General features: G+C 32.6%; 1 protein-coding gene and 1 long non-coding RNA gene across 2 annotated transcripts; one reads left to right on the top strand and one right to left on the bottom strand.

The window, feature by feature from the left end:
- The first annotated feature begins 724 nt into the window (after window positions 1–724).
- Window positions 725–982, top strand: LOC127731186 (uncharacterized). The gene is made up of 2 exons (XR_007995548.1): window positions 725–860; window positions 920–982. It is a non-coding gene; the product is annotated as an uncharacterized LOC127731186 (long non-coding RNA).
- Window positions 983–5,104: 4,122 nt separating this feature from the next.
- On the bottom strand, window positions 5,105–44,054 carry LOC127731187 (leucine-rich repeat flightless-interacting protein 2-like). The gene is made up of 12 exons (XM_052240134.1): window positions 43,701–44,054; window positions 32,506–32,592; window positions 24,560–24,601; window positions 24,009–24,107; window positions 23,198–23,368; window positions 15,602–15,694; window positions 14,443–14,593; window positions 12,708–12,757; window positions 9,807–9,912; window positions 9,082–9,161; window positions 8,668–8,772; window positions 5,105–7,208 (listed from the first exon to the last, which is right to left on the bottom strand). Exons 1-12 carry the CDS (start codon window positions 43,782–43,784, stop codon window positions 7,101–7,103), a joined length of 1,176 nt encoding a protein of 391 aa, XP_052096094.1. The 5' UTR covers window positions 43,785–44,054; the 3' UTR covers window positions 5,105–7,100.
- Window positions 44,055–70,615: the final 26,561 nt, after the last annotated feature.

Here is a 70,615-nt window from a genome sequence, read left to right on the forward strand (position 1 = left end):
ACCATAGGTGTAAAATATGTCTGTTGAAAAAAATACTTTCCATTCTTATTTAAAATGGATACATGTTCAACAACCATTCCACATGACATTTATGAAAAGTTGTGTATTTTATTTAATGGTAAGGAAGAATCGTATCACACATACACACAAACACTTAACAATCCTACATAAATACATAGTACAAGCTACATCTGTCTTTCAAAACATTTTCTCCTAATGAGGTGATTTAGTTTTATGATCCTTTACTTTAAAGTCATATCATCTGTGCTATCAAATTTTTAAGTCATCTTTTGATCAAACTGATTTTATACACAAAATACAGTTTATAAAACAAACTTTTATTTCGTTTTATGGCCAAAGCATTTTCATAATCTCAAAATCTTAACACTCCTTCAAATTCTTAATTCTTAAAAAAAAACACACATTCTCCTCATCTTTCCCTCATTTCTCAAAAATATTTAAGATATTCAGTTATACTACTTACGTAGAAAATAACAATCTACATATACATTGTATTGTAAATTTATCAGTCATTTGACCAACTAATCCCTTCTAGTAAAACAAACATATCAAATTCTAACTTTAAAAAAAGAATTATGCTAGATTACATAATGTGACAAAAGTACTGAAAAACTTGTCTTTTCACACATGACATTCATTCTATAAATAGGAAAAGGAAATCAAGCTCACAAATAGACATGGGGCAACACTTAATATATTTATAGCACCAAATATTAATGTGTAAAAATTATATATCTAGGTTTCAAATTACAAAATCTCTATCCTATGCTTTGATGTTGATCTAAGTAACTACAATGGTGGCAGACATAGAGATAGTTTTCATGTTAGAACTGTTACAGGTTATTTAACTACAATGGTGGCCGACATAGAGATAGTTTTCATGTTAGAACTGTTACAGGTTATTTAACTTCTCAATTTTCACAAAATAAACAAGTTGGATAAATTCATGGATATTATGAAATCAAAGAGCTGAAAGCTCTGAGGAAAAATGACGCCACTGTCTCTAATATTGTGATATTTTTTATGCAAGTCTTGATTTTCACATACCGTAATTAGTTTAACATTCCAACATGTCTCATAAGCATATAATTGATATTCGTATATGTGTGTGTTATGTGAAGATGACAACTGGCTGTTTTTTTAGTACAAATGTATAGGTCAAGACTACCTGAATGATCTACAGTATCCAATGACTACTGGCTGTTTTTTTTCTATAAATAAATAGGTCAAGACTACCTGAATGATCTAAAGTATTCTAAGTAATGTGATTTTTGTCTTGCAATTACATTTTTCTAAATCAAGAATATAGACTACTAGTATCCTTTTCAAACCAAATGATTATGAATTAAGAGCCTGTTGTTATCAAGCTCTTATACCCCACATACTCATTAAATGAAAGAACCTTAGTGAGCGCGCTCACATACCCCACGTCCCCACATTGTCATTGGAGAAATAAAATAAGTGTAAGAAAAAAAAATTGTATCAGAAAAAAAAATTGAATCATAATTTCCTGTCAATATGCACATCTACATAGTACGTCCTTATTATCTACACAGTTTCATGAAATTCTGTTGTGTGGTTTGAGAGGAGTTGCGATGACAAAAAGTTGCAGTAGTATATTGGGCAAATAAGTTCAAAGGTGCGTAACTCCTGGAAAAAAAATTGAATCGTAATTTCCTGTCGATATGCACATCTACGTAGTATGTCCTTATTATCTGAAAAGGTTTCATGAAATTCTGTTGTGTGGTTTGAGAGGAGTTGCGATGACAAACTGTTGCAGTAGTACATTAAAGTAAATAAGTTCAAAGGGGCGTAACTCCTAGAAAAAAAATTGAATCGTAATTTCCTGTCGATATGCACAACTACATAGTATGTCCTTATTATCTTAAAAGGTTTCGTGAAATTCTGTTGTGTGGTTTGAGAGGAGTTGCGATGACAAGAAACAGGACTGACGGGTCAAAAACATTATACCCTCCGCAACTCGTTGCGTGGGGTATAATAAGTTACTAGTGACCTAGTTATTTCTGTTACTTGAAGCAAATTATATTTCTGTAGATTTAGACAATAGTATAATATTGTTTTACTAGTTTTATTTCACCTTGAAGATTAGACAAATAGGGATACTCCTTTGATTTTTTATTTCATGTCAGTCAGGTCGTTTTATATGAAACTTGAAACCACTTCTCTGCCATATTGTTATTTCATAACAACTCTGCCCTTGACCACGTTGACCCATGTAATTGATATTCATTCTTTCAAATGTCTGTCTCCATTTAAGTTAATGACATTGAACAATCATGGTATTAAACACAATTTTAATAGTGATAATGCTGTTCTAGTAGGTCACCATATATTCAACTTGGGTAGCATTCCAGTTATTGAAATTTGTGTCAGATTAGAACAATGATCTAGACCTTTAGGAATGGATCTTACAATTTAATATGGAGCAATAGTATGGGACCCCTACACGGTAACAAAAAAAAACCAAGCTTGAAAGGATACAACGTCAAGCGGCAAAATCTATCACCAGAAATTACAAGTCATGAGAGGATGGACGGGATACGTCTCTAAAATGCTTGCCTAACTGGAACTACAAGAAGATCTCCAGACAAGACGAACAAGGAGTTGAAGCCAGAAGTTAATATTTATGTAAAAAGTAGTTGAGGGGCTGATTCCCGCTATTGAACCATACTGCCATTCTATAATATTATTGCGTAAGTATTTCTGTATTGTCCTTGTTATTGGTCCATGTCTTGGTGTATTGGTCTGAGGCGAAGCCGAAGGCCAAAACTGATGGCCGAGGACCAACAATAAGGCCAATACAGAAATACATGTAATAGTATCTTTATTAATTAACTACAGTGTTACAATATTTTTTTATTTCATTTCACAAGAGATAAACATTTTTACCTTGAAGTGGAACTATCCAAATCTCAGTTTCTTTTTATAAGATGCAATATCTAATGATTTGGTGCCGTTTCCATGTATCTTCAGCCTTTTCTCATCTGATGAATTTTTCTACCCTTTCCAGTTACTATAAAGTGTTACAACTTTAATTTAGACACAACACATAAATAGTAATTGGAAAGGTACTGCCATTGCATGTGTAATGCAAATATATTTAAAAAAAAAAATAATGTAAGAGTTGAAATTGATACAACTATCCATCATTTTGTCCATAAGCCAATTGACCAAAGAACGAAGATTTGCACAAATACAGAATGCATATGCCTGGTTCGGGTTTAAAAATAAAAGACCGTTTACAAAACATGAGAAGCGAAAGTAAACAGTAAAAATCGATTTGTACCATCGACATGATGAAATTATGAGGTCGTCAAGAAATGAACTTTGTGATAATTTACTCGTTCCCCAAACCTGAAATAATTCCATCGTACTTTCAAAATGCTTTTCAAATGAATGGGACCGTCTTTAACCTAAAATATATGCCATACTGAACGTTTCAGCTTGTTTATGGTGAGTAAATAAAAACTGCGTCGTACAAACAACTGTTTACTTTCAGTTTGAGTTTATCGTGACTTACGATCTAAAAACTAGAGACGTTCCGAAATCCTGTTTTGGCCGGATCAGAACTCGGCCAATACGGAAAAAAATCTGTATTGGCCGAGTTGACATCTTATATTGCATATGCAGTTTTCATCATATTAAGTACAATAACAGTGTAGTTAATTAACAATGATACAGTTACAGACTCTGCTGCTATAACTTTGTAAACAAAGATTCATACGCACCGCGTGGGTATAACCGTATTACTAATTTCCGATTATTAAAATCTTCGTAAATCTGGATAAAGACCAGTTTCTATCCAATGGATATCAAAAAGATTCCGATTATTACTTTTTTAATGATTGTAAAGTTGAAATGGCATGAAAGGCTGACATTATTTAGGAGAACTATTTTGTCTAGCGATTGCTGATCATTGGAGGGTAAAAAGTCCAACACCATAACAAAACGGATCTATTTATCATGTATACATACCGATTGTTTACGATTGTAAGACATGTGCATAAAAGTGAAAGCTCGAATAAATATGAAAAATATAACAAAGGGATAGCTCCAAATACCATTTAATAACAAAAAACATATGGACAGGTCAAGATATCTTTTTGGTAAATAAAATATAAAGTATGTAAACTGGTTCCGTCCGACTACAACACTTTGTTCGAGTGTAGCGTAATACAAGCAGATTTCAGTTAGTATGTAAAATAGTAAATATGAAACCGAGTGCGGTAGGCGGAGGCATAATCAACTTCCGTTAGTTCTGGTCAATGGTATCGGAAACATGCCGCTGATAGCGTCATTTTCCAAAAAATAAATTTCATTAGCATTTCCTAGAAATCTTTTTTAAACCTATAATTTAAACTTTTATACGGTAATTACAAATCAGTTACTAATATTTCTTAAAACCCAATTGCAATGATATATCTCTTGAAAAACACTCTCTCTGACAGCAGTTCCCCAACAAAATGAAGATTAACATATTTATCGTGACCTTCCATTTTTGAAATGCATAAATAATTCAAAAACAAAACAAATATGAAATGCACCAATTATTATCTTGTACTTTACAATAAAAAAAAACCAAATTTGTTCCAAAACATAGAAACATAGGAAGAAGCAGACATTGAAGAATCCGCTTACATCTGTACATAATGTTTAAATAAACAATACAAATTTACATCTATGGAATATATGTCTTATAATAATACATCTTATAGTTTAATGCCATTGATAGTGATCAATAAAAACTGAATCTTAGTTATCCATTTACTTGAACCAATTCTGAACTGTTACTTTAAATTTTACTGTGTTATTGCTTATCACAAGTATCTCATAACTTAAAATTATCAGACAGGAATCCAAGAAATAATGTTGATTCCACACTGATTGTGTATGTTTCCCCCCTCCCATGTCTTTTTTTTTATAAAGTAAATGACAGGCATCTTGATTCCTTTTCAAGTACTTGAATCATTACAATCATTTCTCTTATCAATATTATTATGCAATTTTGATTAAAAAAGAAAATCAAGTAATAACTGACCAATATCAAAATCTAATGCTTCAGTACAACTTCTTCTTTCTTCTCATAGCATTGAAAAATCTTATTTGAATATGCCTAACGATGTATAAAGTCAAAAATCCAATCACTTATTTATTCAGATTTCGTGTTTCAGACAGGTGTCGGTTTTTTCTTCCAGCTTAAAGCTGTTCAAATATTTAAGTGTCGTATAATTAAAAACAGTGTTTTACGAACAAAATCACTGCACTGTAGTTAAAAGTAGCATTCCTATGTAATATCTATAAATACAGGATCTCCCTTCACTGGCACTAAATTTGTTTGTAATTTACACATTGTTTTTCAATTTCCAATTACACAATGTAATATCAAATACAACCTTTTATTTTTTATTTTTTTTTGTAATTTTTGCTGATTTTTATGCTTATGAAGTGTTCTAAAATCATTTATCAATAATTTTCAACCCTTTATTAGAAATAAAGGAAATAATTGTTTCCAATAGAAATATCCCAAATAACCATTATAAGACTTGAAACTGACCATAGTTTCATCAAGTGAAGAAAAACTTTTTTTCCTGAACTCCTGTGGCCATAAAGGATGCACAGACATTCATAAATGCTGATTATACACAACCGGTAATGATAGAAAATATATTAAAATTTGATAAAAATTGAAAATAAGAGATCCATTCACTTAAACTAAAGTTAGAGTGCGAAAACCAATGTGTCTTCGGATGAAGACGAGGACGACGACAACGTCATACCAATATACGACCGCAAAATTTGTTTGCTGTCGTATAAAAACCCTTGAAAATGAATGACAGTATTTTGCCTTAAAATTAATGAAAAGTACCCATATTATAAGAAATTTAATTATATACTTAGTTTATCTCTCTTTTGTCCTTATTACTAAAGGAGGCTATTGAAAATCTTAATTAATTGATAAAGGGAATATTACTATTAAACTTTTACCTTTAATTTATCCACCCATAAGTAATTTCTCTTAATAATTGAACACTTAATTCATATGCCATTATACAACAACAGTCTTTGGTCCAGCAGTAACACACTATCACACTAATTTCTGAGCATTAACACACTATGATATGTCTAAATAATAAGGCCATTAACACATCAAAAACCGTTTGTTTTTCTACAAAACTACATCAAATGATTTTCAACATATTTTCTACACTTCAAAAAATCCATATGTGTGCATTCAATGGGTTTTACCTCAGTTTTCACCAAAATGCTTTTGTCTTCCTTTAAAAAAAAACAAAAAGTACATATTTCTATATTGTGAAAGATGAGATTGATTCTACCCTTTCTGAAGCGTTTAACATATATTTAAATGAATCGTTTAAAATCGAATCTATCAAAAATCTTGTTGAAAAATTATAAATTATCATCCCATGGAAGTTTTTCATTCAATAAATGTTGTGTGGCAAGTGAAGGCAGTATTGCAAACTTACAAATACCGGTAGTGTACTAACTTCAACTGTTAACTGAGATTATGAAATATCATTTTTCTTATTTTTTTTCTAATAATATGCAACTCCTCCAATGAATAAAAATGAAACCCATTCTATAGAAATTACAATGATATTAAAATAGCTAAGAAAGCAAAGTAAATAGTTATTTCAGTAAGTATACAGTGTATATAAATCTTATAAGGACATCAGAGAATGTATTATAATAATATGATCTTGTAAAAATCATGGCCATATATATTTCAAGACATTCAATGCCAAGATTATCTCATTTGCACCAATTGTTATTTTTATTTCACAAAATGGAAATCCAATGTTTGATAAGAAGGAACAAAATAAACATGAATTTATAAAATTCATACTGAGACAAAAAATATTATGGATCACAGGAGAATCATTTAAAAGTTTTAAAAATTAAATATACAAGGCTTTAAAAGCATCAGCGTCTCTATAAAAAACAATGGACTGATCCAAATATAACTTGGACCCATCCTCGTCTGACATCACTGGCTGTGTGGCTGACTTTTGGAGGTACAGCAATGATAACAGATGCTGTCATTGGTTCACTAACGCACTTCTTGCCGCAACTTTTCTATCTAGTCTGTTTTGTAAATGTCTATTTGAATTTGTTAACTCCTCTACACGATTTTGACATTCTCGCAACTAAAAAAAAAGAAAAATTTCAAAAGACAAGTCATAGCAATTTTGAACATTAAATTTCATATATATTTGTTAGTTACATTTAATGTCCAACTATTGACAACATTTTTTCAATATCTGTTTAAATTCTAGAAATTATGAAAAATTTTGGAATTCGTAGTAAGATTGTGGTGGTCATGGTAAGGTCATAGTAAAGACGAGCCAAGGTCTTCATGATCTTGGAGGTCCATGACCAACTTTGAACATGCTCAAAACATTTGTAGTGCAGTCGTGGCCAAAATTAGTCGTAGTAGAAGCATAGGAAGGTTGTAGTAAGGATGTAGTAAGATAGGGATGGGCGTAGAAGAATTGTATTAGAAAAGTGGTGCAATGGGGAAGCCAATGGAAAAGATTTTGCTGCGACCTTACTAAGATTTCACTGCGACTATCCTGATTTCACTACATCTTTATTACGCTTCTACTACAATATTGATACAATTAAACTAGGATGAGGAAGACAATAATAAGCTGCTACTAGGCGCTTGCTGTCCTTAGTATGAGCTTACTATGATACTACTATGTCCTAGCCATGATAATTGCACAACCTCATTCTGTTGATATAAAAAAAAGGATGCAATAACTTTTGGTACCTTTGGGGGCATTTTGTCTCAAGGAAACTGGTGTGTACAATGGGAAAGTCAAGATATTTATAGGGACGAAGAGCTTAGTGAAAACGTAGTGGAGTCGTGGTTCGATCGTAGTAGACTAATATTGAGATTGTAATGCGATCAGGAAGGTCTTGGTAGAAGCATACAGAGATTGTGTAAGTCGTGGTAAGGTCTTATTATATGTAGCAAGATCGTAACTAGAAGGTGTTACTTTCGTTGCAGGATCTTATCACAATCATAGCAAGGTCGTGGTATGAACTTGAAAACTATAAAATATTCAATATTCAAGCTGACCATACCATGATCTCACCAGGATCTTATTTTTTTATGGATCGTAGTGGGATCTTCATTGTCTTGGTCTAGTGTGACAGGGCTATCAGATTCAGCAGGATTAAAGAACCCCAAGAATTCAAGACTTTAAATTAAACCCAATTGAAATTGGTCAAGAAATAAGCGATTTATACAAAGTATTAGAAAAGTATTGTTTTTGGCCCTTATTCCTAAATAGCTCTGACCATAACACCCAAAATCAACCCCAACCTTCCTTTTTTGGTATGGAACCTAGTGGTAAAATTTCATAGAGATCCATGGACTTATAAACCCAAGTTATTATCCATAAACCAGAAAATCCTTGTTTTTTGGCCCCTAATCTTCCTATTGAGGTATGGAACCTTGTGGTACAATTTCATAGAGATCCATACACTTTTACTCAAGTTATTGTTTACAGACAATGACGACGACATTGCCATAGCTTTATACAATAAAATGCTGAAATTTTAAATAAGCCTTATAATTACTTTCAATGAAAATATTACCTCTCTTTGCAGTTTTCTTCGTTCTGTTTTTAATTCATCTTCCAGTTTTTCATAATCTTCAGCCTCAGTTTTATATCTTTTAACTTGAGAATCTAATCTATTTACCTTTAATTAAAAGTAGAATATTGTCATATTTCATAGAGAGGTATTACAAATTTACAATTGCAATATTTAATGCCATACGTAAATTGTTATTGTTTACAATGTCCAAAAATTATTATGGATATCAAAATAAATTGTTATAATAAATAATGTCAAAATATATCAAGTCTTAAAGTTCTTTGCTTTAGCAAACTAACTTGTAAGAGATAATCCATTCATTTATTTTTGTTTTCCATCAAACAGTGGACATGTTTTCCAAACTATATAGACCCACATGCTGACAATAAGCTACTTGAATAATAAATAACTCACAGTTCCTTCTAAATTTGTCATATCTTGTTCAGCTTTCTGTAATTTTAATTTATATTCATGAATCTGTTTACTGGCCTCTCCTGTAATTTCAGAATATTGTTTTATTAATTGTTCAAACTTATTTTATCATTCTGGAAAAAAACAATGTATGTTATACCAAATTTTCAACTATTAACTTTGTCTTTTCCATGTTTATGATATGTGTATTTAATCAGATGAATGTTTCATTGTATTATCTACACTCAATCAATTTTCAGGCTGTTAACATAAGGAAATAAATTATCTAATCAACAAAAATCTTCAGGATATCATTATCCAGTGATTGGCTTTTCAAGGAGAAATTTAATAAACTTTTTAGAAACATTAGCTATTGTATTTATTCAATTGGGCAGTTTAAATTGCAAAACTTTAAATAGCCTGACAAAGACCAACTGATTCTGGGGAAAGGTTTTATTTCTTTTTGCAATAAATTTCAAGCTTATCTATTCTCAGTGAATTTATCATTCTCTTTGACCTTGAATTTTGAATCTTGAAAATGGGAAATTCTGGCTGAATCTGAAATTTCTTAATAAATCAATTTTTTTATGATTGGAAATGTGCCAAACTATAATTTCTGTATGGGAAAAATAAATTAAATGAATTTCTTAAATTGAGTATTGTTTAATTTTTGTTTCTTACCAACATCTACCCAACTGATATTCTACTTTAACACCAAACATACATACTTTGTACTTCATATAATTGCATTTCTGGTCCATTCACTTCAGGAACTTCTTTACTTTTATATCGTTTCGATTTTTCTTCATGTAATTCGTCTTGAGAACTCTGAAGCTGTAAAATAATTAGGTTTGTTTTTAATAATTCTGCAAACATGTACATCTTCAAACTTGGTATGTTTGTAATTTGCTTAATATTAATGAATTCTATAAAACTAGACTGATATTGTTCTTAATACATATTCTATATATTTTCTTTCGAGGGTATGTGAATATTTGGCCAAGGTTATAGTTGGTTTATTACTTGTTAAGCCACTGACCAAACATTGAGGTCTGTTCTAATTCAGTAGCCTGCTGGGGCTTCCCCCTATCTCTTTTCTTGTGTTTATAAGTTTTAAAGTTTAAGTTTTCACATTCAAATATTTTTTTTTGTTTTATGTTGTTATTTTTACACTGATCCTACAACTCCTATTTATTTACATGTAAAATATGTTAGGGCTGTTCCATGAAAACATACATGAGACCCATGGAAGGCAATTTGAAATCTCCACTTTGGGTTGGTGTCAAGTACAGTGAAATTCTTAATTTTGCTCTATAGGTGGTTACTCCTTTTTGAAAGTGCCTACCCTGTGTAGGTTTTAATTGAACAGCCTTTACCATAAACAGTAATGTAATTAGAATGCATCAGTTTACTTGTGTGACTTTTACACAATTTATCTGCTTTTAAGCTTTTTTACACTCCTAAGACAGATCAAAATCTTTACATTCTAAACTTGCAAAAACTTGTATTTGCTTATAAGACCATACAGTATTGTTAAAATTATTGACATTGACGAAGGCTATTTGTTAAGCGGAAATATTTGTCAACACGATTTTATTACATCATCTTCGTATATTACCATCTTATTAGTACCGTTGTGCAAATCTTTAGACTTGTATATATATATATATATATATACACGCAAGTTAACAATGACATATGCTCATTTGTTGCTTAAATCCCATCAGTTCTTTCATTTTTTATTACTAACAGTCACATTTTTCTAACTTGATGTGAACATCTTTACTGAGCAATATAATTGAGGTGTGAACATCTTCACTGAGCAATATAATTTATGTGTGAACATCTAAACTAAACAATATAATTGAGGTGTGAACATCTTCACTGAGCAATATAATCTAGGTGTGAACATCTTTACTGAACAATATAATTTATGTGTGAACATCTTTACCGAACAATATAATTTAGGTGTGAACATCTAAACTAAACAATATAATTGAGGTGTGAACATCTTCACTGAGCAATATAATTTAGGTGTGAACATCTTTACTGAACAATATAATTTAGGTGTGAACATCTTTACTGAACAATATAATTTAGGTGTGAACATCTAAACTAAACAATATAATCTAGGTGTGAACATCTTTACTGAACAACATAATCTAGGTGTGAACATCTTTACTGAACAATATAATCTAGGTGTGAACATCTAAACTAAACAATATAATCTAGGTGTGAACATCTTTACTGAACAACATAATCTAGGTGTGAACATCTTTACTGAACAATATAATCTAGGTGTGAACATCTTTACTGAACAATATAATTTATGTGTGAACATCTTTACTGAACAATATAATTTAGGTGTGAACATCTTTAATAAACTGCTTCGCTGAGCGCAGCTAGATACGCCCGCAGAGGTCCAACCCTGAACAGTTGGGGCAAAAATGGACACAATATTCAAGCTTGATTCAGGTCCGAATTTGGATTGTAATTAAATATTTGACATATTATAGGTTTCTGAATAAATGAAGTCAAAGATCTTGAAATTGGTTATATGAATTGAATGTATATTCAATTAAAGATTTCTTGCTGTTGTGCAATACTTAGTAAATCTGTTGTCAGACTATAAACAAATAAAGTTCAATTAATTCTCAATGTCATATTAGAAATTTATGAAAATAAAAAGGGAGCTTACATCAATAGATATAAACAATTCACCAAAGTTTCATGAGAATTGGTGGCAGCATTTTTGAGTTATTGTCAGAAAACTGGAAAATCACCCCTTTTTTAATGAATAAAACCCCATAACTCAGAAATGTAAAATGTAAAATTTATAAAATTCTAACGGGAGCTTACATCAATACATACAAACAATTCACCAAAGTTTCATAAGAATTGCTGAAAGCATTTTTGAGTTTTTGTCCAAAAACTGGAAAATCCCCCCTTTTTTCATAAATAAAACCCTGTAACTCGGAAACGTAAAATCTAAAATTTATAAAAATTAAAAGGGAGCTCATGTCAATAGATATAAACAATTCACCACAATTTCTTGCAAGTTGGTGAAAGCATTCTTGAATTATTGTCCAAAAACTGGAAAATCCCCCTTTTTTTAATGAATAAAACCCCATAACTCGGAAACGTAAAATCTAAATTTTATAAAAAACGAAAGGGAGCTCACGTCAATAGATATAAACAATTCACCAAAGATTTATGCAAATTGGTTAAAGCATTTTTGAGTTAATGTCCGACATGTTGACGACGGACAGACGGACGGACAGATGGACGGACGGACAGACGGACAACGGTATACCATAATACGTCCCATAAACGGGCGTATAAAAACAATATAATCTAGGTGTGAACATCTAAACTAAACAATATAATCTAGGTGTGAACATCTTTACTTAACAACATTAGTTAGGTGTGAACATCTTTACTGAACAATATAATTTAGGTGTGAACATCTTTACTGTACAACATAATCTAGGTGTGAACATCTTTACTGAACAATATAATCTAGGTGTGAACATGTTTACTGAACAATGTAATTAAGGTGTGAACATCTTTACTGAACAATATAATTTACGTGTGAACATCTTTACTAAGCAATATAATTTACAACTTACATCCTTTTTTAAATTTGAAATTTCTTCTGATAATTTCTTTATTTTGTCATCTGAAATAGACAGAATTTAATGGCATTATAATGATATCGCTTTATAATCAAAGAGAAAAGACACATTCAACAATGGCAAATTAATGTGCATCAAAGATCAGAGCTTTATTGCTGTTCTTTCTCTTATCAAGGTCGCTTTAAATGGTTTAAGAAATAAGATTTTCATTAGTACTGTGGATTCATTATAATTTGTGGGGTACCAATTTCATTATGATTCGTGGGGTACCAATTTCATTATAATTTGTGGGGTACCAATTTCATTATGATTCGTGGTGTACCAATTTCATTATAATTTGTGGAGTACCAATTTCATTATAATTTGTGGTGTACCAATTTCATTATGATTCGTGGGGTACCAATTTCATTATGATTCGTGGGGTACCAATTTCATTATAATTTGTGGTGTACCAATTTCATTATAATTTGTGGAGTACCAATTTCATTATAATTTGTGGTGTACCAATTTCATTATGATTCGTGGGGTACCAATTTCATTATGATTCGTGGTGTACCAATTTCATTATGATTTGTGGGGTACCAATTTCATTATGATTCGTGGGTTACCAATTTCATTATAATTTGTGGGGTACCAATTTCATTATAATTTGTGGTGTACCAATTTCATTATAATTTGTGGGTTACCAATTTCATTATAATTTGTGGTGTACCAATTTCATTATAATTTGTGGGTTACCAATTTCATTATAATTTGTGGTGTACCAATTTCATTATAATTTGTGGTGTACCAATTTCATTATGATTCGTGGAGTACCAATTTCATTATGATTCGTGGTGTACCAATTTCATTATGATTCGTGGAGTACCAATTTCATTATGATTCGTGGTGTACCAATTTCATTATAATTTGTGGGGTACCAATTTCATTATGATTCGTGGTGTACCAATTTCATTATGATTCGTGGCGTACCAATTTCATTATAATTCGTGGTGTAATTATAATTTGTGGAGTACCAATTTCATTATAATTCGTGGGGTACCAATTTTCGTGAATATTGTGGGTATATACAGGTTAACCATCAATTTAAGTGTATAATGAAGTACAAATCCTATAGGCTTGTATGCAAACTTTGACAAAAGTAAAAAATCAATTTCCACGAAAAAAATCTTTCCTCAATCCATGAAAATTGGTATCCACAAAAATAAATGAAACCACATCCTGTATAATGTACTTTGAACACTGGTTGGTGATTGTAATTTTTATATGTAATTATTGAAGTAATAGCTATCAGTTCCTCACTAGCAAATGAGTTGTTTGCTGAAAATACACAACTTCTAACAACAAAAAAGGACACATATTTAATGGTATATAAACATATTCTATATCATCATTTTTCAAAGTGATTAAAGCTTGTGTATCTTTATCCAGCACACACTTTTTTATATCAAATTAATTGTGCTCTTAATCGTACAAACTGTTAAATCGAAGTGCTTGTAAGCACTGAAGGGTAAAGATTGCTGTAATTTATCAGTGAGAAGTAAAATTAAATCTACTGCAAAGTAGTGATAAACATTGGAAGATTTAGATATCAAGTCAGTACCATAGGGTTTTGATTGCATTTCATGCAATCTTTACCCAAAAAGCTTGGGATGGGTTGATGATAGCAATACCTACAAGTTATTCAAGTTAAGAGTATATCTTATATGAAATCATGTCAATACATTACCTAACGAGCCTTCTATCTTATCAAGGATATCAGCTGTTTCAGAAGATATTAATAAACTTCCCGTCGTCGATGTTACTGTACCATTTAATGTGGGACATTTTTCTATAGAAAATTCTCCCTCTTCACTTGTTACAAGGGCAAAACCACTTTCCTATAGAATAAATGCTGACAATTTAGATATACCAGACATCACTCAAATTCAAATGTGACTACTTTCAACTTATTTTTGAAGTATAGATCACAATAATGTGGTCATAAACACATTCATTGGAACTGAAGTATAGATCACAATAATGTGGTCATAAACATATTCATTGGAACTGAAGTATAGATCACAATGGCGTGGTCATAAACACATTCATCAGAACTGAAGTATAGATCACAATAGTGTGGTCATAAACACATTCATCAGAACTGAAGTATAGATCACAATAGTGTGGTCATAAACACATTCATCGGAACAGAAGTATAGATCGCAATGGTGTGGTCATAAACACATTCATCGGAACAGAAGTATAGATCGCAATAGTGTGGTCATAAACACATTCATTGGAACAGAAGTATAGATCACAATGGTGTGGTCATAAACACATTCATTGGAACAGAAGTATTTCACAATTTGAATCATGCTACAAAAAGATTTTATCAAAATATTTTCAGAATTGAAATGTAGCAGACTTTTATCAAAAAATGAATGGAAAACTGGTTATTGAAATGCAAACATAACATTAGCTTTCACTGTTGGCTTTAAATAAATAAATGTGAAAGGAGGAAACTTTTGAACCAATAAACCTGAAATTTTGTTATTGCATATGTCCATTTCTTAAATCAGACACATTTGAAAGATACAACCAACCATCTTATGTTACAAGACAGAAAATCCCAAAGTTAATAATTAGAACAGTTCATAATCTTCATATGTAGATAAATTAACACTACAATAATAATATGATAAACATTTCTAACAACGTTTTTTTTGTTTAACATTTTTAAGTTTTTAAATTTGATATACTGAACTTTAAAAGTGTACACTCAAACTTAATCTAATCCTTTTTAGATCTTGCAACATACATGTAAATCATTTTCTTAATGTTCATGATTTACTATTGTTCACAAAGAACTTCATTAATAAATAAAAAATGAAATTGTACCCACTCACCTTTACTAGCTTGTCTCTCAGTTCTAATTGTTCTTTTACACAAGAGAAATTTGTATTTAATTCTGTATAAGATCTTTTCTGGTTTTCTAATTCCTGCAATACATAAAATTCACCATTAACTATCATACACCAATACCATCATGCTGTGAGCTCTTACTCACTAATGGTACCTCCACTATAACTAATCGGTAAATTGCCACTAATTGTCAGTGTTAAACTGTGTTTACTTGTGATCTATATATATATATCGTCTCTGAGATGGTCAGTATCTACCTGTGCTCTTTTTTATATTGTTTGAGATTGTATTTACCTGTGATCTATATAAATATTGTCTGTGTGATTGTCATTATTTACCTGTGCTTTTTTTTACATTGTTTGAGATTGTAAGTATTTACCTGTGATTTATTTTTATATTGTCTGTGATGGTCAGTATTTACCTATGATGTATTTTTATATTGTCTGTGTGATTGTAATTATTTACCTGTGATCTATTTTTATATTGTCTGTGATTGTCAGTATTTACCTATGATCTATTTTTATATTGTCTGTGATTGTCAGTATTTACCTATGATATATTTTAATATTGTCTGTGATTGTCAGTATTTACCTATGATCTATTTTAATATTGTCTGTGATTGTCAGTATTTACCTATGATCTATTTTTATATTGTCTGTGTGATTGTAAGTATTTACTTGTGATCTATTTTTATATTGTCTGTGATTGTCAGTATTTACCTATGATATTTTCTTTTATTGTCTGTGTGATTGTCAGTATTTACCTATGATATATTTAATATTGTCTGTGATTGTCAGTTTTTATCTGTGCTCTCTTTTATATTGTCTGTGATTGTAAGTATTTACCTGTGATTTATATAAACATTGTCTGAATAAACCTGTGATCTATTTTTATATTGTATGTGATTGTCAGTTTTTAACTGCGATATATTTTTTATATTGTGTGATTATCAGTATTTACCTGTGATCTATATAAGAATTGTCTGTGATTGTCAGTCAGTATTTACCTATGATCTATTTTAATATTGTCTGTGATTGTCAGTATTTACCTATGATCTTTTTTTATATTGTCTGTGATTGCCAGTATTTACCTATGATCTATTTTTATATTGTCTGTGTGATTGTCATTATTTACCTGTGATCTATTTTTATATTGTCTGTGATTGTCAGTATTTTCCTATGATATATTCTTATATTGTCTGTGTGATTGTCAGTATTTACCTATGATATATTTCAATATTGTCTTTGATTGCCAGTATTTATCTGTGCTCTCTTTTATATTGTCTGTGATTGTAAGTTTTTACCTGTGATTTATATAAACATTGTCTGAATAAACCTGTGATCTATTTTTATATTGTATGTGATTGTCAGTTTTTACCTGCCATATATTTTTTATATTGTGTGATTATCAGTATTTACCTGTGATCTATTTTTATAGTGACTGTGATGGTCAGTATTTACCTATGATTTATTTTCATATAGTCTTTGATTGTCAATAAAAATCTATGATCTATTTTTATACTGTCTTGTGATTTTCAGTATTCACCTGTAATCTATTTTATATTCTCTCTTTGGTTATCTCTAAAAAGTATTTGTTATAGTACTCCATCCTCGTGATTAAGATCTTACTTGATTCCATTCACTCAATTGTTGATAATAATGTTGAAATAAATATTATTACTTTTCGGAAAAAAATTATTTTCGTATGACATAAATGTTGCTTTTTAAAATCTGTTCAGAAATATATCAGTTACACTCATCGTTTTGTTTAACAAATTTTTTTAACTTTATTTTGTTTTGCCTTCTTCTTTTTTTCCATCATTTCTTCATTTATTCCACTAGGTAAGCTAAGTGTCTCTTCCAAACCTTAAATATATATTATTCTAACGACAAATAAATGGTGTTAATATATACATAAGTGTTTTCCATAAAAACCGGCCGCGTGCCAAATTGACCGTTTCAAACAGTGTTTTGCCCGGTTCAATCGTCATCAGCAAAACAAAATATGTGTGCATATTTTACTTATTAGATTATTTTGAGCGTTGCAATTATTATTTTTGTTCTTGGTTTATATTTACATTTGAGAGTTCCGGTTAGTATTTCTATCGGAACAATCAGCCGTTATCCATCGAACAAGATTTCTTAGGAAAATCCCAAGAGATATCTAGTATAAATACAAAGTCGTGCCATGTGATGAATGATGAAACGTTCAATTACAGATTTTTCCCGGCTAAGCGACACAATGGTGTGCATTTTTACGATAATATATTGATAAAATGCTTTGCTGAGCGCAGCCTGATACGACCGCAGAGGTCAAACCATGAACAGTTTGGGCAAATTTGGACACAATATTCAAGCTTGATACTGTCTGAATTTGGATTGTAATCAAATTTTTGATATAATATAGGTTTCTGACACAAAATAAATGTGGTCTATGATCTTATAAATCCATTGCGCAATTGAAGATTTCTTCTTGAAACTTTTCAAAAATTCGAAATTTTTAAAATTTTGTAAAAAAATATGAATCCTTTAAAAAAATGGGAAAAAAATTCCCCTCCCCCACTTTTTGAAACCCCCCTTGGAGCAATAACCCCAAAACACAATTGTTATTGTCTGGAAACTAGAAAAATGCTTGTTTTTGGCCCTTTTTTTGGCCCCTAATTCCTACATGTTTGGGACAATTAACCCCAAACTCAATCGCAGCCTTCCCTTTGTTATATGGAACCCTGTGGTACAATGTCAGAGAGATCCATACACTTACACACAAGTTATTGTCTGGGAACTATAAAAATGCTTGTTTTTGGCCCCTTAATTCCTAAACTGTTGGCCCCCATAACCCCTAAAATGAATCCCAACCTTCTGCTTTTGTTATTAATCATTGTGGTACAATTTCAGAGCAATCGAAATACTTATACACAAGTTTTTATCCTGAAACTAGAAAAATGCTTGTTGTTAGCCCCTAATTCCTAAACAGTTAGGACCATCATCCCCAAAATCAATCACAACCTTCCTTTTGTGGTATTGAACTTTCTTAAAAAATTTCATAGAGATCCATTCACTTAAATTAAAGTTATTGTCCGGAAACCAATGTGTCTTCGGACGACGACATCATACCATTATACAATCCCAAAAATTTTTTTGCGGTCGTATAATAACGTTTGCATGCATGAGTTTGATTGTTTTTCAATTTTGTTCTGTTGTGTTTAGTTTAATTCGCGAATGAATCAATGGCATGATAATTGATTTGCATGACGGTAGAATAGACCCACCAAGGCCTTCAAACTTAATAAGTGCAGACTTAATTTTTAGAAAAAAAAACTGCTAATAATATGTCCATTTGACAAGCATGAAATCTTAAGTCTTAGAATTTACCAGATGCCACAATTTTGTGTCTAGATTTCAAAATTTTTTCAAAATTTGCCTGATAGGCCAAAATGAATGGAAAATCCTGAAACATGTCTCAAGGTACTTGTATAAATGATGATTAATTGCCTACACACTTTAGTATAATGTTGGTTTGTTTTTGTAATTGGCACTGTAAATATGTATTTGTGTATGCTCTTAAGTAGCATGCATTTTTCACTGTAGTTCTACTATTCTAAATACAAATGTTAAAGCGGCATTAGCTGTCAAATTCATGTTCACCGATTTGACTCAAATTCTCATATTTGATTTTAATATAACATACCAAAACATATATCCAATTTATAAAAAGGATAAAATAAACAATTTACGATGCATGGGCTCGATAATATGAATCAGAATTTCGTGTATATTTTAGTCTAGACGCCATCTAATTAACCAGTGATCAGGAATGTTGTGCGCCATGCGCAAATTGAGCATTTTGGCAAGAAATGGCGCATAGAGTGGCAAATGTCTGCGCCAGTATGGCGCACAATATTTTTTGCTTCGTATCTAAACATTTAGATATAGTAAAATGGATTTCCGATCATGTCTTGGTCTTCGGTTCGTTTGTTAATTTTGTAAACATGCCTTCAGCGAATTGTTGTTGTGTCTTATCAAAAAACTTTACTCTCTTTTGTTAGTCTTGATAAAATAAAAATGATACAAGAAATGCATAGGAAATGTCTGAAACGTCCTCTTATACGGAACGTCGGGAAGAAAGTATGGCAATCGACGAAGACCCAAATTTAATTTCAAAGGAACATGAACATGAACAAGGAGACGGTACCAGTATTAACATTGTAAATAAAGGTTCTCTTAAATATAGACCGGTTTGGGAGAAGTTATGGCCCTGGTTTCTGTATGATGGCAGCCAAATGTACTGCAAATCTTGCCAAAAATCATTTCAACTAACTTTGAATTTAATTGTTCTAGTTTCCTTATTAAGATTCATTTCTTCTTTCTTCAATATTTTGTGCCTCAAAATCTATATCAGCTACTTTTAGTCTGCCATTGTCACAGTTCTAGTAACTCAGTTTATTGTTTTTGCCCAATATTAATACAATGTAACAGGGATTATTTTTATCTTTTATAATGTTACTTCTATGATTGTACTGTATGGTTTGATAATTATTAATATACATGTATGTTCAAGTTTCATGTTTTATCAAAAGAATGAAATTTAATCAACATGATCAAATATCATAGAATTTTCAATAATTACTAGTACAGATTTTAAAAATCAGTCCAGATCAGATGTCTATTCTTTATCTCAGCATTTCCTTATTAATGATTTTGTTCATTGAAGTGGTGTTGGTCTAGTCATATGCTGCTCAGTTTTATAGTTTTTTATTATAAGTCATAAAAAGTTTAATTTCTGAGTGATGTTACATTTCATGAACTCATACAATGTCATTCTTAGTCACATCAAAGACATATATTCTTTTGTAACATAAATCACCATGAACTAAATTAACTTTTATTCACTGAAACTACAAAAGCACAGGAACAATATCCATGATATCAATTAAAATCATACAGTTAGTACCTCTTTGCTGAAACATACATTTTTTTTATTTTTTGTTATAAACTAAATGGCCCAATCATTTGACAACATGGCCCATTAATTCTAAAAATTCGTAAGGGTTCCGCAGAACCCAGTGTCTCGCCTACTTTTGCTGCTAGTCACAGACTCAACAAAAATGGGGAAAAAATTATTAAAAATTTTCCTATAGATACTATCTTTTGATTGTAAGAAGCTTCTGTCCAAGTTTGGTAAAAATCGAGAATGGTTTATGAATCTAATACATGTTTTAAAAACTTTAACTACAGACTGTATGTAATGTTAACTGGAAGAAAAACTAAGTCCATTTATAAGTTATATATGGAAAAACAGGAAATACATTTTTACAAAATTTCCTTCTAGTAAATAGCTTTTGATCATAAACAAGCTTCTGTCCAAGTTTGGTACAAATCCAGGATAGTTTAAGAAAGTTATTAAAATTTTTAAAACTTTAACCACAGAGTGAATGTAATGTTAACTGGAAGAAAAACTAAGTCCATTTATAAGTAATATACGGAAAAACAGGAAATATATTTTTACAAAATTCCCTTCTAGATACTAGCTTTTGATCATAAACTAGCTTCTGTCCAAGTTTGGTACAAATCCAGGATAGTTTAAGAAAGTTATTAAAATTTTAAAAACTTTAACAACAGAGTGAATATTTGTGGACGCCGCCGCCGACAACGGAATGTAGGATCGCTATGTCTCGCTTTTGCGACAAAAGTCGCAGGCTCGACAAAAATGGCCCATTGATTTTATTTTTTGGGGGCCCTGGGCCCATAGAGAACAAATCTTTCCAGATCACTGATTAACCATTGAGGTGACCTCCAATGACTGCCGACCGTCATATAACCCGATATAAACATAAATTTAGAAAGAAATAGATAGCGAACCCGTGCAATTGGATTTTTCTAGGTCTGTTTGATTTCATATTATAGGTTGAAAATATATGTTAATTTTCGTTTTTACCTGTATAAGAATGAGTTTTTGTGGATCGAATTAGTCAATCAAATGATTTACCCATGTTTCACTTTCAATGTTGACATTCTTTTCCTTTTAATAACTGAACACGCCTAATTCATGCGTAACCCATCTCTAGCTAAGGGGTTAAATTGAAGGTTACATGAATACAGATTCAATGAGGTTGAATTATTCACTTGCAAGTTAATAATTCATCAGCGACATTTCTTTGCTTATTTTGACAAAATTGAACCAAACTGGCTGCTAAAAGCAAATTATTATTTCGCTATTTCACTTTCATTAATGATTGAACAAAAAAAAACATATTCTAACGTTTTTTTATATCTTGTAGCTAATCCCCCTTTAATACATGATAAAAATCTTGTACATGTAATATGGAGAGAGCTTTTATAGGCTGTGTGTGCCTGTTGCTCAATCCTTTTCATATCTTAATGAATAAAAGATGTTTAAAATTAAATTAAGATTGTAATGTCTGTCTGGTAGGTCCTGATCACAAACATAGCTTTAAATATAAAAAGCTTGGTTTGACTTTTGAATGCCTTAAAGTTTATTGAAGATACTTGATATTAAAATGGCCAACTACTAGAAGGTATGAGCTGAATAAGATTGGAATGTGTGTCCCAAAGGTTAAGGTCATTTTTTTTATATCAAGATGAATATAAAGGGTTATATAAATATTAAATAAGTCTTGCTTACATCACCTCTTGTTGTGTCTATCTGATATCTTTATATTGTCTGTGATTGTTTCAGTAATTACCCATGAATTATCTTTATATTGTCTGTGATTGTTTCAGTAATTACCCATGATTGATCTTTATATTGTCTGTGTTTGTGTCAGTATTTACTCATGATTTATCTTTATATTGTCTGTGATTGTGACAGTATTTACCCATGATTTATCTATATATTGTCTGTGTTTGTGTCAGTATTTACCCATGATTGATCTTTATATTGTCTGTGATTGTGTCAGTATTTACCCTTGATTTATCTTTATATTGTCTGTGTTTGTGTCAGTATTTACCCATGATTGATCTTTATATTGTCTGTGATTGTGTCAGTATTTACCCTTGATTTATCTTTATATTGTCTGTGATTGTGACAGTATTTACCCATGATTATCTTTATATTGTCTGTGATTGTGTCAGTATTTACCCATGATTTATCTTTGTATCGTCTCTGATTGTTTCAGTAAATACCCATGAATTATCTTTATATTGTCTGTGATTGTGTCAGTATTTACCCATGACTGATCTTTATATTGTCTGTGATTGTGTCAGTATTTAACCTTGATTTATCTTTATATTGTCTGTGATTGTGACAGTATTTACCCATGATTTATCTTTATATTGTCTGTGATTGTGACAGTATTTACCCATGATTTATCTTTTTATTGTCTGTGTTTGTGTCAGTATTTACCCATGATTGATCTTTATATTGTCTGTGATTGTGTCAGTATTTACCCATGATTTATCTTTGTATTGTCTCTGATTGTGTCAATATTTACCAATGATTTATCTTTGTATTGTCTCTGATTGTGTCAGTATTTACCCATGATTTATCTTTATATTGTCTGTGATTGTGTCAGTAATAACCAGTGATTGATCTTTATATTGTCTGTGATTGCCAGTATTTACCCGTGATTTATCTTTATATTGCCTCTGTAAGTCTGTCAGAGATTCCTCTTGTTCTTCCATTTGATCTTTCAGAAGTTCTACTTGATACACCAGTGAATGTTTTTCATTATCAAGTTGAGCATTTGTCATCATAGCTTTTTTAAATTTCTCTTCCATTTCTCGTAACTTTGACTGTAATCAGAAATAACAACACAACTATTATTTTTAGGAGTTTTTGTATCTTTTACCTTCTGTAATCTTTAAGCAAAGAGCAAACATTATTCAATTCTTAACACGTTATAATAAATATTACTACACCTTTTCAAAAAGGGAATTGAAATCATAAAGGTAATTGATTAAGTAGATTACATAGATTCTCTTTAAGCAGATGTGACAATGTGGCTGGATTACATAGATTCTCTTTAAGAAGAAGTGACAATGTGGCATATTTGTTCACAGTTAGACATACAAAATCAATTCTTAAAACTATGTGGCCATACATCACTCATTTGACAATAACATGAGACATTTGCATCAATTATCAACTTCACAGTTTTTTGTGTTTCAATGTTTACCCGACTACTGTGCATCACAATACATGTATGTAGTTTGTGTTTGAATTGGGTCAGAATCCTCTCATTTAAGAATATGGCTATAGAGATACACCAACCAGAACAGTTTTAGAGTAAGATATGATGGAGAGATGTATGAGTATTTATGGTGTGACTCTTGTATGAGTATTTATGGTGTGACTCTTGTAAATAAAACAAAGACGAGTATCTACCTGTTATACTCCCTGGCATGGAAAACACAATGTATGTTAAAACTTTACCTTGAGTTCCCTTGTGAAATCTTTAGCATTTTGGGACAGGTCAAGGTCATCAATAGTTGAAGTAGATTCTTCACTCCCTCTTCTGTGTTCAATACGTGACTGAAATATAAAAGTAATATTCAAGACTTGTAATATAGAAGACTCCTTGTTCTAAATTAATAGATTCAAAAGATTTGTTTAAATAAAGTTTGTTTGACTGATCAGCTAATCTGTTGCCCTTAGTTTTCAATGGTTTGAAAGTAAAACAAACCTAACACTAAGTTAATAACTATTGCTATACTGATATCAAAAATATTAGAGAAAGACAATATTGTACACCCATGAGAAGTGTAACAATGATGTCAGCTGGAGAAAGGACAGTGATAAAGTGTTGTACTTATTATCAAATATTTACATACAAAATTATCAAACAAATAAACGTTAAAACAAACACAAAATATGTGTTAAAAGTAAGCAGTGGTTCATCTATAATAACATATGCACTAAATAAAGGAAATCATTTGAAAAGTATACTATTTTTATACTTGAATATTAACTAAACATGACCATACCCGGGATTCATCATCTTGAGCAGCTTTTTGACGTTCTTCTTCCTGTTACACAAAGTAGTTAGTACATTAACTCAATAATTTGCATATAAAAACTTCAAATACAGCAAAACAGATTTCAAAATCCTTCTTCTGATGCCATTAACAATAAATTATGCATAAAAATGAGGTCAAATTATGCATGACTTCAAGGTCACTAATATTGTTCAATACTTAGCAGCAGAAAAATGCACTTAAAACACAAATCTTTAGACATACCTGTATATTTATTTCGGGAATATTATAGACAATAAGTAAAACTTAAGACATTGAAATGATAATTCCCTGCATTTATAATGTTCACTTTCACACAAAAATACATTTGAACTAAAGAGAAAATATGATTTATTTTTGAGAACTGCACAAGCAGATCTTAGAGTTCTTTGTTTATAGTAAAAGACAAGTGATATTAAATTATGTGCTTTTTGTGTCAAAATACGAAATATTTTACAGAAAAAGTAATATAAAAAGGGATTTACAAATATGCAATACATTACAATAAATGACGATTTCTAGAAAAGAGTTTGCCTTTTATCTATTTTTTCTTTTTTTGCTGTTTCTGCTATTTGGGGTTGGAAAGTTGTGTTGACATATGTAACAAGAGTGCACACACTGAAATGTGTTGACATATGTAACAAGAGTGCACACACTGAAATGTGTTGCCTGTTTTACTCATCATTGAATTTATGTTGAAAGTGTGTAATATGAATATCGAAGATTTTACTACAAGTATCACATAAACTTAACATTATCAATGTTCTTTGAAAATAATGGTCAGATGAACCCTGCCAGACAGACACCTAACAATCATCCCATACACCAAATATAGTGGTTCTATTGCTTATAGAACTTGAGAAACAGATAAAACCACAAAAACTTAACATTTACCAAAGAAGCATGAAAATGAGGTCAAGATCATATGAACCCTGCGAAAAAACATGTACACCTTACAACCATTCCATACACCAAATATAGTTGACCTATTGCTTATAGTATCTAATAAACTGACAAAATTATGAAAACTTATCATTGACCAATGAACTATGAAAATGAGATCCAAGACATACGAACCCTGCCAGACAGACATAAACACCTTACAATCATTCCATATATACCAAATATAATTGACCTATTGCTTATAATATCTGAGAAATAGACGAAACCACAAAAACTAAATATTGTTCAATGAACCATGAAAATGAGGTCAAGGTCAGATGAAACCTGCCAGACAGACATGTACACCTTACAATCATTCCATACACCAAATATAGTGGCCCTATTGCTTATACTATCTGAGAAATAGACCAAACCACAAAAACTAAACGTTGTCCAATTTACAACTAACAATCATTCCATACACCAAATATAATACTAGTTGACCTAATGCTTATAGCATCTGAGATACAGACGTTACTACACAACTTTAACCTTGATCACTGATCCATGAAATAAGGTCAAGGTCAGTGTACCCTGCCTGACAGATATGTAGACGTTGCAAGGAACCAATATATGAAATATCGTTACTCTATTATTCCTAATAAGTGAGTATTTCGAATTCACTTCACAATAAAACTGCAGTTATTTTCAAGCAGTCACTGAACCATGAAAATGAAGTCAAGGACAATAGGGATATGACAGACAGAAACTTTGTAACATATGGCATCTGTTTACCAGGTATGAAGTATCAAGGTCTTCTACCGTCTGAAATATAAAGTTTTATACAAATAGCTTATGCCTTTGATGGATTGTAATCCCTACATGTATGTCTCACATTCTGCAACTTTCGTTGCAGGCCAGACAATAAACTAAAAAAAAATGTTGATCTCATCTCAGAATGTTTTAAAAGTAGTACAAATAATTTTGTGTCATAAGGAAAACAAACTGAAAGCAAACATTCCTTACTCTTGCCATAATTTTAATATAATATCTAATAAAATGCTTCGCTGGGGCGCAGCTTGATACGGCCGCAGAGGTCGAACCCTGAACAGTTGGGGCAAGTATGGACACAACATTCAAGCTTGATACAGCTCTGAATTTGGATTGTTATTAAATATTTGACACAGCATAGGTTTCTGACACAGAAAGAATGTGGTCTAAGAACTTGAATTTTTTTAAATTACCTATTATGGTCCAATGTCCAAAATCAAAATAAATGGTTAGATTCAGCATATCAAAGAACCCCATATATTCAATTTTTGTTAAAATCAAACAAAGTTTAATTTTGGACCCCAACTTGGACAAACTTGAAAACTGGGCCCATAATCAAAAATCTAAACACATGTTTAGATTCAGCATATCAAAGAACCCCAAGAATTCAATTTTTGTTAAAATCAAACTAAGTTTAATTTTGGACCCTTTGGACCTTAATGTAGACCAATTTAAAAAACGGGACTTGAAATTAAAAATCTAAATACACGGTTAGATTTGGAATATCAAAGAACCCCAATAATTCAATTTTTGATGAAATCAAACAAAGTTTAATTTTGGACCCTTTTGACCTCAATATGAACCAATTTGATAGCGGGGCCCACAAATAAAAAATCTAAATTCATGGTTATATTCAGCATATCAAAGAACCCCATATATTCAATTTTTGTTGAAATCAAAACAAAGTTAATTTTGGGCCCCAACTTGGACCAACTTGAAAACTGGGCCCATAATCAAAAATCTAAACACATGTTTAGATTAAGCATATCAAAGAACCCCAAGAATTCAATTTTTGTTAAAATCAAACTAAGTTTAATTTTGGACCCTTTGGACCTCAAAAAAGACCAATTTAAAAAACGGGACCCAAATTAAAAATCTAAAAACACCGTTAGATTTGGCATATCAAAGAACCCCAATAATTCAATTTTTGATGAAATCAAACAAAGTTTAATTTTGGACCCTTTTGACCTCAATATGAACCAATTTGATAGCGGGGCCCACAAATAAAAAATCTAAATACATGGTTAGATTCAGCATATCAAAGAACCTCATATATTCAATTTTTGTTGAAATCAAACAAAGTTTAATTTTGGACCCCAATTTGGACCAACTTGAAAACTGGGCCCATAATCAAAAATCTAAATACATGGTTAGATTCAGCATATCAAAGAACCTCATATATTCAATTTTTATTGAAATCAAACAAAGTTTAATTTTGGACCCCAATTTGGACCAACTTGAAAACTGGGCCCATAATCAAAAATCTAAACACATGTTTAGATTCAGCATATCAAAGAACCCCAAGAATTCAATTCTTGTTAAAATCAAACTAAGTTTAATTTTGGACCCTTTGGACCTTAATGTAGACAAATTTAAATAAAATGCTTCGCTGGGGCGCAGCTTGATACGACCGCAGAGGTCGAACCCTGAACAGTTGGGGCAAGTATGGACACAAAATTCAAGCTTGATACAGCTATGACTTTGGATTGTCATTAAATATTTGACACAGCATAGGTTTCTGACACAGGATGAATGTGGTGTAAGAACTGGAAACAATTTAATTTACCTATTATGGTGGAATCTCCATAAACTAAATTGTTTGTTAATTTCAATATATCAAAGAATATGTAGAATTCAATGTTTGATGTAATGTAATAAAGTTGAAATTTGGACCGTTTTTGTTCAATGTGGACCAATTTGGTAACATGTATAAATAATCAAAAATCTAAATACATGGGAGCCCATTTAAATACATCATAAAGGTATTAAAATAGAAAGTGACATCATAGTCATGGCTAAAAATAAACAAAAATCCTTAATCAGCAACATTTAAAGTAATATCTAAAAATAAAATTCCTTTGTAACCATAAAAGCCCATTTAAATACATCATAAAGATATTAATATAGAAAATGACATCATAGTCATGGCTAAACATAGCAAAAAACCCTTAATCAGCATCATTTAACAGTAATATCTAAAAATGGAAATTACATCATAAAGGTATTAAAATAGAAAATGACATCATAGTCATGGCTAAAAATAAACAAAATCCTTAATCAGCATCAGCAACATTTTATAGTAATATCTAAAAATAAAATTCCTTTGTAACCATAAAAGCCCATTTAAATACATCATAATAGATATTAAAATAGAAAATGACATCATAGTCATGGCTAAACATAGCAAAAACCTTAATCAGCATCATTTAACAGTAATATCTAAAAATAAAAATTTCTTTGCAACCATAAAAGTAAAATAGAAAATGACATCATAATCATAGCTAAAAATAAACAAAAAATTTTTTTATTGGCAAATTTTAAATGGAGTTTATTATACTAAAACAATAAATTTGCAACCATAAACATGATAAAACCCCATTTAAACACATCATAAAAGTATTAAATAATTCAACTACATCATAAGGCTATAAAAATAGAAAATGACTTCATAGTCAAGGCTAAAGGTAAACAAAAAACCTTCATCAGCAAAATTTTATATTGGCAAATTTCCAATGAAGTTTATTACACTAAAATTGTTGGCAAATTTCCAATGCATTTATTAACAATAAAGTTATTGGCAAATTTCCAATTTACATAATTTAAAAGCAGTGTAGATGAGATATTTAAATGAGTTTGAATTACCAACCTTACACTGCTTTTAAATAATGTTCTTTACTCAATTATTTGTCTATTAAAATGGAAACCCTTGTTTTTTAACCTTTTTTCCCCTTATTCCTTAAACATTAGAGCACACTAAAAAAATCCTTATTTTCGACCAATATTTGGCCCCTTATTCATAAATGTTTGAGCAATTAACCCCAAAACTCAATTCCTACTTTCTCTTCGTGATAAAAAATAACTAACTTAAAATGTAAATTTTAAACAAAAAAAAAAGGAAAAAAAAAAATTACCCCTTTTTTGACCCCCGCCCCCCTTATGATTCATCACCCCCACCCCCCTTTCCCCCCAAACCAAGCTCAATAACAGTCTTGCCTTTGTGGTATGGTACCTTGTAATACAATTTTAGAGAGATCCATACACTTGAACACAAGTTATTGTCTAGAAACTAAAAAATGCTTATTTTAAACCCCTTTTTAGGCCCCTTATTACTAAACGTTTTGGGCAATTACCACAACACTCAATTCCAGCTTTCCCTTTGTGAAATGGAACCTTGTAGTAAAATTTCAGAAAGATCCATACACTTACACACAAGTTATTGTCATGAAACTAGAAAAATGCTTGTTTTTTGCCCCCTTTTGGCCCCTTATTCCTAAAATTTTGAGGCAATTAACCCCAAAATCAATCCCAGCATTGACCCTTTGTGATATGGAATCTTGTGGTACAATGTCAAAGAGATCCATACACTTACACACAAGTAATGTCTGGAAGTTACAAAAATGCTTATTTTCGGCCCCTTTTTGGCCCTTAATTCCTTAACTGTTGGTACCATAACCCCCAAAATCAATCCCCACCTTCCTATTGTGGTATTGGACCTTATGGTAAAATTTCATAGAGATCCATTCACTTAAACTAAAGTTAGAGTGCGAAAACCATTGTGTATTCGGACGACGACGCCGGACGACGCCGACGACGACGACGCCAACGTCAAACCAATATACGACCTCAAAATTTTTTTGCGGTCGTATAAAAACAGGACCAAAAATTAAAAATCTAAATACACGGTTAGATTTGGAATATCAAAGAACCCCAATACTTCAATTTTAGATGAAATCAAACAAAGTTTAATTTTGGACCCTTTTGACCTCAATATGAACCAATTTGATAACGGGGTCCACAAATAAAAAATCCAAATACATGGTTAGATTCAGCATATCAAAGAACCCCACATATTCAATTTTTGTTGAAATCAAACAAAGTTTAATTTTGGACCCCAATTTGGACCAACTTGAAAACTGGGCCAAAAAATCAAAAATCTAAATACATGTTTAGATTCAGCATATCAAAGAACCTCATATATTCAATTTTTGCTAAAATCAAACAAAGTTTAATTTTGGACCCTTTGGACCTTAATGTAGACCAATTTGAAAACTGGACCCAAAATTAAAAATTTAAATACACTGTTAGATTCGGCATAACAAATAAATAAATGTGATCAAAGATTTTACAAATCTAATGCGCCATACTGTGCAATTAAAGATTACTTCTTGAAATTTTTCAATATTTGAAATTTGAAAAAAAAATAATATTTGAAGAATAATTCTTTTTAATTTCTGAAATCTGAAATGAGAAAAAATTGACCCCCACAATTTCTTTTTATCCCCCCCTTTTTTCCCCAAAAAAATTCTTTCCCTCAAGATATGGTCATAATCTCAATTCAAATTTCCAATTGAGTTGGCAACCATAATTACCCATTTAAATTTACCATAGTGCTAACTTAATCTATTTTATAATAGAATTAAAAATATACTGTCAAATCTTTCATATGGATTTTTTTGTAAAAAAAAAAGATGCAACATTTGCAGATATTTTTACTGGTCTTCCTTTATAGATATGCATTTCTTTAAACATAATTTAAAAGCAGTGTAAGGGAAGTAACCAAAATGTTGTATTTTGATTACCTCCCTTACACTGTTTTAAATTATCTTTATTGTTCATTAACCATTACTTTATACATAATTTAAAAGCAGTGTAAGGGAGATAATCTCAATGATGTATTTGATTTATCTCCCTTACACTGCTTTAAATTATGTTTTGAACAAAAGTATTTGTCCATTAACCAGGACAACCTTGTTTTTCCCTCTTTTTTGCCCCTAATTCCTAAACGGTTTGAGCCATAACCCCCCAAAGCAAATCCTAACCATCCCTTTGTGGTATGGAAACTTGTAGTATAATTTCAGAGAGATCCATACACCGCTCCACAGTTATTGTCTGGAAACTAGAAAATGCTTATTTTTGGCCCCTTTTTTGCCCCTAATTCCTTAACTGTTGGTACCATAACCCCCAAAATCAATCCCAACCTTCCTTTTGTGGTATTTAACCTTGTGGTCAAATTTCAAAAAGATCCATTCACTTAAACTAAAGTTAAGTGCGAAAACCAGTATGTCTTCGGACGACGATGCCAGACGACGACGACGACGACGACGCCAACGTCATACCAATACACGACCACAAAATTTTTTTGAGGTCGTATAAAAAGTACAAGTGTGCACACACTGAAATGTCTTGCCTGCTTTACTTACCATTGTTGAAAGTCTTTAAGATAAAGATTTTAATAGAAGTATCACATTTAAAGATCCATGACAATGAGGTCAAGGTCAGAAAAATCCTGTCAGACAGACATGAACACCTTGCAATTATTCCATACACCAAATATAGTTGACCTATGTTTATGGTAATTGAAAAACAGACCAATAAACAAAAAACTTAACTTCGACCAAAGAACCATGAAAATGAGGTCAAGGTCACATGATAATGACTACACAGACATGTACACCTAACAATCATTTCATACACTTAATATAGTTGACCTATTGCTTAAAGTACTTGAAAAACAGACCAAAACACAAAACCTTGACCCATGAACCATGAATATGAAGTCAATCATTCCATACACCATATATAGTTGACCTGCTGCTTATTGTATCAGAGAATTTGACCTAATCATGTATTAACTTTATCCTTTATCACTGATCCATGAAATGAGGTCAAGGTCAGGTGAACCCTGAAGGTATCTGTATACAAGGTATGAAGCATCCAGGTCTTCTACCTTCTGAAATATAAAACTTTATACAAATAGTTTACATCACTGCTGCCGCCGCCGCCGGATTGTAATCCATAGGTCTCGCATACTGCGACAAAAGTTGCAGGCGAGACGAAAATGCATTAATGAAAGGAATCACCAAAATTCATGATTCAAACAGCTAACACACTGTCATATAAAGCAATCAACATCACATTAAATTATCAAAAGCAGAAAATTAGATGCATGTAAACTTCAATGTAACAAGATGCCTGTAAATTACCTCTCGTTGTTGTCTTTCTATTTCTTTCGTTCTTATTTCACGAGCTTCAGCTCTTGCTGCTCTCCTAGCTGCAAGTCGTGCTTCAGCCTGTAAAATACAAGTATAACTTTAGTTACTTAAAAAATGGGTACATAAATACATTTTTATATATGTATGACAGCAAACTAAATATTATGTATCATGATTGTACATCTCTTTGTCAATGAAGTGTGAAATGTTGGTCTGAGTGAACTACTTCATTGGGAGGTTGCATTTGTTATACTCCATTACCTGCATCCTCATATTTAGTTATACTAGTTCATCCAAAATTATAGATTTTTACGTAGGTATTAAAATGAACCTTTCACTGGAGAAAAAATTCACAAAGGCCAGTAATGTACATTGTATATTGTAAGTGATCTACTTTTAGTGGGTGGCTGTTTCTTTTTCTAGAAGCATCCAAACACCTCTGCCCTTCAATCTTAGTTTAGATCAATTCTCACAGAGTTTATGTTATATGTCAATTTAGACTTGAGAACTAACTGTAGTCTGTAGACCCAAATGTCAAGCTTACTCCATTTTCCCCCAAACTTTGTTGAGGTGAACTAAAAGGAAATTTTTTAGAAAAAACTATATGGATTTCTAAACAAGGTACCGGTATGCCAATATAAACCTTTCAAAGTTTATCTGAGTAAATCTGAATATCATTACAGATTTTCCCATGCATGTTTCCATTTAATTAAAATTCATATAGAATTTCTTCCATTACATTCATGCATTGCTTTTCCTAGAGATTTTAAGCAAGGTGGATGTAGTGCTTCAATGCATTAATCTAGACACCAATCCTTAAAAATATATAAGTCCCTTTTACTCTTTATTAATAACCACTAACTTTCAAAAGCTTTCTAGGGAAAACCCTGACATGTACATGATGTACCATTTAGACAACACAATGATTGTTAAATAAAAATAATAGAGTAATACATGGACGTAGAATAAAGTGATATATTCTTTGCAAATTCCTCTCATTTATTTAATACACATAAAAAGTCGGTTAAGATAAAAACAGCCAACGGATGTTGTGCATGTTGTGTGTGAATCATTACTTATATCTACAATGTAAATCACAGTTCCATGTGTTACAGTCATGTTATAATTATCCCAACAAAAAACAGATCTGCAGGGAAACTATTATCTATAAATAAAACAATAGCATGTTTATTTTTGTAATCACTTCATCATAAATCTAATAAACAAATACACAATTAGTGATACATGTAGGTAAAATGCCCGAAATTTGGAAATAACAGTAATTTTTGACATTTTCAATATAAAACAATGAGATCTACTTTTAGTACAAAAAAAGATCAATTACTTCGGTCTTCTAGTAATTTACACCCCCCTTTTTTTTAAATACTGATACTATTGGGTCACTGACCACATGACAAGACTTGTTGGAATTATAGAAAAAAAATGTTATCGATTTATTGATAAAAGTGTGAAACAAAACTTAAATGTCTTCTTTTACTGCACTGAAATTCTATATAAATATACTTTGGGCATTGCAATTGGAAGGTGTCTCCCTGTACAAAAGTTACTGTATGAAATAAACACGTACTATAAAGTACAGCTGCTGTAATGCACATCAATTTCTTTTCTCATGTGTCAATGAAGATACATCTTGATAGGCCAAGTGTAATTTAGACTTATTTATCATGTTTATAGCTACTAGATATATATATGTCTCTAGTCTAGAAAACATGTGAATTTTTGTGGTGATGTCATACTCTTAGGTACATGTATGGCAGTAAATTTAATATGATAAAACTTGTCAGCAATCTTAAATAATGGTTGTCTAAGAAACGTATCTTAAATCACCATAACTGTTTACTTATCATGCTTTTAGACATTTAATATGTGTATATATATATAATAAGTGTATTAAACTTTTTGATTATCAAATATTAAAATAAGAAGATGTGGTATAATTGCCAACGAGACAACTCTCCACAGCATGACAAGAGACCAAATGACACCGAAATTAACAACTATAGGTCACTGTACGGCCTTCAACAATGAGCAAAACCCATACTGCATAGTCACAATTATAGGGCCCCAAAATGACAAATGTAAAACAATTCAAATGAGAAAACTAAGGGCCTAATTTATGTACAAAATAATGAACAAAAAACAAATATGATATACAGAAACAAACAACAACCACTGAATTAACGGCTTCTTACTTGGGACAGGCAAATTCAGAATGTGGCAGGGTTAAACATGTTAGCAGGCGCCCAAGCCTCCTCCTAACCTGGGACAGTGGTGTTAACAGTACAAAATAAGAACAAACTATAAAAATCAGTTGAAAAAGGCTTAAATTAACTCATCATAAAGATACAAACAGAAATTCATATAACAAAAACAGAGTGGATGTGGCAGGGTACTTATACATCCCCACAACAAAAAGACACTAAGTACAGATCTGAGAGTACTTGCAGTTACTGACAGCTAGTTCAAAGCCAATAACAACTAATAAAAAAATCATGCATCTAAGACTAAAATATCAATCGGTACACATCCAACATCCAATTGATTTAGTGTAAAGACGTCATTAACAGTCAGAGAAAAACATGACCTTATGCAATGCCAAGATACAGATATCGACAGATTGTAGAGCCATGAATGTGCATAAGTATATAACAATAATATTTAGTTTGATTTTAATTTACTGATAACAAAATCAATAATAATACCATTTTAACAATATTCTAAGATCTAATTACAGTGTTGAATTGGTAACCTTTTAGAATAAGTTTACCCAGGTCGTATCTAAATTTACAGGCTCAGTAAACAACATCTCTGTAAAAATTATACTTTATTTATTAAAAGAAGGCTTATTCTATAATTGTAAGATTTCCCCCTTTTATGCTAGTGTCATACATTATGTTATTTAATAGCTTAGAATTGTTTCAACATGATTTATAAACTAATTCTATAGTATTCCAGTCATTTGGCATAAACAGCATGGTCATAAGTCTTAAGAGGTCAATGAACCAACAAAACATCATCTGTCACTTCTATGATGCAATAGTCAATTAATCATTTATATAAATAATTGTTTGTTAAAACATTAACATTTCTCTCATACTGTATGTGCCTGTCCCAAATCAGGAGCCTGTATTTCAGTGGTTTTAGTTTGTTGCTGTATACATATCATATTTGTTTTTCATTCATTATTTTATATATAAATCAGGCTGTTACATTTTCTCATTTGAATTGTTTTACATTTGTCATTTCTGCACCTTTTATAGCTGACCATGGGGTACGGGTTTTGCTCATTGTTGAAGGCTGTTGTTAATTTCAATGTCATTTGGTCTCTGGTGGAGAGTTGTCTCATTGGCAATCATACCACATCTTCTTATTTTTATATAATCTAGAGGGATTAATGAAAATGTACAAAATGTATGATGTTATATTGGGACATGCAAAGGCAAACAAAGGCACAAACTTTGTATGGACTGGACATAGGATATATATATGAGTTTGGTGTTACCTACCCTGAACAGTTGGGGCAAAAATGGACACAATATTCAAGCTTGATACAGGTCTGAATTTGGATTGTAATTAAATATTTGACACATTATAGGTTTCTGACACAGAATAAATGTAGTCAAAGAACTTGAAATTGGTTATATGATTTGAATTTATATTCAATTAAAGATTTCTTGCTGTTGTGCAATACACTGTGCTGTTGCACGTTCCCCCAATACTTAGTTAATCTGTTTTCAGACTACGTACTTTGACTTGGATGGAGGGTTGTCTCATTGGCACTCATACCACATCTTCTTGTATCTATATATACAAAGAATTAGCAAAATAAATTGTGACCCTCAATTTTTTTTTTTTGGAAAATTGATAATTTCTTAAATCTTGATGGAAAAAAATTGCCCCCCCCCCCCCCCTAAAAAAAATCATATTTAAAGAAATTTCTTTTTGTAAAATGTGGTACAATTTAAGAGACATCCATACACTTAAACACAAGTTATTGTCTGAAAACTAGAAAATTGCTTCTTTTGGCCACCTTTTGGCCCCTAATTCCTGAACGGTTTGGGCAATTACCCCCAAAATGAATCCCAACCTTCTACTTGTGGTATTGAACCTTGTGGTACAATTTCAGCGCAATCAAAATTCTTATACACAAGTTATTGTCCTGAAACTATAATAAACAGCTGCGCCATGAGCGCATGATACGCCCGTCGTCTTGTGTGTGAATTTTTATGCAATAAGCATAAATAGTTTCTGACATACGGCGTGACATGCGAAAACCCCCTTTTTAAAAAAAAAAAAAAAATCAATATCTATAAAATAAAATCTTGAATCAAAACCAAAAAGTATACAGATCTTTAGATTAATATAACTAAGAAGTGTGTAAAATTTTAAGCAATAATCATAAATCGTTTTTGAGATACGGCGCAACATGTGAAAAACCCCTCCCCCTTTTTTTACAAAATACTCAATAACTCAAAAATAAAGTTTTGAATCAAAACCAAAAAGTATACAGATCTTAAGGTTAATATAACTAAGAAGTGTGTAAAGTTTTAAGCAATAATCATAAACTGTTTTTGAGATACGGCGCGACATGTGAAAAACCCCTCCCCCTTTTTAACAAAATACTCAATAACTCAAAAATAAAATTTTGAATCATCACCAAAAAGTATACAGATCTTAAGATTAATATAACTAAGAAGTGTGTAAAGTTTTAAGCAATAATCATAAATTGTTTTTGAGATACGGTGCGACATGTGAAAAAAACACACACCTGTTTTAGTTACTAAGTCCCGTAACTCAAAAAGTTTTAATCTTATTTTCACCAAAAAGTATACAGGTCGTTTGACCATCATAAGAAACAACTATGTTAAGTTTCATGAAATTTGGATAAGTCATTCTCAAGTTACGGTGCAACATGTTTACGCCGGACAGACAGACGGACAGACAGAGGACATTTGTATAACATAATACGTCCCGTCAAAAATTTGACGGGCGTATAAAAATGCTTGTTTTGGGCCCTTATTCCTAAACGGTTGGGACTATCACCCCCAAAAACAATCCCTGCCTTCCTTTTGTGGTATTGAACCTTGATTGAATTTCATAGAGATCCATACACTTAAACTAAAGTTATTGTTCAGAAACCAAATGTCTTCGGAAAACGACGACGACGTGATAGCATTATACAAACGCAAATTTTTTTTGGGTCGTATAAAAATAAGAAGATGTGGTATGATTGCCAATGAGACAACTTTCTACCAGAGACCAAATGACGTAGAAGTTTACAACTATAGGTCACTGCATGGCCTTCAAAAATGAGCAAAACCCATACCACAGTCAGCTATAAAAGGTCCCGAAATGACAAATGTAAAACAATTCAAACCAGAAAACTAACAGCCTGATTTATGTACAAAACAATGAACAAAAAACAAATATGATATATAGCAACAAACGACAACTACTAAATTACAGGCTCCTTACTTGGGACAGGCACATACAGAATGTGGTGGGGTTTAACTTATTTGTTGGTGCCAAACCCTAATATACATTTTTGTTTAGGGGTCAGCTGAAGCCCAACCCCGGGGAGGGATTTTCTCGCTGGGTAGAAGACCCATTAGTGGCCTTGGGCTGTTTTCTGCTCTTTGGTCAGGTTGTTGGTCTCTTTGATAAATTCCCCTTTTCCATTCTCTATTCTAATAATAAAAGGAATGAACATAAACTGTTGACACAGAAATATGTCTCGCCTTTAACATGTTTATGTAATTTTGATAGTATAATGCAAATATTGAAATTAAAATGGCAATATTTAAACACGTAAACTATGCAAAACATTCAAAGTCAATGAACCATGGCTGAAGGTTCAGGGTTAAATTATATATCTCCATGGAAATGAGAAATTCATGTTAACTAAACAAAAGTTTCCCTCTGGATGAGGGATTTTCTATCTGGGTTAAAGACATATTGGTGGCATTGGGCTGTTTTCTGCTCTTTGGTCTGGTTGTTGTCTCTTTGGCAAATTCCCTGTTTCCATTTTCTATTCTAATAATAAAAGGAATGAACATAATCTGTTGACACAGAAATATGTTTCGCCTTTATCATGTTTATGTAATTTTGATAGTATAATGAACCATGGCTGAAGGTTCAGGGTTAAATTGTATCTCAACATGCTCAAGTTAATTATAAGCCAGTCAAGGGATCTCCATGGATGAAAATTTAACGATGGAGGAACTTTTACCATGACAAAACCCAGCATCTACCTAGTGTCCTGATCGAAAGTATTTCAATCCTCCATTTCTATGTAAGGAATGGTGAACAGACTGATATATTGCTTATTATTTTTATTTCATTATGGAATAACCAATATTTTTTATTAATTGTCATTTGTGATAATTTCAATGTCAAGCCTGCATGCCTCCCGTTAGGTCAAAAATGGCTACAAGCTGTCCTTAAGGTTTCCAAGTCATTTTCTTGCTATTAAGGTAATTGTTTAGGACTTAGAAATTGGGGGGGTCTTTTTTTCACTGTCAAATTCAGAAGTCATGAACCAACAACAAGAAGTTTTGTACCCGTTTGAAAAACGTTGAATAAAGATTCGGAGGGCAAATGTTTACAACTTAAAATGTTTTTAATGACTTGAAACTCAAATGCAACATGCATCTTTCAATTCTGAATGTAAACCGTATGTATTAATTTGATTGTAAGCTATGAAATGAATTCGGAATTACGATACAAAATTTCTTCAGATTATCAAGTTGCAGTTAATACATGTATTCATGTATTTAAAATTGTAAAGTGATTCAATAATATCCATAACTGTTGTACTTGTGTTATTTTGCATGAAATCATGTTCTGTTTTACGTCTTATTTTGTACTCATTTAAAAAGGGGGATACTGATTGCGTAAGTCAATATAAAAACTGACTCCATTTTCGGAAAATGACATCTGTAACAAACATAAACTTTTAGCTGCCTCTTTACAAGCAGAACCAAATACAATGAAAGTTCCTACTATGTACTGGCTTCCGAAGCTGCACAAAACACCTTACAAATATAGATTTATTTCGTCTTCAAGCCATTGTTCCACTACTAAACTGTCTATTCTACTTACAAGTACACTTGGTACAATCAAAAACCTGGTATTAAATTGTTCAAATAAGGCCTTTCATTTGAAAATAGTGGAATTAATTACTTTTGGAGTGTTAAAAATTCGTTGGAAGTACTTGATAAATTGCATGCTTATATTCGTGATTTCGAATCTGTTCAAAGTTTTGATTTTTCTACCCTATATATACCACTTTGCCATATAATCTTATTAAGAAAAAATTCACACACCTATTTAAATGGGCATTTAAAAAGTCAGAATGCGAATATATATGTTCTAACTCTTTTAGGTCATTTTTTAGTAACAACAGACAAAAGAACTATGTCAATTGGACCTGCTTTGATACGATAACTGCCCTTGAATTTTTACTAGATGACATTTTTGTTCGCTATGGAGATTCCGTATATCGGAATTCCAATGGGGACTAATTGTGCACCATTTATTGCGGACCTGTTTCTGTATTGTTATGAGTTACAATTTTTGACTAAAATCTGCAAAGACCCATCAAAACAACATTTGATACAAAAATTTAATAACACTTTTAGATATTTGGATGATACATTGGCTCTCAATAATGACGACTTCAGTATGTACACTAAAGAGATTTATCCTACTGATCTGACTTTAAATAAAAAAGGCGACATTCACCTCAAAAGCTAACCAAACTTTAAACAGACTTATTCAGAAGGGATATAGTAACGATACTGTTATCAGGTCATTAAAGATGGCATATTTTGGTTTTAATATTAATTCACTCATAGGGTCTTTGAATCGGAAATAAACACATTTATTCTAAAACCAGTTGTTGGCATGATATGGGTTATGTTCTTCTCATATATTTTATGATGCCAGGTATGATACTAAACCGCTAACGGGAGGGATTGTGCTCGATTTTCATATGATGAAGACAAAATCTTTCAATCACTTTAATTGAGGTCAGGAGCTGGCATATCAGTAACTGCTAGTAGTCCTTTGTTAATTTATGTATCATTGTCATTTTGCTTAAGTTTCTTTTGTTATCTATTCTGACATTTTTGCGCCTGTCCCAAGTCAGGAGCCTCTGGCCTTTGTTAGTCTTGTATGTTTTTTTTAATTTTAGTTCATTTATATGTTTTGGAGTTTAGTGTGATGTCCACTTTCATTGAACTAGTACACTTTTTTGTTTGGGGGCCAGCTGAAGGCCTCCTCCAGGTGCGGGATTTTCTCGCTGTGTTGAAGACCCATTGGTGGCCTTTGTGCTCTTTGGTAGAGTTGTTGTCTCTTTGACACATTCCCCATTTTCATTCTCAATTCTATTTTATGTGTTCGACCTGTTACACTTTTTTCTTCGTAACTGGATTTAAAATTTATTTTTGTAATCTAAATTTTCATTAGCAGTTGCTGAAACGTAATTAAATAATGCATCTAATCATCTATCTTGATAAAGTGTTCTCCTGTCAGGTGTGTTGATCTACCTGTACAAGTGATTACTGATCATTAGCTGGATATCCCTCAGGGCTTTACAACTGTAATCAGGAGGAATCTTTGGATTATAATACAATAAGGGTTATGCAATTATTTGCAACTGATTATAATTGGTAAAAAAAATGGCGGTGGCTAGCGAAACGAAAACAAATTTTGACAATGGTGGGGATCATTTGAAGATAGCGGAAGATAATTTACCAATGGTGGTGCGCCATCATAAAACAGGTCATGGAGATCCCTGATCTCCATGGAAACAAGCATTCTGAGAGTATTGCATGGCAATACATACATGTAGTCCCCTACCGGATAAAAATTCATTATACTGGAACAAAATGCTAACTTGTTCTATAACTTGTCATGGTGTAAACAAAAAGTAAATATCATGTCAATATCTTCAAGCATGACTAAAAACAGTGTGGAAACTGATTATATGAGTGAATTTTTCAAGTCCAAGGACCATAACTCTGCACAAAATTATTAGACATGTTAGAGCGAAACAAATATTTTAACTTGATCTGTAACTTGTCATGATAAAACTATATACCAATTATCAATCAATATCTTATAAGCATGATGAAAAAAACATTAGATATGATTATAGTTCTCTAAAGTTTTATATGATGTAATACAGTACAGTGTATATCTATTTTCAAATTATATCAAATATAATTAATAGTTCCAAATATTTTTTCTTTCATTTGTCAAAAACTAGTATAGATTTGTAACTTATCTATAAAATGTCAACAACTTTTATCTACACAATGTAATGTATTGAAATATATACATTAATAAAAATAGATTATTATCTAATTAAAGGATTTCTCTTCATAGTTTTATATATATATATATATACATATATACAAGTCTAAATTGAAAACAACGTTCAAACCTATGATTGCGTTGGATAAAAACCTCAATTTTTATACGTGTGCATGCAAAACAAATTTCTTGTTAGAGGGGTCTTAATACAGCACAAACAACATTTTCCAAAAGACCAAAAAAGTGAAAAAGTATATTTTAACAAAACGCATTTGACTAACAGGTCTAACAACAAATGTTCTTAAATCCTGCTGACTGCCATTGGCGATTGCCAAATAAACGGATCACAAGGTGTAATAAATGGATCTTAACTTTAAATTTAATACCAAACAGAAAACAATAAACTTATATAGAGCATTCAGAAAATTAGTTTATACTAAATAACAAACAAATCTGCCAAAAAATTCTTCAATTAATTTAACAAAGAATGTCTTTTAAAAAATGAGTTATCTCCCTTTGTACAGAAATATGGTTTAACATAAGTACTCTAACATTAGATATGGTCCAGAGTTATGTCCATAACTCTGGACTAAATCATCAGACCGGAACAAAATTCGAACTTGATCTATAACTTGTCATGATAAAACTATATACCAAACATCAAATCAATATCTTCAAGAACGAAGAAAAAAAGTGTGGAAAGCTGATTTGCCTGACTGACGGATGGACAGACGGACGGAGTGCAAACCTAAAGTCCCCTTCGACTTCGTCGGTAGGGGACTAATAAGAAATACCAATGCATACCAAATATCATTGTTCTACCACTAGTGGTTCCTCTTAAATTGACCTTATCACAAACTAATACATGACATGTTGTAAAGAAGGCAAAAGTTCCAAAGCCGAGTGGTCTAAGTAGTCCAACTACTGTATCACTAGCCGGTTGACATTGAGGTTGTGAATTTAAATCCAGAACAGGGCAGGTTTATTCTATTCCAATCTTAATTCACTAGGATTCTTAGTTTTCCTACAAAAGGTCTGAGACTCTTTCTGGGCACTCTGGCTTCCTCCACCAAAAAAGAATTGATCGCCTTGAAATAGCCAATTGTTGAAAGTGGCGTTCGACACCAATCAATCAAAGTCAATAGACCATGACCGAGGAAGCTGGGCCAAATAGTCTCCATGGAAAAAATATGTGCCAATGCTAATATCATGAATATAACTGCATACTAAATATCCTTCACCTACCAATACACCTTATTGCTATTTGTCCGCCATTACTGGACATCACAAAGGTTCCCATAAAATTTTGACGTCATAATACAAAATATCTGACGCCACAATGGAAAAGTGATTGTTGTATGACGTCAACACTTCAAGCGGAACAGATTCTCAGGTCAGCCGGGACAGAATTCCAAATAGCGATAAGGTGTATAGATGTTCCCCATAAACTGACCTAATCACAAACTAATACATTGTTGACGCCACCACCACTGCAGGAAACATTTCACTTAAGTCTCGTTTTTTCTACTTCAGTGAGGGGAGACAAAAGTCAATTTCATATTAAATGTGTTGTCTCAAGAATAAAGTGCTTGCTATGGTGGAAATGGACCATGCCCACACAAAGTGGGAACCGAAGTAATTATTTGCATAGCTGTTCTATATTAAATATTGTCATAACTGTAAGCTATACTTAATATATAATGCAATAGCTTGATAAGAGCTATAACTATAATATCAATTAATGCATTTAATTTGAACTCTTATCCTTTATTTAGAGTCGGTATGTGCAAATACAAGTATAAATCCTGATAGTGATATACGATATATGCAATTTTTTTGCAACTTACTTCTTTCGATATCTGATTTAAAGCTTGGTCCTCAGCTGAAAATTGTTGTGTTGCTGACCTTCTCCTTCCAGATGCACCGCTCATTTTGCAGTTGTAAAGTTAGTAGGATACTCAAATGTTATCCTGAAACTTGAGCCTAGCGGTACTCAGCCGCAGGAGTTCGTCTACACACCCACTAAAATTTGTTGGTTTGCGTTTGTTTAGAAATGATTTCAAGATCAATGTTGTTTTTCTATATAGAACTTAATTGTCAAAATGTTTTGGGAAGTGTATTATGGAAGGTTCATCATTGCTTCTGTCGAAAAAAGATACTTTTGAGACTACTTTCCCATTAAGCATAGCAATATGGCCGAAACCCGGATGTGAAGTCATATTTGGGTCAATAAAATTTTCGTATAAAAATAGACAAAACGAATCATTTTTTGTACGAAACGAAATCATAGATAGCTGTTTTGTTAGGTTAGACAATCGAGCATGAAACCTGGTTTATGAGCAGAGACATATAATATATGTGGAATCAATTGATAGCTTCAGGGATGCACTGATTCAGATATGCAGGAGCCAAACTCTGGAAAGAGCTACCGAAAAAGATGAGGGAAGAAATGTCTTTGGGTCGGATTAAAAGTTTGGTTGGTAATTTAGAGGGCAGTTCGTGCCAGTGTTCCTCCTGCATATCTCAGTGAGCTGTAGAACATTTATTTATCTTATATACTCTTGCTTTTATATTTTTGTTTGCATACTTTTTATTTTGCTGAATGCTTGAAATTCTTTTAGTGCTTAATAGCTACTGAATGAATGTCAGTTTGTCTGCATTTTTTGTTTGCTTTTATATGCTTTGATTTGCTTATTATTTGCTCTAATTTGCTGTGCTTTGATACCAGTATTTATGCTTTGCATGATGTGCTTTCTGTTTTAAGTATTTTATGTCTTGTGTTTATCATATATCATATCATGTATGTCGGTTAAAAGCTACAGAGCTTAATATATGTTGTATTGTTATATGTATACCCGACTTTAAAAATCTTTTATGCTTTATGCTATATGGAAACAGCTTACTCCTGTTGTTCTCTGTACTATTAAATAATAGCATACATTAAGATTTTTTATAGTTTTAATAACAAATTTGTCACGTTATTTCCATTGCACTAAATAGTTATTTTCTGTTTAAATTGGGGTGTCGTTGGAATTGTAACGTTTTTCATTTATTGCATGCATCAGTGGGTTTTATTATCATCGTATAATCACATTACTTATTCTCATTAACCGTTATAAAGTAATTCATTACAATCTATTTTTTTATCACCTTCAATAAGAGTGTACTTGTTAAATGTCAAATCAATCATGTTAATCAGCTGGTGTCCCGTTGCTATGTTTATACAGGTGCCTCGGTTGACCTCAGCTTCGGTTGACCTTAGCTCCGTGCTCCGGGCTCCGGGCTCCGGGCTCCTGTTATTTAGCTCCTGTAGAATATTTCTTTGTTCAGAGTCATTTAACCATATTGTAATCAGTTACTAGAGTAGTATAAAAGAGAGAAATAGCTAAAGCGAGGAGGGACGAGGAGTGACGATTTTGTGTACGAGAGAAGTGTACGTATAGGAGATTTAAGATTATGCCACCTTATTGTTGAGCCTGCAGTTTAGATGTTGTAAACTTATATTATTGTTACTTTGGATTTTGAATAATACAGTATTGAACTTTTAATCGACTTTGTGTTTATGTTCACTTGCCAGACTTCATTCAGACTACACCAGGATCCATTTATTTATTTATGTGACCAGGATTTCCTTAATCACGCTACCAGTAGATTTCTAGGGTAACCCTGTTAAAGAGTATCATTGGCATTTGTCGTCCGTGTACGAGTGAAAGGCACGACCTGAAACTTATACACCCAACAACACAGCACAAACACACGTGTGTACACTTTAGTTAAAGTTGCATAACGGAAAACTTTTTCGTCACAGAATATTGTATACCTAACTGAGAAGAAGATGTCTCTGTTTATTGGGATCCTAGTCCAACTCAACCATACACTGCACACCTAACTATATGTCTTGCTAACTTGATTTATTTAATAAAGTTGTTTGGAAAATATTTCAGTATTATGGATGACAGACAGATATCTTTATTTTCTAAAATTTCGAACTCTGAATTTGAAATTACCAATTGAAACGGGCAGATGGCAAAATTGAGAAAGAGAAAACAGAAAGTGTGTATTTGCGCAATTTAGATGCTATTGGTGATGAATACCACTACATTTTTAATTGTTCAGCTTTTGATGACTGTAGAAAACAATGTATTAAATTTCATTATAGAAATAAACCTATCACTATGAAGTTTCATGATTTAATGAATTCCAAAACATGTTCAGAACTAAATGAGCTGTGTAAACTTATTAAGAAGATCAACAACACATTGAAACTTTTTTGTGTGAATAACTGTATACGTATAAATGTAAGTGTTTCTATCCACTATCGTACGTTATTTGTGTAATTGTATATGTATAATTATCTGTATACCAATGTAATTTGGTTTGCGAGAATAAAGATATATATGAACATATAGAGTGGATTTATCTTTCTTTTACCCAGCTGGCTCTCCTCTAACAGATGGTTTATCTTATATAAATCATACAATAATATGTAATGCATGTAATGTCTATAAAGTGTATATGTTTGTCCTTTTTCTACTCTTTGTTGCTTAATGATCCTTTGATTAGGGAATAAACTTATTTAAATTGAATATTGATTCACAATAGCGCCCGAAAAGGATTTCTCCTAGTGCATATACTTTTCTTTTCTGAAAGTTACCATTAGAAATCAAGCAAAAATAATTCAAACCACATACAAAGAATTATTAAACATACTGCAAAATCAATTCATATAACAGCGCTTTAACTAAAAAAAATATAACATGAAAAGCTAATCTACACGCAGAATAACGACATTCTGGTCCATTCTAAAACTGTTTTCAGTCCATAAACGGTCGGAAATGATCAGGTATGTGTTCCCCACGCAGAGTAACAGCTGCAAATTTAAAACTTTTACCTGGGGAATATCAAGGATATTATTATATATCTGAATATTTACTATCTTTTACATTTAATAGACCATGTAAACAGACAGGTGCTTATTTATTAACTGTACTAAAAGTTTCAAATGCCATTGATCCCTGTCTTTTAATGTGCAGGGAAGGCTTCTGAGCTTTTTGAAGCTGCGGTGGTTAGCACAACGTGATTTGAACTACACATTTTAATTGATCCCGTACCAACGTTTTCAATTTTCTTATCCAAAATCTTTCCCCAGTAATTCTCTCCTCCCTAGACCAATCAGTGTTGTGGTCTATATGACGGTAATAGTCAGTCGATTGAGATCTACCTTAGTGTGACCATGGAATCCCAAATGTTGACTGAGAGGAAAGTTTGGCTTACATTCATAGTCACTACGATGGCCGTTCATACGTTTGTGAAATGGCTGTTCTGATTCACCAACATACTGTTTACCACACTGTAGAAGAGACCGTGACAGATTTTATAAATTGCAAATATGGTGTATTTCGTATCAATGGAGTGACTGTTCAAATATATATATTCAAAAAATTGTGTTTATGACTTTTAATGTCTTTTGTATGTGAAAACCGTTTGGTAACAATCCTGTATAATCATTGGACTAGAAACTTATATTAAGTATTCAATGTATTCGGTAGAGCAACATATATAGACAAAGATGATGACAATACATTACCGGATAAATAATAGTACCACACTAAACTGATTTAATAGTAAAAGCTTTTTTGCAATTAAATCATGAAGGTAAATCTAGACAAGAGGTACCCCCTTAAATCGTTTTTCTCACGAGGTCACTAAAATCCGAAAGTTGATGAAACAATTAGTGGAATTTAATTAAGACTTAAATTATTTTCCAACGAATGTTTCCTTATGTTAATCGATTGAAAATGTTATTTATTGCTAGACAATTGTTTTTGAAATATTCCCTATTTTACATGATTTTCTTTGCAATGGAGGACATCTTTAACCAAAGTGAACACGACGCACTGTGTGATTAGGCGCATTAAAAAAGAAATAGGACGAACATTCAATATATGTGCATGCCATTGGCAAATAGGAAGTTGAACATTGAATTAAGAAATAGAAACAGTTTCACGTACACGATATATGGTATAACCAGAAGCAGCAATATATCGACAAGCTATGACTTTTAGTTGTTGATGCGATAGAAAAATGCGACATAATACGAAAATGAAGACAGACAAGGCTGATCGCGGACGAACAGATGAAGAAAAACTATGCAATGTCTTGTATAATTTCGTTTTGGTTAAAAAAAGATGTTCTTTTCGGTTTTTTTTTCCAATTAAATAAGTCACTGAAAATCTTAGTAAAGATTGAAACAACTGAATTTAATTGATAAATTGGCTTTTGTTCAGTGGAGGTCGTTGGTTCATGTCTGTCAAATTTGTTTTTCGTAAATTGTTTTGTTATGAATTAGGCCGTTGATTTTTCTCATTTGAATTGTTTCATATTTTTCATGTCGGGGCCTTTTATAGCCGACCATACGGTATGGGTTTTTCTCATTGTTGAAGGCCGTACGGTTGCCTATAATTGCTTACATCCACTTCATTTGAACGTTGATGGATAGTTGTCTCATTGGCAATCATACCACATTTCCTTATTTTTATTTTGGAAAACCCTACCCTTTTCATGTTTGGCTATGGGGCAAACAGAATTGACAAATATATGTTTGATGTAGTTCATAAGGTTCGTAAATTAAGATCGAATCAATATAAACTTACCACAGTGTTACTTTGAATAACCTCAGTCTGAAAAGTTATCAATTTAGCATTGTAGTAAGATCTTAGTCATACTGTCTTTGTGAGAACCAACATTGAATTCATTTTTTATAGCTTATACATGCATAAAAATATTTATTTTTATACAGGTATTTCCAATCATTGTTCTACCAAATGTACAAATAAAAAAAAAGAGTTTGAAATATTAAAACAAACAATTCAAAATTCATATATCCTACTAAATTTCAATTGCTGTCCTTTATTCTGGCATGTCTGATGAGTAATGTACAAATAGCAGAATAAATTAAAAAAAAAGGTGTACATTTCAATAAGCCTTCAACCCACGACACTGAAAAACAACATAGAGGTCAGTCTACAGTCTTCAACAAAAGACAGGAATCGAACTCTAAATCGCTCCGAGTCACTAACAAAAGACAGGACTCGAACTCTAAATCGCTCCGAGTCACTAACAAAAGACAGGAATCGAACTCTAAATCGCTCCGAGTCACTAACAAAAGACAGGAATCGAACTCTAAATCGCTCCGAGTCACTAACAAAAGAAAGGAATCGAACTCTAAATCGCCCAGAGTCTTAAACAAAAGACAGGAATAGAACTCTAAATCGCTCCGAGTCACTAACAAAAGACAGGAATCGAACTCTAAATCGCTCCGAGTCACTAACAAAAGACAGGAATCGAACTCTAAAATCGCTCCGAGTCACTAACAAAAGACAGGAATCGAACCCTAAAATCGCCAAGAGTCTTAAACAAAAGACAGGAGTAGAACTCTAAATCGCTCCGAGTCACTAACAAAAGACAGGAATCGAATCCTAAAATCGCACAGAGTCGTAAACAAAAGACAGGAATAGAACTCTAAATCGCCCCTCCGAGTCTTAAAGGGGATGTGAATGAATATAACACAGACATAAAGTTTTCGTCAGACTGACTTATAAACAAAGATTATTCGTTCCATTAATCAAACTGTACAAATCGATAATAAGATTTTTTTATGTAGATATTTCAAATTATCAGCTGCTCCACTCAATGTGAAATTTTTTTTCAACTCTTTATCTGAGCTCACCCGAGAAAACATATTTTCATGTAGCCCGGCCTTTAAGGACATGCTAGGGTCATTGAACACGACAAAGCAATCTCAAAGCTGATGTTTTGCAATATCAATAAGACTGAAGACCTGATAAGTTAATAAACAACGTGACCACAGGTACAAGAAAACAATATATATTATATATATCTAGATCATATTGTATCAAAGTTTATAACATCACCCAGAAAAATTAAACTTAATGCTACTATCTATACATTTACAGGTAGGTTGAAGATATAGAACAATATATATGTGAATATTTACATTAAGATATCATTATATATTCACAATTATCATACAATATATAATAAAATGCGTCTAAGGAAATCAAGACAACATGTCACAGATTCTTTGTGGATATTTATATTTATTCAACATAGTGTCTTGTAATTCAAGGTGACCTTTGGACTAATACGATAACACTATACACCCTTGGGTAGATATACACGGACTTGGATGACGGTATATATATAGCCACAAATCTAATACTTTGGTAAGGAATTATTTTTAATGAAATGTATAAAATGAAGCATATTCTGTTTTGATGATAGTTTCTATCCTTGCTGTATCACGCATAGATGAAACTGTATGTTATGTTTTCTTTGTCAGGATTAAATGTTTTCAAGCTATAAAGCAACCCCGGATATAGAAGGCCAACTGAAAAATGTTTGGTGCCTCCCCGTCCAAAAGTTTAACCAAACAAATAAATTTGTATGTGCATTTTAAAAGTCGACAGACTATAAACTTTCTTCACAAAACACTTTGATTGGTCATAAAAAAACACAAAAAAGACATCTTCTTATTTTTATAGAGACATGTGTTATATCTTAATTGGCATTATACTGACTTAAAGAGCCGGTCATTTGGTACCTTAATGAAGAGCTGTGAGGAAATAAGGGAGGTCTTCGTTAATATTTTTTTGGTGGATGGCATCATGGGCACAGTCGACTAAAAAAGGCACCGACATAAACATGTGAAACAATTCAAACTAGAAAACTAATGGCCTAATTTATAACAAAACAATTTACGAACAAAATATACGAAAGACATATGTACGTATTGAATGTGCTTGTCCAAAGTCAGGCACCTGTAACTCAGTTGTTGTCGTTTGTTGCTGTAATTCAAATTTGTTTTTTGCTTATTGTTATATAAATACATTTGCCGTTAGTTTTCTCGTTTGAATTGTTTAACATTTGTTATGTCGTTGCCTTTTATAAATGCATTATGAGTTTTATCCATTGTTAAAGGTCGTATGGTGGACTGTAGTTGCTATCTTCTTCTTTTGGGTCTCTAGTGACACATTATAATATTGGCAATCATCATAACACATCTTCTTATTCTTTATTAATAAGTTACTAAAAAAAAACCTCCACAATCCAACTATGAAAATTATAAAGTACGATACAACAAGATTACAATATGTTCTATTTTACAGAAATTAAGAGAGAATAATCATGGCTCAACAGTTGGTTAAGGACGAAACAACCTGTACGGAAGTATTAGCTTATGGTATACCATATAACTTTGACGATCGTTCAGGTAGGAACATGTACAGAATTCGGGTATATCATATAACTTTGACGATCGTTCAGGTAGGAACATGTACAGAATTAGGGTATACCATATAACTTTGACGAACGTTCAGGTAGGAACATGTACAGAATTAGGGTATACCATATAACTTTGACGATCGTTCAGGTAGGAACATGTACAGAATTAGGGTATACCATATAACTTTGACGATCGATCAGGTAGGAACATATACATAATTAGGGTATACCATATAACTTTGACGATCGATCAGGTAGGAACGTGTACATAATTAGGGTATACCATATAACTTTGACGATCGTTTAGGTAGGAACATGTACAGAATTGGGGTATACCATATAACTTTGACGATCGTTCAGGTAGGAACATAAACAGAATTATTGTATACCATATAACTTTGACAATCGTTCAGGTAGGAACATGTACAGAATTAGGGTATACCATATAACATTGACGATCGTTCAGGCAGGAACATATGCATAATTAGGGTATACAATATAACTTTGACGATCGTTCAGGTAGAAACATGTACAGAATTAGGGTATACCATATAACTTTGACGATCGTTCAGGTAGGAACATGTAAAGAATTAGGGTATACCATATAACTTTGACGATCGTTCAGGTAGGAACATGTACAGAATTGGGGTATACCATATAACTTTGACGATCGTTCAGGTAGGAACATGAACAGAATTATTGTATACCATATAACTTTGACAATCGTTCAGGTGGGAACATGTACAGAATTAGGGTATACCATATAACATTGACGATCGTTCAGGCAGGAACATATGCATAATTAGGGTATACAATATAACTTTGACGATCGTTCAGGTAGGAACATGTACAGAATTAGGGTATACCATATAACTTTGACGATCGTTCAGGCAGGTAGGAACATGAACAGAATTATGGTATACCATATAACTTTGACGATCGTTCAGGTAGGAACATGTACAGAATTAGGGTATACCATATTACTTTGACGATCGTTCAGGTAGGAACATGTACAGAATTAGGGTATACCATATAACTTTGACGATCGTTCAGGTAGGAACATGTACAGAATTGGGGTATACCATATAACTTTGACGATCGTTCAGGTAGGAACATGAACAGAATTATTGTATACCATATAACTTTGACAATTGTTCAGGTAGGAACATGTACAGAATTAGGGTATACCATATAACTTTGACGATCGTTCAGGCAGGTAGGAACATGAACAGAATTATGGTATACCATATAACTTTGACGATCGTTCAGGTAGGAACATGTACAGAATTAGGGTATACCATATTACTTTGACGATCGTTCAGGTAGGAACATGTACAGAATTAGGGTATACCATATAACTTAGACGATAGTTCAGGTAGGAACATGTACAGAATTAGGGTATACCATATAACATTGACGATCGTTCAGGTAGGAACATGTACAGAATTAGGGTATACAATAATTTTGACGATCGATCAGGTAGGAACAATATGTACAAAATTATGGTATACCATATTACTTTGACGATCGATCAGGTAGGAACAAGTACAGAATTATGGTATACCATAAAACTTTGACGATCGATCAGATAGGAACATGGACAGAATTTTGGTATACCATATAACTTTGACGATCGATCAGGTAGGGACATGTACAAAAGTATGGTATACCATATAACTTTGACGATCGATCAGGTAGGAACATGTACAGAATTATGATATACCATATAATTTTAACCATCGATCATGTAGGAACAATATGTTAATAATTATGATATACCATACAACTTTGACAACCGATCAGGTAGGAACACTATGTACAGAATTAGGATATACCATATAACTTTAACCATCGATCATGTAGGAACTATATGTTAAGAATTATGATATACCATATAAATAAAGGCAACAGTAGTATACCGCTGTTCGAAATTCATAAATCGATTGAGAAAAAAATAAATCCGGGTTACAAACTAAAACTGAGGGAAACACATCAAATATAAGAGGAGAACTACGACACAACAGAAACACAACATTAAAATGTAACACACACAGAAACGAACTATAATATAACAGTGGCCATTTTCCTGACTTGGTTCAGGACATTTTAAGAAAAAATGGTGGGTTGAACCTGGTTTTGTGGCTAGCCAAACCTCCTGCTTTTATGGCAATGTTAATATAACTTTGACGATCTATCAGGTAGGAACATATACAGAATAATGGTATATAATATAACTTTGACGATCGTTCAGGTAGGAACACAGTGTACAGAACAGAATTATGGTGTACCATATAACTTTGACCAACGATCAGGTAGGAACATGTACAGAATTATGGTATACCATATAATTTTGACGATCGAATAGGTAGGAACATGTACAGAATTATGGTATACCATACAGCTTTGACGATCGATCAGGTAGGAACATGTACAGAATTATAGTATACCATATAACTTTGACCATCGATCAGGTAGGAACAACATGTACATAATTATGGTATACCAGATAACTTCGACCATCGATCATGTAGGAACACTGTGTACAGAATTATGGTGTACCATATTACTTTGACCATCGTTCAAGTAGGAACAATATGTACAGAATTATGGTATACCCAATAACTTTGACCATCAGTTAGGTGTATGAACATAATGAAGCTAGCTTATGTAACTCTTTTGATTATATACATATATTTATTAATGCCTCGATAATAAATGAATGGTAAGCTTATTTCGTATTTGTATAATATTGATTATGCTAAGGTTGATTCTTGATAGGATTGTAGGTGAAGCAAACATTCTTTATGGAATGAACAATGGAGATGCCTCTTTTATCTGATTTATACAGAGCTAAAAAGAATAATTTCTGATAAGACAATTTTAAATGTTTCGATCATTGGGATCTTGATAATTCATTGCATAATATGTAGAAGCTTTAATAGAGAATTGCAAAATCAAAATTTGTGATAATTGTAGATAAATGGACTCCATGGAATTTATCCAATTTTATAGACGGTGCTGAATTCCAGGCTGCGGAGACCATGATATTTATGGATTCAAAAAAATGGAATAATGAAAACAAGAGATTTGTGAGATTAAGACAAGCTATGGTTATAAATCCCGAAGTTTTCAAATATAATTATATGACGAGAACAAAGTTGAAGATAACCATGACGTTTGAGAAAATTGGCACCACGTCACTCATATTTAGAACAAAATTAAAAGACGTCAACACAGGAATTATTTTGGTTGATAGATACATTTTGGGAGTGGGAATGAATACCTCGACACGCAGACCAGTAAAGCATTCCGATTGGTTCAGTCGGAAATATTCTTATTTAAAAGATACTGTAGTGCCACTTATGACCAAATCTGAGATACCAAAACCTCCTGCTGATTGTTTTACACAAACACTTATTGTCCGCTACAGTGACCTTGACTTTGATTATCATACAAATCAGTCAGTTTATGCCAAAATTTGCCTCGATTGTGCAACTGCTGCATGTAATAATAAGAAGCTCTTGGGGTTTGAAGGTGATATTAGTCTGTATCCAATCGTGTTTATGGATGTAAGTTTCTTAGGGGAAACATTTGCCGGAGATAGACTATCTATTAATGTATGGCAGGATGATGCTGACCTTTCCACCTTAAAATTTGTCATTTACAAGGATGGAAGGCAGGTTAACTACACAGTTATGAAATTTGACCTACGAAAATCAATCAGGAACAGTCAATCTAAACTATAAAACGGCATAGAGGACATGGCTTTTAAATTGAAAGTTTATTTCAAGAATCTTGACCGAATGCTTGAGAGAAAACTTGTATTCAGTTGTGCACGTGGATTTTCTAGATGAAATACTGTTGATGATAAATATTAGTTTTCTATGATGTACACTATTTTAGTAATTCCTGATTTTGACTTGCAAGATAAAAAAAAATGTAACAGTATTGTATATTGTCTTAGAAATGACATTGTATTTATTTTGTATTCATTTTTATTTTGTTCGTAAACTTTTCAGGTCTTGGTGAATATCATGATTATTTATCGAAATGTACTATTGAATAATGAATTGGTTTGACTTGATGAAGAATAAAATCCATGAACTCCCACCAACTGCTATTCTTTGTTTAGTATTTCGAAGACGGCTACTATTGAAGATTGTATGAAAGTAAGATTTGTTATTTAACAAAGTTGCGTAGGGTATAATGTTTTGATCCGTCCGTATGTCCGTAAGTCCGTCCTTCAATCCGTCCGTCAGTAAGTCCGTCCGTCAGTCAGTCCTGTTCTTGTCATTGCACTCTCTCTGAAACCAAACAACAGAAATTCATGAAACTTTATAGATAATTAGGACATGCTATGTAAATGGGCATATCGACAAGAAATTAGGATTCAATTTTTTGTAGAAGTTATGCCCCTTTGAACTTGGAGAATTTTGGCCTAAATATACTAAGTACTACAAAAGTTTGTCATCGCAACTCCTCTAAAACCACACAACATAATTTGATGATACTTTGTAGATAATTAGGACATACTATGTAGATGAGCATATAGACAGGAAATTAGATTCATCGTTTTTTTTGGTGAGTTATGCCCCTTTGAATTTAGAATTTTGGCCATAATATATTACTTCAACAGTTTGTCAGCGCAACTCCTCTGAAACCACACAACAGAATTTTATGAAACATTGAAGTTAATGAGGATATAATATATAATTGTGCATATCTACAAGAATTTTTTATCAGTTTACAATTGTAGGAGTTATGAGTCTTTGAACTTATGAATCCGGTGAGGTTTTGTGTGCCCATTGACAATGCAGGTCGTGGGATATGTGAGCATGCTCAAAAAGATTCTTTAACTTCCACAGAGTTAAGCACACTAAGAAAGCTTTCAATGACTCGGCATTTTTTAATATAGTTTTCTATCTTTGATTTACTTGTACATGTAACTGTACACAATAAAACCCAAAGGAAATCTCTCTCGCTCTAGATCTCTCTCTCTCTATATATATATATATACAGGAATCATATAGCCGATATAACTATATGTTCTTAGTTTTAACTAAAAACTTTTATTCAAATTATCACAGAGCAAGTAACATGAAAAGTTGATTCCATATACAGTACCAAATCCTTAATTCAACAAAAACGACCAAAGTTTTGCCCTCCCCACTAGGTGAAAACAAGTTCTCTGTTAAGGACAAAACAAATTCAGAAACAACAATTACCGCAACAAGGGTTTATATTCCGTATCTGTTTTGTTTTTTGTTTTTTTTTTTTTTTTTTTTTTGCTTCATATTTTTGTTCCTTTCAAGTCAATTTCTCTCTTCATAATCAGGAAAGTTTTTTTTTCTAAGAAACAACCAAATCCCGAATAATTTTATGATTGTGCCTTTCGCAAGATTTGATCACTGGTAAAAAGGCTTGTCATTGAGCACTTCCACACATGAGTATTTAATGATAATAAACTGGTATTGTTAGAAGTGACAACTTCCTTATCTTCAAATTAACGTAAAATGGATAATAAACATGTAAGCATGGGTCTTTATATATCATATATATATATAAATATATATATATTCATTTAGTCTCTTTTGATCCTATTGTTTGTGTCTTCTTTTACTAAAATTTCACAAAATTCAGTAAATACAGGATTTTAATATGCAAATTGGTGAGTAACTGGCATTCAATGCGTACACACAATCTATGCTGGATAAAATTAGACTTCATAACACAGGTAAATTCAATCACGTATGCAAGCAGAGGACATTATTTAGAACGAAGTGGATCATTTTGAAAGAACGCGATTATTTACAAAATAGAATCGTTCTTTTAATTGCCTTATAAGGATACACTCTCTCACAAAGCATATTCATTACCACATATTAAGTGTAGAATGAACAGATAATACACGTGTGTATTAATAATTCGTTAGTATATTTATACATACACATGGTTGTGTTTTATTACTGATCTAGCAAAATCGGAAAAAGATCTCGTAAAACAGGATTGATTCATTGACGGGGTACATGGATGGATTTGCATCATTTTGGAAACTCAGTAAATCTCACCGACATTCACAGATAGAAGGCATAGGAGACTACCACAGGGTACCAACTCTTAAGGACATCATAATTTACATCTGCCTATTGACCTGTTGAAGTGAGTATTACAAAAGTGAGAAATGTAACACTTTTCTGACCTGTAGAATTTAAGATATTATGTGAGTTTAAACAAACATGACAAAATTTTATTAACACTTTACCAATCATGTTCCTCGTATAAAGCTAAATTAACAAATATCATAAAACAGAGGCAGCAGATACCAAAGAAATATTCAAACTCATAAATCGAAGACAAACTGATCGGCACCGCCATGGCAAAAAATGACGATAAGACGAGCAAAATATTCCACAAAACACAACACAGAACACAACACATCTTGATTTTAAGACTGACCACGAAACCCACCAAAACTCGGAGGTGATCTCATGTGCTCCGGAAGAGCAAGTAGATCCTGCTCTACATGTGGTACCCGTCGTGTTGCTCATGTGACAAATTCGGTGATAAACCTCAATCGAGGAAAAGAGTTTACGACAACTTATAAATGACGTACGTTACAAATGACAAATTACAACACGACCCAGTAGGACAACCCTTGCCAAGGCTGTCACAAATGACGCACTACAACACGACCCAGTAGGACAACCCTTGCCAAGGCTGTCACAAATGACGAACTACAACACGACCCGGTAGGACAACCCTTGCCGAGTCAACATAATCCTGTTCGACCTCATGTGTCTGGCCCAGTCAGGGCCCAGTCAGGGATAATAATGTCAACCCAATCCTGTTCAACCTCATGTGTCTGGCCCAGTCAGGAATAATGAATTAACACAATCCTGTTCAACCTCATGTGTCTGACCCAGTCAGGGATAATAATGTCAACCCAATCCTGCTCAACCTCATGTAACTGGCCCAGTCAGGAATAATGAATTCAACACAATCCTGTTCAACCTCATGTGTATGGCTCAGTCAAGGATAATAATGTCAACACAATCCTGTTCAACCTCATGTGTCTGGCCCAGTCAGGGATAATAATGTCAACCCAATCCTGTTCAACCTCATGTGTCTGGCCCAGTCAGGAATAATGAATTCAACACGATCCTGTTCAACCTCATGTGTCTGGCCCAGTCAGTGATAATAATGTCAACCCAATCCTGTTCAACCTCGTGTGACTGGCCCAGTCAGGAATAATGAATTCAACACAATCCTGTTCAACCTCATGTGTCTGGCCCAGTCAGGGATAATAATGTCAACACAATCCTGTTCAACCTCATGTGTCTGGCCCAGTCAGGGATAATAATGTCAACACAATCCTGTTCAACCTCATGTGTCTGGCCTAGTCAGGGATAATGAATTCAACACAATCCTGTTCAACCTCATGTGTCTGGCCCAGTCAGGGATAATGAAGTCGACACAATCCTGTTCAACCTAACATAAAAAGCTCTCATGTGTCTGTCCCAGTCAGGGATAATAATGTCAATCCAATCCTGTTCAACCTCATGTGTCTGGCCTAGTCAAGGATAATACAGTCAACCTAATTTGGTTTAACCTATCATAATAACCTCTCATGTGTTTGGCTCAGTCAGGGATATTACAGTTAACCACCAATGTTTCGTCAGAATTGGCCAGCATATCTGAACATTGAAATTTTTGATATACCTAAAATTTGAATACAATTTTTTATTTCTATTTCCTCTTCGAATCTACAAACTTTTTTGGAGCTTGTAGTCCAGTTGTTATCAATCTTTATAGTCCAGTTGTTATCAATCTTAATAGGTTTTCGCTTAATGTTATTAGCTTGAATCAGACTGTTAGTTTTAGGTTATGAAATGTTAATAGCTTGAATAAGACCGTTAGTTTTATGTTATGAAATGTTATTAGCTTGAATCAGACCGTTCGTTAGTTTTATGTTATGAAATGTTATTAGCTTGAATCAGACCGTTAGTTTTATGTTATGAAATGTTATTAGCTTGAATCAGAGTGAGACCGTTAGTTTTATGTTATAAAATGTTATTAGCTTGAATCAGACCGTTAGTTTTATGTTATGAAATGTTATTAGCTTGAATCAGACCGTTAGTTTTATGTTATAAAATGTTATTAGCTTGAATCAGACCGTTAGTTTTATGTTATGAATTGTTGCACATTTGCTATTCGTGAACCTTTTACAGCTTATCACAAGGTTTTTCTTGTCATTGAAGGCCGTATGACGACAAATCGTCGTTTACTTCCTCGCTCTGTAGTGGCTTATACTATGTAGATAAGTAAACGACTGATCTTTTGCACATGAGCGTACATTATTAGTTTTGGATTATTGGATTATCATAATTAGTTGATAAATTGCTGTTTGCATTATACGTCCAGTGGCTCATTAATCAAGCATATTCAGGACGAGAACAAATTAACAATATATATACTGTGGATTCATTATTATTCGTTGGATACCAATTTTCGTAGATTTCGTGAGTACAGGTGAACCACTATTTTAAATGTTCAACGTAATACAAATTTTCTATAGGCTTGTATGTAGACTCTTATAAAGCCACGAAATTAAATATCTATATGTAGACTTTTGTTAAACCACGAAATCAAATATTCACCAAAATACAATTTTCCTTAATCCACGAAAATTGGTACCCACGAAATAATGAATCCACAATATGAGGTAGATTCTGCAAGGTAGGTCGACTGGGATGAAGATCGAAAAACTTTGCGATGTCACTGGCGCATGAGGGTGTATTAGATAGGCGCAGTACTTTTCGCTTTGCAACTGACCACATACGGACAGCTCAGAGAGTTGTTGCAAGGGTTCTTTACCTGCAGAGAGCGTGGCACATTCCCACACGAGACTTATTATAAGTAATTATAAGTCGCTTTTCCGACCGGACATGGCTTCTTATTTGAACGTCCCACACCACCAAAGACGCCCAACTATAGAAAGGGTTTTTCTGTCTCACAGGATGACTCATGGATGACCATATTTATATGCCAAAGTCAACCCTTAGTGGAAGATCAAAGTTAAACATACTATCTTTCAAAAATTTGCTACACTAGCTGTATAATATAAAAATTCGCATTACGTTATATTTACAGGGAGAGGGAATTATGGCACAAAAGATTACACGAGATGATAGTGATTGTACAGAAGTATTAATGTCCGGTGTACCATATAATTTTGACGACAGGGCAGGTTTGAATTTTATATACTACGTTGTCAATATTATATAACTCAGTGCATCTCAAACAAAAAGTGATTTTTTAAAAATCAGTTACTACACAGGGAAATTTCACTCACGTGAATTAAGATGCATATAAATCTCATTCAAACGAGCTTATACGTGAAACTCACGTGAACTGATTTCACGTAAAAATCACATGAATTTTCAAAATAAAATTATTCAAGTATAAACATCTGAATTTTCAAATTTGATAAAAAAAAACATGAAAATACCATTTTTTTGGTGTAAAGTTCATGTGAAATTCACGTGAAAAATTTCACATGAGATTCATATGAATCTCAATTCACCTGAATTTCACGTGAAATTTTAATGTGAATTAATTTCATGTGAGATTCATGTGAGCAAAATTTGCTTTTGTAGTATTATATATTTTATGTTAATTAAACAAGATAGGTAAATATAAATAAACCATCATCAATTAATACCTACGGTGAATTGTAAAACAATATAAAATTACAGTAGTATATTTTTTGTCCGGATTTCACAAAGAGCAAATCGAGCTTATATTACCCTTAATATTGGATGGGTCGACGGTCAGATATCGGGAAAAGGCTACCTGTTTTATTTTCATCAACGATCATACAGTTTTCAACCAAGAAACCTTCAAACTATCAAGAATGCTTGTATATAAATTGAATGTGCATCTCACTTTCTGTATGCATTTAGATAATTATATTTTATTAAACATATGGTACGACTTTAACTTTTCGATGGAAGATACATATTGTGTTTAATCAACCACTCCCCCTCTTTACAGTCTTTAAACTTTCTCGAATATTGTACATACGTTGAATATATGCATCTCAATTTGTGTAGGAATTATAAGAGATGTTGGGTATACGTCAATGAGACAGCGCCTCAACGAATCAACGAAACAAATAATCAAGACGTAAGGAGGTTAACGTACAGTCTTCAACAATAGACAGCACCTCAACGAATCAACGAAACAAATAACCAAGACGTAAGGAGGTTAACGTACAGTCTTCAACAATAGACAGCGCCTCAACGAATCAACGAAACAAATAACCAAGACGTAAGGAGGTAAACGTACAGTCTTCAACAATGGACAGCGCCTCAACGAATCAACGAAACAAATAACCAAGACGTAAGGAGGTTAACGTACAGTCTTCAACAATAGACAGCGCCTCAACGAATCAACGAAACAAATAACCAAGACGTAAGGAGGTTAACGTACAGTCTTCAACAATAGACAGCGCCTCAACGAATCAACGAAACAAATAACCAAGACGTAAGGAGGTTAACGTACAGTCTTCAACAATAGACAGCGCCTCAACGAATCAACGAAACAAATAACCAAGACGTAAGGAGGTTAACGTACAGTCTTCAACAATAGACAGCGCCTCAACGAATCAACGAAACAAATAACCAAGACGTAAGGAGGTTAACGTACAGTCTTCAACAATTGACAGCGCCTCAACGAATCAACGAAACAAATAACCAAGACGTAAGGAGGTTAACGTACAGTCTTCAACAATAGACAGCGCCTCAACGAATCAACGAAACAAATAACCAAGACGTAAGGAGGTTAACGTACAGTCTTCAACAATAGACAGCACCTCAACGAATCAACGAAACAAATAACCAAGACGTAAGGAGGTTAACGTACAGTCTTCAACAATAGACAGCGCCTCAACGAATCAACGAAACAAATAACCAAGACGTAAGGAGGTTAACGTACAGTCTTCAACAATAGACAGCGCCTCAACGAATCAACGAAACAAATAACCAAGACGTAAGGAGGTTAACGTACAGTCTTCAACAATAGACAGCGCCTCAACGAATCAACGAAACAAATAACTAAGACGTAGTGGGGGTTAACGTACAGTCTTCAACAATAGACAGCGCCTCAACGAATCAACGAAACAAATAACCAAAACGTAAGGAGGTTAACGTACAGTCTTCAACAATAGACAGCGCCTCAACGAATCAATGAAACAAATAACCAAGACGTAAGGAGGTTAACGTACAGTCTTCAACAATAGACAGCGCCTCAACGAATCAACGAAACAAATAACCAAGACGTAAGGAGGTTAACGTACAGTCTTAACGTCCAGTCTTCAACAATAGACAGCGCCTCAACGAATCAACGAAACAAATAACCAAGACGTAAGGAGGTTAACGTCCAGTCTTCAACAATAGACAGCACCTCAACGAATCAACGAAACAAATAACCAAGACGTAAGGAGGTTAACGTACAGTCTTCAACAATAGACAGTGCCCCAACGAATCAACGACACAAATAACCAAGATGTAAGGAGGTTGACGTACAGTCTTCAACAATAGACAGAACTGGTATCCATATAAGATACCTTGTTCTTAGTTGTAAACAAGTTAAACAGATAATGTCAAAGGTGTACACATATGAAGAATGTCAGCATAGTTTCCAGATAAACAACTTAGTTAGTTTTCTATAACAGTCTGGATTCGGGGTGTCATTTTATTTTGTTATCAACTCCTATAGTTTTCAACTAAGGAGCTTCGATTGATTGATTAATTGATTGTTTACCGTTAAGTTCAGCGACAGATATTTCATACATAGTTAGTACAGGAACAAATTAAACAAAAGATTAAAACAGCTAGTTCTGCAAAGTCGGTCGACAGGTATTATATGCAGGAAAGAGGTTTGGTACAAATCAGAAAGTCATTAAGCGATAATATACGTGTTGCTGTTGATGGCATTTTGATGAAAAAATTCAAATATAACATGCTTAGGATGTTCTTCTTATATCTTTTGGGTTTTTGGGGAAATTGACCCTACCTCTTTCATTTGTTCATGAAAAACAAGGTATATGTGTGGTATGTCAGAAATTTCCCTTGCAATTGTTCACGGGTCCTTCGAAGAGTTTAGGCAAAGGTTCTTTTAACTGCATCCACATAAGTAATTGAAATTCAACTATATGGTGTAACTTTCAACAGGCAAAGATGACCTAAGATGGTTTTAACCGGAGTTTCAAACGTAACTTATTATACCCTACGCAACTTTTCCACGCAACAAAGTTGCGTAGTGTTTAATGTTTTTGACCCGTCCGTCAGTCCTGTTCTAGTTATTGCAACTCCTCTGAATTGCATGAGACTTTGTAGATAACTTTGTAGATAATTAGGACAAACTTAGATGTGCATTTCGACACGAAAGTATAATTCATTGTTTTTTCTAGGAGTTATGCCCCTTCGAACTACGAGTTTTGACCGTCATATACTATTGCAACAGTTTGTCAGTGCAACTCCTCTGAAACCACACAACATAATTTCATGAAACTTTGTAGTTAATGAGGATGTAATAGTATATGTGCATATCTACAAGAAAATTTTATCAGTTGACTTTTATATAAGTTATGAGTCTTTGAACTTAGGAATCTGGTGAGATTTTGTTTGCCCAGTGACAATGTTGAGGCGTAGGGTATGTGAGCGTGCGATATAAGGATAACCATAGTAACCGATTTCCACTATCTATACTGGGTTGACAATAGTAAAATAGCAACAACCTTCCACGAGGGGCGTAAAGGGAGGGGGGGTATCTGCACGGAAGAACGCGAAATAAAATTGCCATTTCACGATGAACGAATAATTAAAAATTTCTTGCACGTTGATCTTTTTACCGATTTCAAGAAACACGGTGAATAACGAACCTTTTTCACGGCTGCACGTGAAATGAAAATGGCAAAACACGTTGCACGAAAATAACCCTTTACCACCCTCTTCCACTGTTTTAACTGAGTTAAAGAAACCTATAGTAACCGACTTCTTCTATCTTAACTGAGTTAAAAATTGCTATTTAGTAACCGACTTCTATTATTTTTTAACTGAATTAGGGGTAGCTATAATAATCAATTTATACAATCTAAACTGAGTAAAGGGTAGATGTAGATTTAACGAGCTTTAGGATCGACCAACTTACTAAACTATTTTATCTATATTTAAAAACAATAGTAAACATCAATTGTTATGCAAACTGGGTCAAATACCAATTAGTAAATTACATAATATTTATAACGAGTATGATACAGTATCGTTTTCAGTCCAAAATATGAGTGTACACGTATTATTACAACCTTTTGTCACTACTGTTCCCTTTGTTGTTTTAAACCTCAAATATACTAGATATCACTAAGCATATGACCAAGAGCTATAAGAACATAATAGAAAACATATACTGAATTTGTTTTTATAGTGGTTAGTGTTTGCTAACATTTTTTGTTTGTTTTGCGGACAAAATTTTGAAGATTCGGTTTTAAATGCTAGGGGTTGTAGGAACAGCGTGCGTAACGTCAGACTGTTCCCTCAAATTGACAAACCTGAAGATCATAAAAAGTATTTCATAAAAATAAAATACATTAATAGAGGTATTGATTTTATTAATTTGCCTTGTATTTTTCATGACTCTACCGTTCAAAACTTTATACCTCCATATTTTGATAACATAGAGCCACTTATAATTTCTTATTCGTATAAAAACCCAGTAGAAATTTAATTTTTAATTATACGTCAGTTACATCAGACATCAGTATAGAAAATAATACTCCTTCGACATGAGACTGTGAAACATCGAAGTTAAATATGATCCCTATGGCCATGTTTACAGGGGACCTCAATATCGTTCAAGACCGAGAGGTTATAAACTGTCTGAAAAAAAAGGACCAAAATATCGCCCACCGTCGAAAATAAACTGGGAAGAGTGTCGTCAGGTTATTAAAGATGCTCTTTCATCCTATGGTAAAAAAATGGTGTAAACTGGAGAAATCTGACAAAAAGTCACTTGATTCCTATTTGAATAAATGTCTGAATATTTTTGATATTCGCATATCACATTTCGAAAATAATTTAGAAATAAATAAAAGAATAAGTAATACGCCCATTTCTAGGATTAAAAACAAAATTTAAGTACTCGCAAAGCGTTTTGTGTTCGTACCGGCCGACAAAGCAGCCAACAATGTGGTGGTGGTATGACGTAAATACTACACGGAAGTCCTTAAGAATGAAATTATACATTCAACTACAGTCAAGGCCGTACGCTCCACAGATAGTCATATAGTAAATAATCACAGCTCAGCTTAAGGCCTCTTCTGAACATTTGAAGATCCCTACTATGTATTGGTTACCTAAACTACACAAAAAACCTGTAAAATATCGTTTCATCTCGGCCTCTAGTAAGTGTTCTACTACTAGACTTTCAGTGCTTTTAACGAGTTCCTTAACTACTATCAAAGAACTGATCATTAATTTTTTGTAATAAAACATATGAAAATAGTGGAATTAACCATTTTTTGAGTTTAAAAAATTCTTTAGATGTTTTAGATACATAACGTGCTTTTGATGGTCCTTTTGATTCTGTTGACAGTTTTGACTTTCAACTCTTTATACTACACTTTCACACAATCTTATCAAACAAAAGTTTTCCTATTTTATTAACTGGTTGTTTGGTAAATCTGAATGCAAATATATGTGCTGCAACTCATTTAAAGCCTTCTTCTCTAATGAGAAAGGTGAATATGCTAGATATACTTACTGGAGGTGTGATGAGATGATTGAAGCTGTTAATTTTCTCCTTGATAATATTTATGTACGTTTCGGCAATAAAGTTTATCGACTGGTTGTAGGTATTCCTATGGGCACCAGTTACGCCCCTTTAATACAGGACTTGTCCTAGTACTGTTATGAATGACAGTTTATGACCATACTCAGTAAAAACCCGTCTTAATTGCATTTAATTGATGAATTCAACAACACTTACCGTTTTTTTATGATATTTTTTCGTTAAATAATCAAGAATTTTCTAAATATACTGCCGAAATTTACCCAAAGGAACTTACTCTAAATAAATCAAATCTAAATGATAATAACAGTCCTTTTCTAGTTTTAGATATTTCAGTTTCACACGGGAAACTCTACACTCTCTTTGACACATTCCCCATTTCCATTCTCAATTTTACTAAAATTTACGACAAAAGGGACGATTTTTCGTTTCCTATTGTTAATTTTCCTTTGGAACTACCTTACGGTGTTTATATATCACAACTCGTTCGCTATGTCCGTGTCTGTTGTGACGTTTTTGATTTCAATGAACGTAATCTATGTATTACTGGTAAATTATTAAGTCAGGGATTTCGTTACAACACATTACTTAAAACCTTTACTAAATTCTTCCATAGATATAAAGATTTGGTTTTGAAGTTTGGTTGTACCTGTAGAAAACTTATTTCAAACGTGATAGCACATCCCAATTTTTTACGGAGATGTTGTTTACCGAGCCCGGAAATTTAGAAACAATCCGGGTAAACTTATCGGCCCTTTAAATAAACTTATTCTAAAAGATTACCAGTTCAACATTGTAATTAGATCTTGAATATTGTTTTTATTGGTATTAATATTGATTTTGTTATCAGTAAATTAAAATCAAATTAAATATTATTTTTATATACATATGCATATTCATGGCTCTACAATCTGTCGATACCTATATCACAGGGTCATGGTTTTCTCTGACTGGTTATTACATCTTTACACTAAATCCATTGGATGTTGGATGTGTACTGATTGATATTTTAGTCTTAGATGCATGATTTTTTATTAGTTGTTATTGGCTTTGAACTAGCTGTCAGTATCTGTGAGTGCTCTCAGATCTGTAGTTAGTGTTTTTTTGTTGTGGGGATGTATAAGTACCCTACCACGTCCACTCTGTGTTTTTGTTACTTGTTTTTGCTTTGTATCTATCTGATGAGTTAAGCCCTTTTCAACTGATTTTTATATAGTTTGTAGGAGTTATTACCCTTAAATGACAAATTTTACCATTTTTTTCCATTTTTGCCTTTTATCTTGAAAACTATAATAGATAGAGAGAAACTTTAAGTTGCAAAAATGATCAGCAAGACAAGATCTACAAATGAGTATGCATGGACAAATCGTCAGTCGACTCCTAATTAGAGTTATTGCCCTTTGATGACGATTTTTACCAATTTTTTGCGTTTTTGACTTATATCTTAAAAACCATAAAAGATAGATAGAAACTTAAATAAGCAAAAATGATCAGCTAGACAAGATCTACATTTCAGGCAATGTGGCGGAAATTTTCTGACGACTCCTTATTGGAGTTACTGCCCATTAATGACAATTTTTACCTATTTTTTTTTAGTTTTGCCTAATATGACAAAAATTATAATAGATAAGCAGAAACTTTGAAAAACAAAAATGATCAGCAAGGCAAGATCCACAAACAAGTCTAATTTTGCCGATATAGTTAGTAGACTGTCATTCTTCATTGGAGTGTTTGCCCTTAAATGAGGATTTTTTTTACCCTGTGTTTTGAGAAAAAACTAAAGAAGACAGAGAGAACTTAACAGACAAAGTGATCAGTAATACAAAATCAACCAAAAGGAGTTTTTTGTCATGAATTCTATTCTTGTCTACAATGTTGGAGAGAGTCCATTGTTGATTATGCACATAGACCTTGGTGAGCGACACAGGCTCTTTAGAGCCTCTAGTTTTTATATATTTTTTGTTATTGTCAATTAATATTCTAGGTAGATGGAGCCCATGGAATATATCCAATTTTATGGATGGAGCAGAATTCTTTGGCAGAAAGACCGGCGATTTTATGGATTATAAAACATTGGGTACGGAGAATATGATGACTGCAAGAATTTTGCAGACCATGACAATAAATCCTACGGTCTACGCCTATAACTTTCTGAAAAAGGCACAACTCAAAATCACGACGAATCTTGAGAAAATTGGTATTACGTCAGTGATCATAAGATCTAAACTGACAGATGTATTATCTGGAACTATTCTGGCGGACAGATATATTAAAATAGTACGGATCAGTGAAAAAACTCGTAAACCTGTGAAATATCCTGATTGGTTCCAACAGAAATATTCCTATCTTAAAGAAACACTAGTACCCCAGGACCTGATGTTTAAATCTGTGATACCAAAAGCTCCTGTTGGTTGTTTCATTTACAGAACTTTTGTTCGTTACAGTGACCTAGACTATAATGCACACACAAATCAATCAGTATATGTCAAAATGTGCCTAGATTGTGCGACCGCTGCAAGTTGTAAAGGTCTACTAGTATCGCTTAACAGAGATATTAGTTTATATCCCCTTGTATATTTTAACGTGCGTTATTTAGGAGAAACGTTTACTGGTGATGAACTTAAGGTGTGTCTTTGGCAGGAAGACTCGGATCCATCAATCTTGAAATTCATCATAAGTAAGAACGATAGACAAGTTAATTATACCACCTTTCAGTTTAATCTTCAAAAGATAGCTTCAGAATTTACACGGAATGTTTCTAAACTATGACCACAGTATCAGATTTCACAAGTTTTAAACTATGAATCCTATGGTTTCTGAATTTGCAAGTTTTTAACTCTGAATGTAATAAATGTCAACACCTATTTCTCCGCTGGATCAAGTCTGTTATAAATGGCAGCACCTATTTCTCCGCTGGATCAAGTCTGTAATAAATGTCAACACCTATTTCTCCACTGGATCAAATACTAACATTTGATTAAACAGTCATTAGTGAACAGTCAGGTGTTAGCAGGAGTTTCAGATGTTTTATACCTTCTTTTTTAGCTCACCTGGCCTGAAGGGCCAAGTGAGCTTTTCTCATCACTTGGCGTCCGTCCGTCGTCGTCGTCGTCGTCGTCCGTCGTCGTTAGCTTTTTACAAAAATCTTCTCCTCTGAAACCACTGGGCCAATTTAAACAAACTTGGCCACAATCATCATTAGGTATCTAGTTTTAAAAATGTGTCCGATGACCCCGCCAACCAACCAAGATGGCCGCCATAGCTAAAAATAGAACATAGGGGTAAAATGTAGATTTGTAATCTTTTACAAAAATCTTCTTTTCTGAAACTACTGAGACAAATTTAACCATACTTGGCCATAATCATTTTTAGGGTATCTAGTTTAAAAAAATTGTCCGATGACCCCGCCTTCTAACCATCATGGCCGACTTGGTTAAAAATAGAACATAGGGGTAAAATGCAGTTTTTGGTTTATATTTCTGAAACTAAAGCATTTAGGGCAAATCTGACAGGTGGCAAAAATGTTCATCAGATTTAGATTTATCTGCCCTAAAATTTTCAGACGAATCCGACAATCTGTTGTTGGGTTGCTGCCCCTGAGTTAGTAATTTTACAAAAATTTTGCAGTTTTTTGTTATTATCTTAGATATCATTATAATATCTAATATCTAATATTATTAATTATGATTTTAACCTTATTTTACATGATTTCCAAAGCATCAGTAAATACAGGTGAGCGACACAGGCTCTTGAGAGCCTCTAGTTTGGATATTGCAAAGGAAAAAAAATGATGTTTAGTTATTGTACGTTATTGTACATCACCCTGATCAATAAAGACAGAAGCAGTTCATAGTGGCATTATGTAAGAAAAAGTAAGGTGAAAGTGTCTGGGAAATTCAGTCTGTGAATTTGGTTGTCAGTTGTGGATGTTCGCACTTGTCATTAAAATGAGAAATATTAAAAATACAATTATATAAATAATAGAAATAGATTTTATTGACTTGATTAATTGTTGCTTGCTAAATGTCCAGTGGCAAATATTTCATGCATTACCAGGACGAGAATAAATTAAAATTTATACCAAAATGCAGATTTTGAAAGGTAGATCGACCGGAATATTGGTTGGAAAATTGAGTCTGCCACTTGAAAATGAGGGCAGAAGTTTTGCCTTACAAAGGGCTACTTACGGCCCCTAGATAGTTGTTGCAAGGATATTTTAACGTGCAGAGAGCGTGACACTCATCCTACATGGTTCAACAGAAAAAACATCGCCATTCCAACCTGACGTTATTAATTAAATTTGAAATGAATTATATCGAATGCTTAGACAGAAGTTTGGATTTAAATGTAGGTTTGTAGGGTCTGCGGTAAATAGACCAGTGTTAGTATTATAAAGGATATCAATTGATCAGACGAAATGCACATTTTAGTACGCTCGATATTTTTATTTAAATGAACTTCTTTAGGTAAGCTCAAAGCCAAAAGTTTTAAAGCGAAAATTATTATTTTTAAAAAGAAAGAGTATCAAAACCAAGGCTTACAAGTGATAGACTAAAGCACCAAAGCCAACGTTAACATACCGTCAAAGCCAACGTTAACATAGGGAGAGTTT

The sequence above is a fragment of the Mytilus californianus genome, unplaced genomic scaffold (genome assembly GCF_021869535.1).
Source record: "Mytilus californianus isolate M0D057914Y unplaced genomic scaffold, xbMytCali1.0.p SCAF_2, whole genome shotgun sequence".
Taxonomy (NCBI): Eukaryota; Metazoa; Mollusca; class Bivalvia; order Mytilida; family Mytilidae; genus Mytilus; species Mytilus californianus.

What these genes read in the sequence shown, in the direction of transcription:
- LOC127731187 (XM_052240134.1), bottom strand. Translation starts at nt 43,784, where the DNA reads ATGAGCGGTGCATCTGGAAGGAGAAGGTCAGCAACACAACAATTTTCA. An exon ending in TTTCAAATTTAAAAAAGGAT is followed by an intron (nt 9,913 to 12,707) that starts GTAAGTTGTAAA and finishes ATTATTTTACAG; the next exon opens with CTTCAGAGTTCTCAAGACGA. An exon ending in GAAGAAAACTGCAAAGAGAG is followed by an intron (nt 7,209 to 8,667) that starts GTAATATTTTCA and finishes CTTTTTTTTTAG; the next exon opens with TTGCGAGAATGTCAAAATCG.